This window comes from Lissotriton helveticus, chromosome 3_1 (genome assembly GCF_964261635.1).
Source record: "Lissotriton helveticus chromosome 3_1, aLisHel1.1, whole genome shotgun sequence".
NCBI lineage: Eukaryota > Metazoa > Chordata > Amphibia > Caudata > Salamandridae > Lissotriton > Lissotriton helveticus.
Genome location: NC_136061.1, coordinates 204,353,309 through 204,425,397, shown reverse-complemented (window position 1 = coordinate 204,425,397; position 72,089 = coordinate 204,353,309).

The window sequence follows — 72,089 nt, the reverse complement described above, 5'->3', positions numbered from 1 at the left end:
ACAGACCTTGGGGTTGGGGGTGGGGGCATACAAGAGTGGGTGTTACGGGCAAGCGACGTGGCCTGTAGTGGGCACGGGGGAGGGGGCTGCTGACTCCAGGCACTAGGAGTTGCCCCGAGGGGTACATTCTGGCCCGGCTCCAGGATTCAGGATCTGGAAGGCCAAGAGAAAGCATGGGTGGGCCGTGAAGATGAATGGAGTTGCATAGCATTTCCCAGATATCAGTGAGTTGGGATCAGGCATGCTGGAGGGGCTTTGAAGGAGGGCTGAGCTGCATACTGTACCTACTGCTGAGAGCATGTACACTAGTTTTCGTTCTGCCTTTCTTGAGATTTCACCTACGTGCTTAATCTCTTCTGTTCTCTCTGCATCAGGCTTTTTTCTCTCTACCACATGGACCTTTCTCCCCTCCTCACCCATCTCTCTTTCCAACTCAACCTCCTTCCTTTCCACTTCACCCTGCTCACCTACCCACCTCCCCGTCTTTTCTTTTCTATTTTCCCCTTTTCTTTTCATCTCTCCTTCCACTTCCTCTGCCTCACCCTCCTATTTCTCCACCTCTACCTTCTCTCTCTGGCTCGGCTTCCTCTCTGTTTGACCCACCCCCATCTTTTTCTCATCTCACTCACCTCTTTCTGCTTCACTCTCCCCTCTCTCTCCACCTCTCCGTGGTCTGACTGCGCCTCCAACTCCACTCCATTCTTCTCTCTATCTCACCCAACTCTCTTTTCTTCACCCTCCTCTTTGTCTCTGGCTCACCAGTCACCCCCCTCTCTCTTTCTCAGTATCCTCCCTCTGCCTCACCCTCCTCCCTCTCATCATCACTCTTCTACCTATAACCCTCCCTTCTCTCTGCTTCACCTATTCTTCTTTGTATCTATCTCAACCTTGACTTTCTCAACCTCACCCTCTTTTGTCAGTCTTGTCTTTCCTACTGCTGCATGCGGGATAGTGGCTGTACTTATGTGGGTGCATGGATGTGTGCAATCCTGCTGCTCTGCACCTGTTCCTGTTCTTCCCTGGTGGCCTTTACCATTTGGAATGACAGCAGCAACAAGGCCTGAATTATTTACATAGTGTGCTCATGAGCACGCAGAACATCTACAAACACATGTTTTAAAGAAGAAGTAATAGCCTATGCAACTTTAAAAAAAAAGTTTTGGATAGTGCCTACTGCGGTACATGTACTCCAAATAAGAGAAGTAACAACTGGATGATCAATCAAAGTTGCCAACCTAAGCTGAACCAACCAAACTTCAGAGGTCTGTTTCAACCCCTAGCTTCCCACTGTGCAAAGAATACAACTTCTGAGAATGACAAGTGGTCCTTCAATTTGGTGGCTAGTTTGTCAAACAATATTCGACTGTCAGCTCTTTGAGCAGAATGCATTCTAGGTGAAACACAAGAAAACATACACCTTATGTGAATGCTTCAAAACTGAACTATCTCTTCTAAATTGTGATGAGCTTGTCCCCTCCTCTTTCCTTTTTTCCTACTTTCTCCTACTAGTATATCCTATTCCCATCGCCGTCCTCTTCCTTGAGTTCTACCACTCTCCTCTTAACACTTCATTTCCCCCAAATTATCATTTGCTCACCAAACTTCTCTCTGATCACCTTCCTTTCTCATCATTTTTTATCTTTCACCAGACTCATCTTCACCATTTCATACTCCTCTCCTACTACTCCCATCTTATCACCCTCTCCCAGTAAATGCCTATCAATCATCAGTCTACTTGCATCACCCAATTTGCTCATCATTCTCCTGCTCCTGTATACTGCTTTCCCAGAGTCCTCTTTCATCTTCCTTCATCCAACTCAAACACCATCTTCATCACCTTCTCTAGTTTAACACTCATCACCCTCATACTTTTCTCTAATCAACATCTGTTAAATGTGTTCTCTTGCCTTCTACTCACTCGGTTACTCTTATTTCACCTACCTCTTTCTTTACCATTCTTTTGTTTTATCCTTTTTTCTTACCTTCATCTTTTTTATCCTCACATTCTCCTCTAATCACCCTCCTCCATTTCTCATCCCTGCACCTCATCCCCATTTCCTCATCAAAATTCTATAATTGTTGATAATCTGTCCTGCCCTAGAGAGCCACAGGTATGAAAACTGTTGACCTGGGTTTTCAGGACTTCTGTTGAAAAGACACCATCCCAGCTGCCTCTGCCAGGGCGGTGCCTCCCACCCCGCCACGAAGCCGACACCGTTCTCATTAGCGGAGTTCCCTGCGATCCTGTGCGCCTGACGTACCCCGGCCTGCTGGACCACAAATTCGTCTGGCCCGACCCTGCACAGCCAGGCCACACTGATTACTAACCGACACCGGCGTGTATCAAGGAGGGCCCAGGACGTGCCTGTGTAAGCTCCAAGCCTGAGGCCCGCGACCCTGCCAGTCTCTCAGACCATCGCTGGCCCCCGACGCTGGCCCTCATTACTCCTTCCCCAGTAGGTCCCATATGTGAAACTGTGTCCTGGCTCCTGAATGGCAGTGATCCCAAATCTGGGCCAACGGCCACTATACCAAACCCCCCCGATCTGTGAGGCATAGTTCCATATGGGCATCTTGCGACACGTGCTGCCACAAACCCTGTTCAATGCCAGCCAGCAACACATGCTGCCACAAACCCTGTTCAACGCCAGCCGGTGACAACTGCCGCCACAAACCCTGTTCAACGCCCGCCAACGACATGTGGATGAGGGACCAGGACTGCCATGTGGACCAGTGGGTCTCACTTCCAGCACCTAGAGGTGAATCACGAATAGCAAAGTCCACACCAGTGGTCGCAGGGAGAGGAGTAACAGGAAGATGAGGCTCAGTCCGGATGAAAGCTGGGTCACAGTCACGGAGGTTACTGAATACGTGGTGCCACTGAACCTGAACTACGTAGGCTGGTAGGGCCACCAACCTATGCCGGCAACACTTGGTGAATGGTCCGTGCTGACCGCTGCCTCCGGCCTACACTGCTCTCGGCCTAGGCTGCGCTCAAGTAGGTTCTGTATTGGAAGAGTTCATATCAGTGTACAGGCATCATTGCAGACTGAATCCCCTCTTGGCCCCAGTGCTACTAAGTCTGTTCCCCGACATTTATGGACACTCTCTGGTCGAACTTTGGTGGCGTCTGAATGTATGGACTAGGGGGCAGTTTTCATCCTCATGTAGCTGATACCGAATTGGTGGTGGCAACGAGGCTGTAGCATTCCACTCCTCCATTTGCTGCTTCCGGATAAAATCACACCTTCAGCATCATGCCCTGGAGGACACCTTCCACTGTCCCCCACAACCCTCCGCAACATACACTTCGGACATTGATGAGGAACGGCTCAGGTTGCATGGCCCATCTGAATGCACTGCAAGTCACCGTCCCGTGGCTGGGTGCCTGTGCCGGCCACAGTGCATCCGGGGCCACTAACTCTGTGCTGGTCCGGGCAGGGACCCCTTCTCCTGAGATATTGGATGGCCCCTGAAGCATTGGCCTTGGGGTCATTAACGCCATTTCTCTGTGGCCTTGCGCTGCACGCAGCCTCCGGGCCCAAATGCGTCCTACCTGGCCTCACACACCAAAGAGAGTCCAGACCGGCCTGGACGTAGCATCACCACAGGGGACACAAGCCAGCACTGCAAGAACCACCTTCCCTCCAACCGCCATCTGCCAGAGTTGAAACGGTGGTCCTGACAGACTTACGGAGTTGCTTTGACCTGGTGCGGATGCCATCATCAGCCTGATACCCTGCTCAGCACTCCAGGTGCCAGTGATTCAGTGCACTGCAGGCCATTGTCCCTTGCGGATTGTGTTTTGTGCTGTGGGGCGGTTGCGCATCTATGTCACCTCAAACAATGTGGGGGCCCTGAGACGTTGATGGGGAAGATGATGCAGGTCTAACACACCCCACTGTATCTGAATCAGGAATGTATCGAGGGACACAATCCGAGACTTTTTCTTCACATGAGCGTGCACATCTCAAGTGTCCCAACCCCAGTGCACTGCAACTCAGGGACACTTCTGTTTGCATGTTGGCTGTCCTCTGGACTTTCTACGACTTGCTCCATGTTGCTCAGCAGTTGACTCTGTGATGCATGTGTTTTCTGTTTCCGTCGCACTGGTGTCCAGTGTTCAAGTGGTTGCCAGCACCAGACATTCCGTGCGGAATGGCTTATACTCACCCCACACACATCCAACACATGCATCACTGTACATGTGGCCCTGCCAATAAAGGGGCCAGGCGCATGTGCCCGTAGCCAGTTCAACATGATATCTGCGTGTGTCCCTGTGGTCTTGTTGTATGCATGGGGGCCCTGGGCCCTAAGACATTACATTGTGCTGTGTACATCAGATGCAGACATGTCGCCACAGGCAGCGGGTTGAAGCCTGGACATGAGGCGTTGTCGTCAGCCACTCAGTTCGTAAGGGGAGTGGCCAGGGCCGTAGTACGCAGAGCCAACATGGGTGTGTGACTGCTATTTGAGCGCCCCTGGGCGTGGTTCAGTACTGTGAATGTGCATCTACATGTGTTTCTATGGCAGTGTGGGTCTCCTTAGTGGGGTGTAGGTGGGCCCTGAAGGGTGATAGACACCGACGTATGTGTCCTGGTTCGCATTCCATGAGTTTGGCCCCCACCAACACCTGTTGGGCACCTCCTTTTGGCATGCTGACACATGGCATCGGGGTACCATGTGTGGGTGGGTGAAGTGTCGTGAGCCAGCTGTTCTTGCGGGTGCTTCCTGCTGTGTGGTCTGTTGCAGGCTCGGTGTTCTCCTCTGAATAGCTTGGCTGGCCGGGTCCTGGTGGGGGGTTGCGTGGGATATCCATGCGCTACTGTAGGGCGTCGGTGTTGATGGTGTGGTGGTCCTCTCCGGCATCACAGATGTGTGGTATTCTGTGCTCCGCTGAAGGTGTTGTGTGCCCCTATGCGATGTGAAGGGGGGATGCATGTTGACTTTGTGTTGATATATATGTTGGCGCATTGTGCTGGCTTGCATGCAGACTGTATGGCAATGTACATTTTGACTGTTTGGGGGTGCTGGATTCTTCTGTGGGACAGTGTACATTTGGGCTACATGATGGATGTGAGGTTGTATGCGTACATTTCCATTTCACAGTTTCCGGCTCTGTCAGATGTTGTAGGCATGTTTCTGTGCATGTGCTGAGCCAGTTGTGTCCTCTGTTCTGCAGTGTCGGCTATGCACATTGTACCATGTTGTCGTCAATGTGGGTATGCTGTTCATCGTATATGTGTGTGCTGCAGTGTGCCAAGGGGTTCTGGGACATGATCCTGGGTGATTGTGGGTGTGCAGTGTGCTACACCTCGTTGTGCATGTGTGCCATTGTGCCCATCTCCCCCGTCCCCCCAGTCCCTGTTCGTTGCACTCCCTGTTGATGTTGTGTCAGGTCCTCTCATCTGTACTCCCTCCTCCTTGCCCCGTCCCCACACTGATAACTGTGGCCTGGGTTTCCTCCAGCTCCTCTGGTGGCGCTGGACTGCCAACTCCTGTCGCTGTTGCTGCCTTCCTGTTGGCAGGGGGTTGGTGCCTGGTTTAGGTTGTCATGTCATGACGTTGCCTATTGGCCTCCTCGATTGTCCTCCTCGGCACTCCGACTGCAATCCAGGTGGTCTGCTAGTGGTTCAGTTGCTGGTAGTGTTCTGAAACCTCTGTGATGCTGGTCTTGTCTTCCTGCGGTCTGCACCCCATCTTTCTCTCCCTCTTCTGCTAGGCCTTCCCCGAACCCGTTATTCCTTGCTGGTAGTCTGTGGGGGTTTTGGGGTTCGAGTTGGCCTCTGTGCTGGGTCAGGGTGCATCCATGTTGCTACGTGCCTTGGCTTGTTTCTGGTGTGTTTTTTCTGTGGTTTTTATGGTGCATTGTCTCACCAGGCGCGTGGGATTTGCAGGCCTGTGGCTGGTTTTCGCTACTTTTTGTACCGCGGTTGGCCTCAGCGCATCTTTTTTTGCCTTCGAGTATCACATTTTTGTGGCATGGCATTGATTTTCACGCAGACATTTGACGCGTTATCTGGTGTCTCTCGCATGCTACCGCCGCGTTGTGAATTCCATGTTGACATCGAGTTATTTTCCCGCGATGGGCTGCGAGGTTGAAAATTGCATTATGCTACTCTTGCGGTAGTTATCACACGTTCTTGTGAATATACCCCTTAGACTCCTACAATGTAGAATGTATGTTAGGTGTAGCCTGTAGCGTCTTCCCCAGTCCTGGAGCATGCAGATGAAATACTCCACACAATATAAGCATGTCTCTATTCCTCAGCATACATTTGCACTTTGCACATTATCTCATGCTCAACATAATCACAACCTAACACCTCCCTGCATATGACGTAGTTCCTGTGCAGAGTTTGCCCCAGAACCACGAGAGTCCAGTGCGTATAACAACAATATGCTACATAGCCTATACTGAGGAATAGCCAACGACATTGTAAATTTACAAAAAATATTTAAAACGGAACCACCTTTGTGAATTATAAAACTGGTGTTGTTAAAAATTAAGTGGACTAAAATGTGGCACTGAGCTGCTGTGGTAACTTAGCCACTGTGGCAAAGGGCTGGCACCAGTATGCCTTTACCGTGTTTGTTAGCAACACAATGCTCTCTCTCGCTCCTTTTTCTGTTGTCATAAAGCCATGGACTGGACTTCCAGTAATAGACACTGTGTTACCTCACTGTCACTCAGGAGGCAGGGACGATACGAACCCCTGCAGTCTGATAGCCCATCCGTGTTGTGTGGAACATGAAGCTGCAAGTGTGCCAAAGGTAACTAAACCAGTCTTGGCAAATTCAGGGAACTTCATAACTCTTCATGAAGTTAGCAATTTCTAACATTTGCCAGACTGCAATGGCTTAATTAAAAATGCGTTCACCACTAATACTGACGACAGATGGCTCAAATGATCATAACATCGTATGCCAACCTGAATGTGGATCCAAAAATAGCCTCTTCCGGAGTCAGTTGAGGAGAGCAGAGTGAAGGAATGAAGAATTGCCAGCCTTGCACTGTTAGGGAAAAGGGGTAAGGGCTGATTTATAGGATTTTGGGCAGGACACATGGTTATCAAATGGTCCAATGTCAGGTGTGATGCTTTCAGTCAATCCTTTTCTGTTAATCAATCAATCAATCAATTAATCAATCAATCAATGCACTTGGAGAGCGTGCTACTTACCCGTGAGGGTCTTAAGGTGCTGAGAGGGGGGGGCAGGGGGGGGGGAGATGCTGCTACTGCTCGAAGAGCCAGGTCTTGAGGAATCTTCTGAAGGCGAGTAGGTCTTGGGTCTGCCGTATGTGGGTAGGGAGGGTGTTCCAGGTCTTGGCGGCGAGGTAGGAGAAAGATCTGCCTCCAGAGGTCATTCGTTGGATGCGGGGGACAGCGACGAGAGCGAGGCTGGCGGGTGTGGGTGTAGAAGCTGAGTCTGCTGGTAAGGTAGGCTGGTCTGGCGTTGTGAAGTGCTTTGTGTGCATGGGTGAGGAGCTTGAAGGTGATCCACTTGTCGACGGGGAGCCAGTGAAGGTCTCTTAGGTGGGGGGTGATGTGGCTGCGGTGGGGGCTGTTGACAATCAGTCGGGCGGAGGCGTTTGGATGCATTGTAGTCGTTGTAGATGGTTGGCTGGGATTCCTGCGTAGAGTGCGTTGCCGTAGTCCAGTCTGCTGCTGATGAGGGCTTGTGTCATCGTTTTTCTTGTTTCAGTCGGGATCCACTTGTAGATCCTGCGGAGCATGCGGAGGGTGTTGTAGCAGAGGAAGGAGACGGCGTTGACCTGCTTGGCCATGGAGAGGGAGGAGTCGAGGATGAATCGTAGGTTGCGTGCATGGTCGGTGGGTGTTGGTGCTAGTCCCAGTGTGGTCGGCCACCAGAAGTCGTCCCAGGCTGAGGGGGTGGGTCCAAGGATGAGTACCTCCGTCTTGTCCGATTTCAGCTTCAGACGGTTGCTCCTCATCCAGTCGGCGACGGCTTTCATTCCCTCGTAGAGGTTGGTTTTGGCGGTGTGTGAGTCCTTGGTGAGGGAGAGGATGAGCTGGGTGTCGTTGGCATAGGAGATGATGTTGAGGTCGGGCCACTTGTGCGAGGGGGGCCATGTAGATGTTGAACAGCGTCGGGCTTAGGGATGGACCCTGGGGGACGCCACAGATGATGTCGGTTGCTTCTGATCGGAAGGGTGGAAGGCGGACGCTCTGGGTTCTGCCAGAGAGGAAGGACGTGGTCCAGTCAAGGGCCTTCTCTTGGATTCCTGCTTCTAGGAGGCGTGATTTTAGAGTACGATGGCAGACTGCGTCGAAGGTGGCCGACAAGTCCAGGAGGATGAGGGCCGATGTTTTGCCGTTGTCTAGTTGGCGCCTGATGTCGTCTGTGGCGGCGATGAGGGCTGTCTCGGTGCTGTGGTTTCGTCTGAATCCGGACTGGGACGAGTCCAGGATGTTGTTGTCTTCCAGGTGGCGAGTCAATTGCCTGTTGGCGATTTTCTCGATGACCTTTGCCGGGAACGGGAGCAGGGAGATGGGCCGGAAATTCTTGAGGTCCTTGGGGTCCGCCTTGGGCTTCTTGAGGAGATTTTGGCATGCTTCCAGCTTTCCGGGAATGTTGCTGTTTCGAAGGAGATGTTGACCTTCCGTAGTTGGGGTGCGATGGCTGCGTCTGCTTTGTTGAATACGTGATGTGGACATGGGTCTGACGGAGATCCTGAGTGGATGGAGTTCATGACCTTGCGTGTCTCGTCGTCCTTGACTTTGGACCAGGCGGTCAACCACACCTTTATTCTAGGGCTTATAGTCTTGCTGTTCTCGCCTCAAGTATGAGCGTACAGTACAAGTATCAGCATAGAAAAGGTTGTTAGCTAACTAAAGGAGACCTCTTACAAACCCAACCTGAGGAGCTCATAAGGTACTGCCTTGCATGTGGTTTCTATGCACCTATATCTTTTTTACGGCAGATCTGTCACCATACAACTGGCTTCATGCAAGATGGCAGGGCAGGGCAGGGCCTCTCTTAATACTGTCTTGGCAGGGCAGTGACTGCTGCAACCTCAGTTGCCTCTGGATTGCCATTCAACCTGCCAAAACAGTGTTGAGAGAGGCTAGGGTCCTCCTCATTTTACTGATGATGAGTCTCTGGAGCCCACCTCTATTCCCTTGTAGCAGGAACACTCATTGGATGCCCTGGTTACTTGGAGGACCTAGGAAAGGGGCATTCATTCTTGCACTCAACTGGAATTTTGTATGAACAGAAAAAGGGGGCTGAATGATTGATTTGGATTGGACTCTGGGTCAACTTATACTACCCTCACATGATTCTTATAGAACAGAGGAGTATCCCCCACCCTGTAGACAGATGGCATGCTGATCTCAATGCAGGCATCTAGAAAGTGGGAAGGCAATCGTGTGTGGTGAACAGTATAGTGGAACAAAAAAGGAGTTGCTGTAGCTGCCCACTCGTCAAAGCCTGCCAGAGCTTGGAGTGGGGTAAACCCCCATCTGAGAGTTGGGAGCACTAGCTTGTAGAGTTGGCAGATTTGGGGGGTTGCCTGAGGAGCCAGTGCAGTGGAGGGCTTGAGGGACGCATCAGCCTGAGACTCGAGACCTTAGGGAAAGGGCTGGTGGAACCTGATCCAGGCTGCCAGGCTGCCTGGTGCCCTTCACAACTCTCCTTCCAGTTTCTCCCAAATTGTGCCCTACCTAAGCCTAGCTTGAAGCAAGCAAGGAGTCCTGGGAAAAAGCAGCAAGAGGGGGGTGGGGCGAGGCGGGGAGAGAGCGGCGGCCTTGGCATGTCGTCGCACGGAATGGGCTCCGGGAACTTCGCAGATGCGGCTGAGAAAGCTCTGGGCACAGCTTGTGAAGCCTCGTGGAGCCCCCACTCTGACTTATCCAGGACTTCCCAGTGTAGTCAAATGCAAGACTAGCAAGATCAACACGACCAGCAGTAACCAGCTGAGCACAAAGGAAAGCTGAAGGAGTAGGAAGAGAAGTAGAGTCTCAAACTCCACGGACCACTAGCCCCACTGATACTTGTCAAGCTGGGGGCTATGGAGATTAAAGGGACAGGTCTTTGTTGTAGGGTCTCTGGACAGCAGGCGGTCGATCCAGGGAAACAATAGTCTCGCCCAGCGGAGCCAAGGAGAGCCAAGGTAAGCCCTTTCAAGCAATAGTAATAGCAATAAATAGCAACAGTCATTAACATCCAGATAGCTTAAACTGATTCCCTCAGTCTACTCCTCCTACAAATTCATGGTGCCAAGAAAGAAGAATGCACACAGTCCAGCGAATTTCTCTGAAGCAATATAGTCTCCCCTATCATTACAGGCAATTATTACAAGGAGCATTGCTCATTCACTCACATTAGAGAACCCCTAGATATCATATCACTCAGATATCACTCAATATTTTCAAACACCCAGCAGTCATATGGCAAAGTCTGCCAGCTCAACAGAGGAAGCAAATGGAGAGATAAAAGCGTGTCAGGATTTCCTGGGTGGCATGACTTTGTCCTCTGTCCAGCATGGTTGAGGCCCATCAGTCAGGTGGCCCATGGGTAGTAAAGTACATACTTCCTCGCAAAACTTCTTGGACTCCTACCCGGTTTCCCCTATACCAGCAAACCATTCACACCATCTAAAACACTCTTTTGTCCCTCTTCCCTACTCTCAGCCTGTGCATGAAAACTTACCTGTTAGAGTGTGGTCTGCCCTGTTGGGCTGCGACTCGTCCTTATTTTCCTTATCCTTCCCACCTCCCGCCCCCCCAGGCAGTGCATGATCCGGACGACTTGAAACCTGAGTAATTTACCAACCCTGTGGCGGCTGTGGCTGAGCACATTCTCTTGGCCTGGTAGGTCCTTAGCGGCTGGACTTGCGCTCGCCGGCCCTGCAGCAAGGACAGCCTGATGCAGCTGGGGCTTCCTCTACATGGCCTGCTGCCCCCATGGGGTCCATCTTGATTCATCAAGTGGGTATTTCAACCCTGCCCTAGCAACACCCCAAAGCTTCGCATTGAGGAATTCCCCTGGAGCAGTCCAGCGGAGCGTTGTCTCGTTTCTGGAGGCTCTGGTTGGCGGTTATTGGGCTGCTGTGAGTCCTGCTATTCACAAGATAAGTCCCTGAACTGCATTTCCTGTACTTTAAAGCTGTTCTTTTTGGTTTCCACTTACCGTAGAGAACTTTACTTGAGGTGATTGGATTTCTTGACTGCCAAACTTCTGGACTTCTTTTCTTGCGTGTCTTGCATTGAACATTTCTTTATTTGCTCGCAAGGACATTTTCACATCCCCAAGCCTGTCTGAGCCAGGATTCTGTTGTTGATATTGTACCATATTTTGTGTATTTATTTTTCTCCTGTTTGTTTGCTCATTATCACTTTCGCTGTAGTCTCCGTTGGAGAAGGTCTTGGTAACACTCCCAAGCCTTATGTGGAACTACAGCTTATGGGTATAAGCACTGGTTGGATTTGGATTAACGTCCTACCTATTGAAGTGTGCGTACTATCTGTGTGCAAGTGTGAAGTGTGTGTGTGTTTTTAGTTCTTACATACTATGGTGTATATGTTTACTGATTTTCTGCCTGACACTAAGGCATCTTCAGACACAATGCAGAAGGTTATGTATGCATGTCATTTATGTTGTTAAGTTCTTTGTGTGTTCTTATGTTCGCAACAGGAGCTGGTCTCCTCACTCTTACCAGTTCTGAGTCGCCTCACCATCTGCCAACGCGATTCTGTGACCCATCTTTTGCTTTCTCCCCAGTATGAATGTGCACCAGTTGTTTCCTTGTTTGTTTTATCTTCTTATTTTAATTTCCTATGTTAGTTTATTGTGTGTTACCAAACCCCCTTCCCTTGAGATCATGGGATGAGCACTGGTGTCTCTGGTTCAGTGCTCATCGGATGGTGTTCGGGGATTGTTGGGTTCCAGCAGCCTCTGCGAGCCCAACTGAGAGAAGAACACGTTACAATGTTCATCACCCCAGTTTGTCCCTGATAGAATGCAAAACTTTTAAAACAAATTGTCTTGCCTAGGCAGCATGGGGTCTGGTTCTTTTGACGTATCTGCCCTACATGACACCTTGAGCGATCTCCAACAACAGGTGGAGTTAGCACAAGTGGAGAATCAAACCTTGCGGTCACATGTGATAGAAATGTCCCAAAGATTAGATCGCGCTCATCTTGGGGGTCTGCCCTTGGACCTCGCCCACCCATGGGGGGAACATATGCCTCTCACTCACAAGCTTGTCATCAGGTAGAGATTCCTTTGGAACCTCCCGAGAGCTATCAATGGGACCCTCAGAAACTGCATGTCTTCCTAAGCCAATGTAATTTACATTTTTTATGTAGATCAACTGCATTTCTGACACCTGAATCAAGGGTGGGCCTTGTCCTCTGGTATCTCTCTGAGAATGCGGCGGCCTGGTCCATGATCCTCATGGCCAGTAATGATCCTGTTTTGTATTCGTTTGAGCGCTTTGAGTATGCCCTGAGGTGCATTTTTGACAGAAGAACTGCCACTAAGACTGTAGACAATGAACTACTGGACTTATGGCAAGGTAACAGAGACCTCCTTGCTTACCGCGCACAATTTAATAGACTGGTTGTAGAGGCCAACTTGCCTGAATACAAAAGAGCATCATTGTTCTAGTGTGGATTGCGTGATGAACTAAAGGACATGTTGGCTCTGGTAGTGGACCGCCCTCAAGACTGTGATGCTCTCATTTCCCTGGAACTACAATTGGATCAACAGCTGTCGAAACGACAGGGGGAGCAGAAGCCACCTGGGAACAGACTGCCACCCCCTTTGCCCCACTCCGACTCCCAACTTTCCAAAAACTCTTTGTTGGATGGCTCTGTTCGGCCCCCTCTATCCAAGGCCGAAAAGGACAAGAGACGGCGCGACCACCTTTGTCTTTATTGTGGCCTGAGTGGTCACTTTGTTAAGGACTGCACAAAAAAGCCCCCAAAAAACTGAATATCAGCCACCTTCTGGAAGGAGATTGTGACCAACACTACCCAGATTGCTACCGCCCACGTCACTTTGGATGTATCCTTTGACTAGTCCCAATATCCACGTCCAGAATGTGTCAGTCATGATTGACTCAGGGGCCACAGGGAACTTCTGTGACTTGCAGTTTGCTCTCACTCCTCAAATCCCTGTGAAGAAGAAAGACATCATAGAACAAGGCTGTGCCGTTGATGGTTCCCCGTTGTCCTCACGGCCCCTTTCTCATAGTACTATCTCCTTGATCATGGACACAGTAAGTGGGCATAAAGAACAGTGCCAGCTGGATTTAATTGATGCTCCCCGGTAAGGAATCATTCTAGACATTCCTTGGTTAGTAAAACACAACCCCACCATAGACTGACATAAGTGCACCCTCATCGTTCTGTCTGAGTACTGCTCTCTGTTTTGTACGGGTCAAACCCTTCTGGGTCCTGCTCCTGTGCCCTGCACCACCACTCATCTACCAGGATGTCAAGCAGTCACCACTGTCCCTGCAGGGCTGCCAAGTACATACAAGGACTTTGCTGATGTTTTTGATGAGCGAAAGGCAGAAACTCTCCCTCCCCATCAGAAGTTTGATTGCCAAATTGATCTAGAACCAGGGGCACACATTCCTTGTAGCCATATTTACACGTTGACGGAGTAAGAGAACGACTTCTTGACACTATACCGAGACATGTATTTGGCTAATGGTTTCATCTGACACTCAAGGTCACCAGCCTCATCCCCTCTTTTCTTTGTCCCTTAGAAAGGGTGATATCTTTGCTCCTGCATAGACTATCAAGCCCTGCTTGATAGTCTATGCAGGTGCATAGATATCTATCAAGGCCTTACTGCTCATCGCCTCAATGATCAATCAAGTATCGTTAGCTACCATCTTCACCAAACTTGACTTATGTGGTGCATACCATCTTGTGTTTATGAGGCAAGGCTACAAATGGAAAACTGCCTTTCACACTAAGTTTGGGCTTTTTGAGTACCAAGTAATTCCAATCAGCTTGCGCAACACATTGGCCGCCTCCCAACACTTGGTGAACAGCATTCTGCAGGTATATCTGGATGTTTTCATGTTAGCGTACATTGATGACATTTAGATTTTTTCAACACTCTTGTACCGAACCCATTGAACATATATGGAAAGTGTTACAGGCATTACGCGAAAATAAACTATTCGCCAAAATTGAAAAATTTGAGTTTCATGTCACAACAGTACACTTCTTGGGGTTCATCATCTCACCTGGAGGTTTGGCTATGGGTCCAGCAGAGTGCAAGCCGTTCTCCAGTGGCCAGCATCAACCTGCATCAAAGAAATCCAAAGCTTTATTGATTTGGCCAATTTTTCTTGGCGCTTCATCACTGATCTTTCTCGAGTGGACGCCCCCATTAGCTCTCTCCTTCGTAAAGGTCAGAAGTTTTGTTGGAGCCTGGAAGCAGAGAATGCATTTTCACCATCTCAAAAAGGTCTTTACATCTGCCCCAATTCTCTTGCACCCCGACTCTAACCAACCCTTCTACCTAGAAGCCGATGCCTCTAATATTGCACTGAGTGGCATACTATCTCAAAGGCACCAAGACACGAGAAAGTTACATCCAGTAGCCTTTTACTCCCGTAAACTATCCAAAGCCGAAAAGAACTACACCATCTTCGATAAAGAGCTGTTAGCTGTCAAAGAATTTTTTCAGGAGTGGAGACATTATCTTATGGGTACCAAACATCCTACTACCACATACACGGATTATAGAAATCTACAGTTCTTAAAATCGGTCAAAGCACCCACGCCTAGACAATTGCGCTAGTATTTATTTTTTGCAGATTTCTCTTTTGTAATCACCTTTCGACCAGGGCGTGGGAACGATAAGGCTGATGCTCCTTCCCGACCCATTCTGGAGGCGGAACAAACAAGCAAACCAAAATAAATGTTGTGAAGAACATCATCACCAGGGATGATACATGGTGTGAGCAAGTGCACCAAGCCTCTGCTCATTTGGACCTAGCACAATGGATAAAGGAACACCCAAGCAGAAAGGCTGCAGGAGGTGCACTTTATTATCAAAACCGATTGTTTCTCCCCACAGCGTATCTTCAAAAAAAATCCCTGGGACGGTGTCATGATTCTCCTCTTTCTGGTCACCATGGGATCACTAAAAACTCTAGAACTACTACAAAGAAACTACTGGTGGCTGAGCTTGCATTCTAATTGTCATCAGTACATTAAAATGAGTGAAATTTGTGCCCGTACCAAACCTGAGCGACAGAAGCCTTCCGGGCTACTTACTCCTCTTCCAACACGACCAGCACACTGGCGTTCTGTAGCCATAGATCTGATCGTCGTTTTACCTCAAGACCAGGGGCCTCATTTATGAAAAGTGACGCATCGCTGCGTGAAAACAGCGATGCGTCACTTTTCATTGCGCCCTCTTTGCGACACCAATGATGAGTCATATTTACAGTATGACGCATCATTGCGCAAGGAGTTACAGATACGTCAGTATTTCTGATGTATCTGTATGACGCAAAAGTGACGCATTGCTGGAGTGTGTTACAAAAGTGACGCAACTCCAGCAATGTGTCCTTTCACATGGGGCAAGCCCCATGTGAAATGGCCTGCGTCAATCTTACGCCTGCTGTGAGGCAGGTGTATGAAATTGACGCATTTGCATCCTAGAAGTGGCGCAGTGAAATCTTATAGATTTCACTGCGTCACTTCTATGATCCTTTCTTGCGTCAGAACGCCCCCTTCATACATTATACCTGGCGCAGGTATAATGTAGCGCAGAGGTTTACAAAGTGATGCATCTACCTAGATGCGTCACTTTGTAAATATGGTGCAACAAGGCACATTCTTTACGCTGCTGGTGCATCACAAAAAGTGACGCACTGGCGGCGTAAGAGTAATGCACTGCCTCATAAATGAGGCCCCAAGGGTTTTCATCTGTTGTGCTCGTAGTCAATCTGTTAACAACAATGTGTCACTGTTTTCCAGAGAAAGGAACACCTGATGCCCTCTAACTGTCCAACTTGTTTTTACAGCACATTGTACGGCTCCATGGTTTACTATCACATATCATTTCAGACTGGGCAACACAATATGTGTTGTATTTTTAGGGGGCGTTTTGTTAATTACTCAAAAGTTTGTGGATCTCTCTTCTGCCTATCACACTGAGTCTAACACACAAACTGAGAAAAACAACCAGGAAATTGAACAATTACTTTGTAATTATGTAACGGAACAAGAATTATGGGTTGATCACCTGTGGCTAGATGAATTTGCCCATAACAATGCAGTTAATTCATCCATTGGTTTCTCTGCTTGCTACACTGTCTATGGATACCATCCCAGGAATTCATCTCTACTTACGAACTACTCCTCCTACTCCAAATTCTTATCACAAAGTCACACCTTGCAACAACAGGTTCTCAAAGAACTAAAAAGGAATGTGACTCGGGCAAAGCTCATGTACAAGCAGTACGCAGACAGAAAGAGACGCCCGCCCCACCTTACCAGGAGGGCCAGCAAGTGTGGTTATCCACCAAACACTTACGCTTAAAAGTGCCTCATAAATTTCAGCCATGGTACATTGGTCCTTTCCGCATACTAAAGGTGTATCAAAACTCTGCAGTACATTTGGCTTTATCGGTTCACTTAAAAATGCATCCTATCTTTCACGTGTCTCTCATAAAACCCACTCATTCTGACACTAAATGCCTCACTCCACTGTCATCAGTGGATGTTGAGGGTCTTTTAGAACATGAAGTGAGCTCCATTATTGATTTTTATTGTACCAGAGGTTTCTTGTATTGCCTGGTGGCCTGGAAAGGGTATGGCCCCCACAAACGAACCTGAGTACTGCCTTCTCATCTTCATGCCCCTTGCCTTTTGCATATGTACCACCAGTGTAATCCTCACAAACCTGGCCCTGCCCCTTGGCCTTAGAGAGGGGGTACTGTCAGGATTCCCCGTGCGGCTCGACTTAGTCCTTCGTCCAGCAGGGTTGGGTCATCAGTCAGGGGGGCCCCCGGGGAGTAAGTGCATACATCCTCGCAAAACTGCTTGGGCTCCTACCCGGTTAGCCCTAGTCAAGCACACCATTCACACCACCACACATCTTTTGTCCCTGTTCCCTACTCTCACCCTGGGCATGAAAACGTACCTGTTAGAGTGTGGTGTGCCCTGCTGTACTACGTCTTGTCCTTGTTTTCCTGATGCTTTTCCCCCCAGGCAGTGCAGGATCTGGACGCCTTGAAACCCGAGTAATGTATTGGCCCTGTGGCAGCTGGAGCAGCACACTCTCTCTTGGCCTGGCAGGCCCTTAGCGGCTGGACCTGTGCTCTACAGTCCTTCAGCAATGCTGCCTGATGCGGCTGGTGCTCCAGCTATGCTACTTGATCACCCCGCAGGAGCCATCTTGATTCGTCAAGCGGGTATTTAAACCCCTCCTTTGTAACGCCACAATGCTTCGTTTTGAGGATTTCCCCCAGAGTGGTCCCGTGGCTCGTCATCTCGTTTCTGGAGGCTCTGGTTGGTGGTTCCTGGGTGGCTGCGATTCCTGCTGCTCACAAGATAAGTCCCCTCACTGCATTTTCTGGACTTTGAAGCCTTTCCTTTTGGTTTCCATTTACTGTAGAGAACATTACTTGAGGTGATTGGAGTTTCTTGACTGCCTAACTTATTGATTTCTTTTCTTGCGTTTCTTGCATTGAACATTTTTTTTTGCTTGCAAGGACAGGTTCACGCCCCCAATCCTGTCTGAGCCTGGAGTCTGTTGTTGATATTGTACCATATGTTTTCCTTTTCTCCTGTTCGTTTGCTTATCATCACTTTTGCTGTAGTCTTCATTGGAGAAGGTTTAGGTAACGCTCCCAAGCCTTATGTGGAAATATAGCTTAAGAGTACAAGCACGAGCTAGATTTAGGAGAACATCCTACCTATTGCAGTGTGTGTACTATCTGTATTCAAGTGTGAAGTGTGTGTGTGTTTAGTTCTTACATACCATGGTGTAGATGTTTACTGATTTTCTGCCTGATGCTAAGGCATCTTCAGACACAATGCTGAAGGTTATGCATGCTTGCCATTAGTGTTGTTATGTTTTTTGTGTGTTCGTGTGTTCGCAACAGGAGCTGGTCTCCTCACTCGCCAGGTCCGAGTCGCCTCACCATCTTCCAAGGCGATTCTGTGACTCATCGTTTGCTTCATCCACCAGCACAAACACGCACCAGTTGTTTCCTTCTTTGTTTTATCTTCTTATTTTAATTTCTTATATTAGTTTATTATGTGTTCCCAAACCCCCTTTCTGTGAGGTCATCAGATGAACACTGGTGTCTCTGGTTCAGTGGTCATCGGATGGTGGTCAGAGATTTTGGGTTCCAGCTGCCTATGCGAGCCCAGCATAGAGAAGAATGCGTTCCAATGTTCATCATCCCAGTCTGCCCCAAATAAAGAGTCTCCACAAAGGGTTGGCTCAAGCAAGGCCATCACCCCCACATTAAGGAAAACCTAAAGCGCAATACCCTGCAGGAGTGTCAGAGACGCAATTCCCTATTGGGGACAAGAAAAGGCAAACGGGAACTGGCCACAAGGCGTTGCCCGAATGCAGAAAGAAATGACTGTCTCAGTTTTGCCAGACGCCCATATATCCAGGAGAGCCAAGAACAACTAAAAAAGGTGAAAGCCAAAAAAAATCCATACTGCAACCCCTTTTGAATAAACATTGTAGAAAACAGTAATAAAATCAGGCCACTTTACCCTATTTTCACAGCCCTACATAGGGCTAATGCAGAGGAAGTAAAAGGAGGAAAACCGCAGGGACCCGAGGCAATGCAGCCTCACAGCAAGTCTCAAGCCACCAGGCATCCATCAGGTCAGAGTTCGATTTTGGATCTAATGAAGAGTTGGTGAAAGGCACTGCAAAAGTGGACGTAAGCACACAGTACACCGCAACAATCTGCTCGGGACCTATGGTGCCAAGTATATCCCCTCAGATGGAACTGTAGATGAAGGAGTGCCAGGCAAGCTCATGAGGAAGGGTAACTAGTCAACAGCAGCATGGAAACACAGAAAGACCCCCACCAGGTTCAGGATCCACAAACCAGATCACAAGCCCAAGCCCAGGGCTCTGAAGTTCCATTGGCTCTCCTCGTATATATGAGGTAGTGCTCACTCCAAGATATTACAGCAATGGCCCTCGTGACATCTTGAGCAGGACCAATATCCTTCGATTATTCAAACATAATGCATCCCTCGCTCCGATCAAGATGGACGACCCGGAGTGGGTTAGATTTTTAAAACTCTACGGTGATACCCAGGGAAAATCAACTTCAGTGGGATTCAGCCAACAGAGTTTACAACTTGCAGTGCTAGACGTGGTGCAGCAGTTAGCTGAAAGGGGTATTGATGCTCAACCCCTTCGGCCGAAGAAATATCCACATGTGCTTCTTCCTACAGATAAGGAAAAGGGGGCTATCACAGTCCTGCGTGTCACCAATAATAAAAACTCCAACGGAAACAGGAATCAACCATGACTAGGGGCTCCCGCAAATATCTGGGTCACTTATAGCAATAACCAATGGGAAGCACACATAAGCCAATCCGCATCTGCACTTACTGAGGAGCACAGGTTACCGAGGCAGCATCCCAAATATTAGTCAAAATCAGGTCACGTGTAAGGGTATAATGGGAGAATCCCCAAAACAACAATAATTGACACTAATTTCCTGGAGTTTAGCTGGGATCAGGAAAATCACTTGCAACAGGTCAGTCCATGAATATCTAGCCACTGGACACAGTGTGCCTCCAGGAAACCTGGGCATTGACAAAAACTCCCATTGCAAGTTATTATGAATTTAAAAAAGTAGCCACCAAAAGGAATATCATTGGCCGCCCTTCGGGAGGACTTTTGGTCTACGTAAAACATGCCTGTAAGTTTTTTGCCAACAACATTCCTGTCAAATTACCAGAGATACAAGCTATATGAATAAACGGGCCACGGCTGAGTCAACAACCACTCCGATTGTTGTTAATAACTGTTACATCAGCCCAGTGCAAAGCCAGACCAAAGATTTTATTGAACTGTTCATAGATACACTGGAAGACTTGCTCACCAAATACGATACACATCATGTGCTTGTTGCTGGAGACTTTAATATGAGGGACCTGAAAAGGAAAACCAACACATACAGGAACTTGAGTGAGGCTGCACTCTTTCTCACCTTTCCTCATAACAAAAAACTACATTCAACCAACTCACTAAAAGCTATAGGCTTTCCTTCATGATGCTATAAACCCATGTTTAAGAACACATATTAGTAAGTGAAAGGTTAGGAGACAGATTTCTGGCCTTTGAAGTGGATAACAGAGGTGAAAGTGCTCACAGACCACTGTGTGTTACTGTGTAATTAACAGTAAGCCTAGCGGCTTCACTCCAAGTGATAGGTGGCCCTACAGGTGAAGAGCGGCACAAAGTTCTCCAAAGAATCAAATGGTCACTCAACCTCTGAGATAACCTGAAGGTGTGGGAAAACATGAGGAAAAATATCTCAAAGTCAGTCACTCCAATCTTAGTAATAAGAGGCTGGGAAGCCTTGATTACGGACTTTACAGCAGAACATAGGGGAAGTTCCACGCAAGATCCAAAGAAAGAGTTCGAAAATGACACATCAATTGCTCCGACAACAAAAATTTCTGCTTCAGAGCAAACGTGCCTTTCGGAGGGCATTGAGAACCAAGAAAGGAGGTGGCAAAGCACCAGAGGGGCTCTCGATAGTTGCTTTAAGGTCAGTATATAAAAAGAAATTATGGGAGCCCAAAAAAAAGAATGCATTGAAGGGGAATGGCTGAAAGTGTTTTCTATTCTGAAAGAAAAGGCTCATACCAGAATGTGGTGGTACCTAAATCGGCTCAAAAACCAAGATATGTCAAAGGAGAATGGGGTAGCCAAAAAAGATTGGAAAGGTATGTCAAACAACTTTATATGAAAGACTAGCAGCCCGTCCCGACGTTGTCCGGGTATGAAATAGAATGTGTGTAATGTGTATATTCAGATACGGTCATTCGCGTGTTCCCCAGCTTGAGGCCCAGCTGCAGCCCTGGTTGATGTTAGCAGGCGCGTGTACCCCCGCTTGAGGCCCAGCTGCAGCCCTGGTTCATGTTAGCAGGCGCATGTAATTAGTGCAGTGATCCGCCGCTTTAGCCCGGCTACAGCCCTGGCTGATGTTAGCAGGCGCGTGTAATTTGGTTTAATGTGATACTTCAGTAACAGCATGCATGAGAGGCTGCAGTAATTGTCCACGCAGACACGCTCAGTCGTGTGTGCCCCCGCTTGAGGGCCAGCGGCGACCGCCTAACAATTAGAATTGTGTGAGTCTTGAATGATTGTTTCCCGCTGTTCTTATTTTTTTATGACCCACACCGATGCTCTTCGGCCCGAGTGCTTTTTAGACGCACCCAGGCCAAGCCACACACTGCGTTCTGCCCTTTCAGACGCACCGAGGCCATGGCACACACTGCATTCGGCACCCCCAGTATGTGTGAGATAACGGGCAGTCCCCCAAGGGAGTCTTGTGAATGGTGAATGCCTTTGTGACGCCCCCAGCATACGGCCGCAGCAGACAGAGTCAGAGTCAAAAACACTTTATTCGATTAAATTAAAATCACAAAAGTATGCTATACATTCATAGTTGCTTATTGAAATATATAGAGAAATTTTTTTTTTTTAAATAGCTTAAAAACAAAACACTTTATATACAAATACAAAATTTCATATTTACAAGTTTCATTTTACAAAAGTTATAAAAGAATTAAAATATTTATCCTCGTGCTGCACTGTCTCTGGTTTGCTACTCAATTTCATTTTTACATTATTTAGAATGGAGTTTGTTCAATAATATATTTACAGCAATATTTACAGACCTATAATACAATCCTATTAACAGTGCTACCCCTACTGGGCATACAGTTTTTAACAAAGGCTAGGACAATTGATCGATACCTTCACTCTGTTTCGACGCGACCTGATGGACATGGTGAGAAAGTTTGCCACCCCGTACATGATTAGGGGTGTTTCCATTAGCTGTAAGAACAGAAAGGCCGGTTTCACTTGGGTAAACTTATTATCCTTTAATATGGGCTTAATGTATTTCTCTCTTGCAATTCTGAAAAAAGGACAAAAAAAGAAAAAGTGAAGAGAATCCTGGTCTGAGAAATCGTCACACTTGCAGGGGGCGTTCTCATGTGGTTTACACCATTTATTGTATTCACCCAACAAGAAGTGAGACTGATCAAAGCGAAATTTAGTGAGAAGCCACCGGTGGAAAGGTTTATTTACTACCGCCAGGTATGGTTCCATAGCTAAAGATGTTATTGTCAAAAAATGGGACCTCACAGTTGGCTTCATAATCTCGCGAGTTTCTCTATCGGCTTCTCTTTTCTTTATATATTCCAGTTTTGCCCAACTGATATCATCTTTTTGTAGGCCTTCAGGATTGGTATACAACTCAGGGCGGCCCAGATAATGTGCTATTTTCTTAATATAGGAAAGCCACTCGATCTCAGCCACACGATCCCGCCCCATACAGTCTTTTATAATCGTGTGGTTCAAGGTTAAATTGGGATTAAGCCAGGTTTTAATCCATGCCCTCAGCGGTGCAAAAGACACCATATCTTCAATGTAACCCACCCCTAATTCCATATGTACTGAATAAGCAGGTGTGGAGTTAGGTAAACCCAGAACATTTCGCAAGAAAATGTTCTCTGCCCTTTGAATTTGGGTTGTGTTCTTATGTCCCCAGATGGAGGCTCCATATCTTGCTATTGCCAGGGTTTTAGCTTTGTATATGGATAATATAGCTTCAGTTGGTTTGCCGCCTAGACGTTTTGCGAACCCCAATATAGCAGCAGAAGATCTTTTTACTGCTGCGGTCTTGTTCTGGATTTGTGGTGCCCATGTCCCTTTCTCGTCGAACACCACACCTAGATATGTGAAGGTTTTTACCTTAGTAAGTACGGCACCGTTACAGGTCAGGGTTCTGATATTGCTTTTTGAACTACCCACAGCCATGACATGTGATTTTCCTGCGTTAATCACTAAATCCAAGTTTTGCATAAAAGCCCCAAAAGTGTTAAGGAGAAGTTGAAGACCCCTCGGGGTCCTTGACATCAACACCGTGTCGTCGGCATATAAGAGTACCGGCGTCACGGAACCACCCATGCAGGGCGCATCTGCAGAGGCAGTTTTCAGCGAGTCACCAAGGGAGTTAATATAAAGGGAGAAGAGCATAGGTGCCAAGATGCACCCTTGGCGCACTCCCCTACCTGATTTAAAAAAGGAGGTACAGTTCCCTTCTTGGGTCATGCGGATAGTTGCCTTTAGATCACTGTGGAGTCGTGCCAAAAAATCCACAAGAGCCCGATCTAGTCCCAATTCTAGGAGTATTGTCCACAGCTTTGACCTATTAACTAGATCAAAGGCTGTGGACAAGTCCATGAAGGCCAGATACATCATCCCCCTTGATGCTACAGTGTATTTGCTAAGCATAAGGTGCAAATTGAGGCATTGGTCTTCTGTACCTCTTGCGGATCTAAACCCATACTGTGCATCACACAAGATATTTTTGTCGGTTGACCAGGCTGAAATTCTCTCTAGTATTATTTTACCCAAGATTTTAAATGAGGTATCTAGCAGAGATATGGGTCGGTAGCATCTAGGGTCCCCCCTTTGGCCCTTCTTGAATATGGGGATGATGACAGCTTGTGACCAAGTAGTTGGAGGTTTTATCTTATCAATACCAACTACATTAAAAACATTAGCAAGAACCACTGACCACATTACTGAGTCTGTTTTGTACATATCAGCGGGTACGCCATCTGGCCCAGGGGCCTTCTGTGATGACATGCCTTCGATAGCACTCTGTACCTCTTTAATGGTAAAACTTAAAAGAGGGGCTTGAAAGTCGATTGATGTTAAATTAACAGGACCTAAGTCAATATTGCTGCCATAAATTTTTTGGAAATGGTCAAGCCATTCCTTCTCAGAGATATTTAATTCCAATGGCGCATTTTCTTTCCCATTGAACAGCGGTGTATTAACAATGGTCCAGAACTTTGCGCTGTCCCTCAGGGTAGCTTTTTCATATAAATTATCCCATGCCTTGATTTCCTTCTTCCTAGCAAGGATATCTTGATTGTATTGTTTTCTAAGCCTCGCCACCTCCATTCTATCACGGGGAACCTTTTTGAGTGCTTTCTGGAGTAATCGGTGTGATTTGGAGCATTCCTTATTGAACCACCCCTCAGCCTTTCTCTCTCTCTTTGTGGCTTTGCATTTTAGGTCATCTGCCACCTGGCGACAGATGGCTTCAAAAGACTCAATAATGTTCCCTTTAAATCTCGAGGGCTCTCTACAAACATTAATATCGCTGCCCACTTTCTCATTAAGAGAGTGAAAGAACTCCTCTGGAATAACTTTGCTCCATTTCACCCGTCTCCCTTGCTCTTTTACAGTTATGTCAACAGCGATATCTACTTCTGGGTTTTTATTAAACAGTGATAAAATATTATCCTCCATATTCAACACAACCGGGTTGTGATCACTATGTATGGTATGTATAGCATTGTAAAATATAACATTCTGCAACATAACTGGTGAGATAAAAATATAATCTATAATACTGTTACAATCCCTAGCTCTGTAGGTTGGGACCCTTTCTTTGCAGTCAAAAAACTCTGGTTCATAAAGCTCGTTTTCTAGAAGCAGATTTTCTAGGGTTGATCCTTTAACAGAGTGTTCAAAATGTGGGGGTTGGAACATATCTACATTCAAATTATCTATAAAGTGACAGTTTTGCTGGCATAGATGTACATTAAAATCTCCCAACAGAATGAAATATATCGACGCGGTTTGACTCTCTTTAAAATCATTCAGAAACTTATTCAGGGAAATGAGATTTTCGATATCACCAGTGCCTTGGGTGGCGTTATAGAAGTTAATGTAAACGCATTTAGATTGATTAGTCAATGTGACTTCCAAGGCTAAAATATTTTGGGATAGACTGTTTATTACTTTTATGGTTCCATTCATTTTTACTGACATTAAAAATTGTAAACCTCCTTTGTTTCGACCTGAGTTTGAGGCTTGTGCAGCAAGAAAATAGGATGTATACCCATCTATCCAAAAATCACAAGCCGTATCCCATGTCTCCTGCAACGCTATCACATCATATTTTTTCAGTATAGTCAACCAATTTAAATCTTCCCTTTTAGAGCGGAGTCCAGCAATGTTCCAGCTCATTAGGTTAACTATAGAACCCCTAGCAATGCTATTAGTAGATGTAGACACGGGGTCAGTAACACTATCATCAGGTATTAGTCAATCAATTTCCTCCAAATTTGATAGTGCAGAAAACATATTTGATAGCTCCAAGCCCTTACTTAGTTCATGTCCCCGGTTTACATGAGTTATAGGTAACATACCAGTTGTTTGTGTTGCCCAGGGGCTAATACAGTGAGTTTTAGTTGGGGGCACATTGTAACTAGCCCTTTCGGGGAGTTTTTTTGGGAGTACAGGTGGGGGATAGAAAAAACCTAAGGGTACTGCTCTTATTCTATCCTCTCTAATCTCAGTTGCATCCCAAAATAGGCGGGATGCCTCGTGGGGTCGATTAAAATTAACAATTAGACAATCCCCAGGGAATTTCTTCTTTGTATATCCCACCCAGTCCACACGTCTACCTGTTTGGATGTATTCAGAAATATTGTTAGGACCAGTGCAATTAGCATTACACCAAGATTTTATATTGGCCAGTACTGAGTCATTTGACTCAGTTTCCCCGGGTTGTAAGACGGGAATATTCACCAAAATTGCTACAAAAGGAGTAGCTTCTGGGGGGAGGTGAACTGGTGGTCTCGGGCGAGGTCTTCTTGACCCTGCTTTGTTATGCCCTTCTTGGGTAGATGTCAGGGGCATTATCTTTGGAGGGCAAGGTTTGGGCGCGGGGTGCAGTTTAGTGCAAATTTCGCTATCCCCTTTCCCCAATCCTTGACCAATCATCCCTTGTAATGGTACTGGTGGAAGCTGGGGGTTGGCTCGTACAATATTCCCCTGCTCCATAGGGGATTGGGGTAGCCTCAGTGGGTTGGTAGGGGATTGTGGGGTGATATTGGGTGCTAGACACCACTGATGTTTCTCAAAAGAGTTTACAAATTTATTTATCCTGTCACATTTCTTTAAAATATCGGAAACACAATCCCTTAAAGTGTCAATAATATCTGTGGAGATTTGTACAAGTACCCCTTCAAGTTTGTCAACAAGGATCTTCTCCACCATGTCCTTGATAGATGATTCTAGGGCACTCAATAGGGTATTTTGTTGCTTGCTACTTTGGGATTCAAGCTCAGATTTCTGGGTGCAGTCCAGAGAGGAATGTACAATTTGGCAAACATTCCCATTCCCCTCTTCATTTTCTTGTTCCAGTGTATTGTCTGTGACTGCGCCTGATACCCTAGAAATGGGTGCTTTTTTAATCACAATTACCGGATCCAAAGGGATTGGGTGTGTAGATAGTGTAGGCAAATATTCACTATCCGATGGTAAGGGTTCCAAGCCTAGTTCGCGCTCTTTTTCTGCTATTTCCTGGTTTAGCTTACCAACAGCTGTAGTCAGGAACGACATAATGTTAGCGGATGCAGGGGTTTTCCGCGCAATTTTTGCCTTAGTTGTACCCCCATTAACAGAGGTTTGTAGTTTGCGCTTACCCATTATCCGGTGTGCAGATCAAAGGGGGGATGCCCGTCCCGTCCCCTGACGTCCCCGGACGGCCACAGACGGCCCGCCCTCTGCCCGGGCTCCGCCCGGCGCCGTCCGCACGCGTCCGCGAGGCGGAGGGGGCTGTTGCCTTTTGTTGCGCCTCCTGGCGCTCGAACCGGAAGTGGGCGGTGAAGAACTCCTAGGCACGCTGGGAGTTGTGGTCCGCTCCGCTCCGCGGCCGTGCGATGGCGCTGCACAGCGGCGGGGGCGGCCACAACGTCAGGAACCCAGTGGCGCTTTGGTGGTGCAGTGATGCGACCCCTCCTGGAGCCGGTCTGTGTGAAAATGGTCCCCGCACCTCACCGGGTGCTGCTGCCTTTTGTTGCGCCTCCTGGCGCTCGAACCGGAAGTGGGCGGTGAAGAACTGCTAGGCACGCTGGGAGTTGTGGTCCGCTCCGCTCCGCGGCCGTGCGATGGCGCTGCACAGCGGCGGGGGCGGCCACAACGTCAGGAACCCAGTGGCGCTTTGGTGGTGCAGTGATGCGACCCCTCCTGGAGCCGGTCTGTGTGAAAATGGTCCCCGCACCTCACCGGGTGCTGCTGCCTTTTGTTGCGCCTCCTGGCGCTCGAACCGGAAGTGGGCCGCAGCAGACAATCTGATTGATGTACGACCCAGATGGCATGAAGTGCGGACCATAGCACATGCCCCCAGAATTTGTCACGCCCAAGCGTGCCCCTTGATGCAGCGCAATTACGTAATTGACGCTTCACATGGCATGAAGGGCAGACACATGCCCACAGCGCGGACACACACCCACAGTGTTTGTCACGGCCTCAGCGTGTCACACCCCCAGCGTACCCCTTGATGCGGCGCAATTACGACTCACATGGCATGAAGGGCGGAACGTACCACACGCCCCCAGCATTTGTCACGCCCCCCAGCACACGCCCACAGCAGAACGCAGACACGCCAACAAGGAACTACTTTGCTGGCACGGTTCTTTTACCTTTTAAATGTATATGGTGGCGTCTGCATAGTTAGTTATGGATATCTATACTAATATAATGAAGAGAGAGCCCAAACCTTTGAGGCGGGTAATCTCAGGAACCACAGCACCAATCACAACACCCAATACAGCATTGGAAAGGACAGTTGCAGCAGATGGACATAGGCTATACAGCTGTCCACCATATACATTAGAAACTTAAAAGAACCTTACCGGCAAAGTAGTCCCTTGTGAGCGTGGGCGTTCTGCTCGGGGCATTGTGCTGGGGGCGTGTGCATACAGCGATGGGCGCAGCATTCCGACATTAAAACAGCATTCCGAAAAACAAAGCCTTCACACTACTTCCTTGTGGGCCTGGGCGTTCTGCCGGGTGCGTGGCCATACAGCGATGGGCAAGGCATTCGCGTGGCTTTCGGGGAAAATGGGCCACAAATCCTGGATGCGTTATGGAGCCGCGACACCCCGTAACAGATTGCTACGGTGCTCAGGTGGGCCCTGAGGTGAGTCAGCGTACCAGCGGTGCTCAGGCGGGGGCTGAGGAGAGTCAGCGTATCAGCGGGGGAGTGTCGCATGCACGCTCTCACGCACTGAACTCTCAAGAGGCTGAGGAGAGTCAGCGTAACAGCAGGGATACCCGGACAACAAAACGGGCGCGGCTTTCAGAACCGCAGAATCCACTCGACGCCATATAAATTAGGATTTACTATTACAAACATTGCACACATTACATTTCATCCCCGGACAACGTCGGGACGGGCTGCTAGTATATATATATATATATCATGTGATCACGCCTCTTTTGGAGGCGAAACGCGTCATGGCAGATTGCTGGCACGATTTTGCACAAATAGAGCACTAAGGGTCTCAGCACGAAATGGTGGTTTCACTCTACGTTATTCGGTCTCTGCAGTAATAGGGGACATGGTGAATGGCGTTTTCCTGCATATATATATGTATATATATATATATATATTGATACCCCTCGGTTCCTTTTCGCCAGAATTTGCAGCGCTCTCTCGCCGGTTCGTAAATCCCCGCGGCAGAACCACGCCGCATTTAAATACACAACCAATTCCCCCAGCTGAGAGAAAAATGGGACGAACTCGCATTTGTCTTCACTTATGTGTTTTTTTATTTAATCCTCACAGCATGGAGTTTCTCAAGCAGGCAGGCACACATCTACGCGTTTCGGGATAGCATATCCCTTGTTCACGATCAATTTGGCTCCAGGCTCTCAGTCTCAATATAGTGAGTCACATTATTACATCATTTCCTGTTTGATGTTATTTTGGCCCACGGCCTTCTGGATGATGTAGTTTTTTTCAATTTTTGTTATACATTTTTTTATCCATCTGCATAGCCTATGTCCTTCTGCTGCTACTGCCCTTTCCAACGCTGTATTGGGTGTTGTGATTGGTGCTGTGGTTACTGAGATTACCCGCCTCAAAGGTTTGGGCTCTCTCTTTATAATATTAGTATGGATTCTCTTGTCAAGGGGCCCATCGATTGGAGCAGACCTGCAGCAGTTAGCCATAATATCTAAGGTATTCTAATTGTGGAAGGCGAAGCCACTGATGCAAATACCAGCTGTGTGGGATCAGCTACCCACAACATCGAAGGCGCTCTAATCACCGAGGGCGAAGTCACCAAAGTCATCAAAAAAATGAGGAATGATGGTGCCCCAGATCCCAAAGGAATCCCAGCTCCAGTATTTAAAACAGCCCAGGCATATTTTACTATGATTTTGACCCGACTATGTGAACAGGTTTATTTGACAGCAACATCGTCGCAGTCCTGGAGAGACTCACTTTTCACCCCATATACAAAAAAAGTGATCGAACTAACCCAGAAAAGTACAGGCTGGTAGCCCTGCTTGAGTTAGAAGCCAAGGGTTTTGCCCTCATTTTACTAAAGGAGTTGGAGACATGGGCATACGGATAAGGAATTCGCTCAATTTACCAGTCAGGATTCAGGCCACACACACCTCAACAATGGACAATATCAGGGCACTGGCATATTTTTCCAGATAAGTGGTCAAGAAAAACAAAACGCCCTTGCACTTTTGTTTCATAGACTACAGCATGCATTTGATAGGGTGCCCCAAGGAAGACTATGGGGAAATTATCCTCCTGGGGGATCCTGCCCAAGCTCCTGATGGCTATCATATCCCTATACCAGGGAACATGGGTCCAGGTCAAAACAAGCCCTACCACAATAACATCAAGAGTAGCCACAAACAACAGGCTCAATCAGGGCTGTGTCTTGGACCCCTTACTTTTCAAACTATACACTGCAGACTTGGGGGCCACCATGCAAGTAGCTAGTCTAGTTGCTCCAAAGTTGGGTGACAGTACGTGGACAACACAGCAATAATGGCCCACACTAGGGAGGGCCTTCAGAGAGCCCTCAAGGTGCTCCACGGCTACAACCAGGGAAACCCCCTGCAAGCCAACCAGGGCAAAACCAAGATAAATGCTAGCCCCACAACAAGCCAGAAGAGCAAGGCTAGGACTGGAGCTTGGTCTTGGGATGCCGGAGTTGGAGTTACAGGGGGATCTCATTAAGTTTTACATCAGAGTTGTGAGAGCTCCAGAAACACACTCAAACACCACCAGGGAATGATCTTCAAGGAAGAGCACTCACTGTAGTACTCCAAGCTGGGGCAAGCAATTGGCAGTCTGAGGATTCTAGCTCAAGGCCTGCACTAACCTTCAATCCTGATATCCTGAATACAGTGGACCTCCTCACAGTGATCTGCCATGAGGAGGTCCGTAGTACACACGCTACAGATCTGAAACTGATTGCGATCGCCCTCTAAAGCTGATCACCCTCACGGCGCCCTCATCAGGATTTTTAATCTTTACACAAAATGTTTCGAATCTGGCGAGTCCTACACTACAGCACCTCGCTTGGCCAAAAGGATATTATCTTTGCCAACAGCGCGATATTGCAGATTGAGTCCATTTTTCAAGGACCACGTTGGGGATAGCCGGTGAATAACTTAACCGGCAGCGCAACGTTTTTATGTACACAGATTCCAACTGCTCTTAGTGACGAGCCCAGCCGGGTTGGAATTATCACCAGAAGCGCAATGTTTTTTTATACACAGATTCCAACTACTCTCAGTAACTAGCCCAGCCGGGTTGGAATTAGAACCGGCAGCGCCATTACAAAGACCTTATCTTCACCATTCAGCCCTGAGGATGTCGGGGAACTATTTCCACATGCGAGGAAACACGTGTCGCCTTGTTCTGTTTTGGCTGAAGGAAAACTGAATTAAAGACAAAGCAACATCGAACTTATATGTTTATGCATCATTGTTTGGATTGTGTTGAACTTTTGTAGTGAATATACATACTATTGATTTACCTTGATGTGTGCCTAGGTTTGGATAAACATTTAGTAAGTGTGAGGACCTCTTCCCACACAACACTGAGGGGTTACAGGGACTATCCCCTCCCATAGCAGCACCATCTGACTGTTTTTGAAGAGCAATCAATAATTTGCATTATACATCTGAGCGCCTACAATCTCTGGCCTTTAAAAACCCTTCATTATAGATTCACTGTTGCTACCAAGATTGCTTTGGTGCTGGCATCACTTTGCTGCTTTTCTCCACTCTTGAGTTTTTTCCATGGATAAACTCGAAATTCTCCAGTGGGACAAGGCTGCTGCCATTGCCGAGCTTGGCTCCATTAGGCCAGATATCTTCAAAGTTCCCACTGAAGTTTATTTTCTCATGGCTAAAAAGCTTGAGCTGTATGCAAAGATCTCGCATCTCTCGCCTAACCAAAGTTTCTTATCCTGACCCTTGGGAAGTAATTTTTTCCTATATTCCAATTTTCTTGGATGCTGAATTTCTTTCTCCTGGTCACTTTCGAATCTCTTCTGATCTTCTCCAACTCCAGTTGTGCTCTGAAACCTCTGGAGTGGGAGACTCCCTTATAGGAGCCACTGGCTAGAGATTGGTGAAGATCTAATCTAGCTCAAGAAAGTTCCCAGCAGACAAGGACCATTTTGTAATACTTCCTATCCCTGTAGCATAACACCATTTGAGAATACATGCTCTATGGGTGTTTCAAGATGGAGGGATCCAAGACCTCCTTGCTCCCTCTCAGCAGCAGTCCTAGTAAAATGAGACAAACCCTATGGAAAATCAACCCAGTGTAGTTCCTACCCAGGCCACTTTCTTTGGTGACAGGGTACAAATTTGCTGGAGCTCACCATCATCAAAAGAGAGGCATACACCGAGCACTGTTTAGCATAAACATGCACCTTTGAGGGCTCTTGTGGAGCCTAAATGCTATCCATGTCAATGGAGGCCCTTTACATTCTAAGATGCATTTGCATGGATGCTCTTTAACTAACATCCCTCTTCCATCCTGCCTGACATCAGTTTTATTAACCTGATCCACAGTGCTGGTAAAGATAATTATTAAGAAGCCTTTTACAATATGAAAGGGATACTATAGCCTATTAAATTAGCTAGCTCATACAATCTTATCCCGCGGTAGACATGCTAATCCCATATTTTAACATATGTCATTTTTGAACAGTATGTCCCCAGCCCTGGTAGTCTTTAATAGATTACTTATGGGTTAATTAGTTAATGTAAAAAGTAGGTATTACCGCATGACACAAACAATGTATTTTGGCTGTATTTTTTGGCAACAGGCACAGAGGCCTACGAAAGGTTTTCCGAAACCAGGCTTTTAAATTCACATGTGGATGTTGTAAGGGCACACTGGAGCCAATGTGGGATAGGTGACATTTAAGGCACTGGTGCCTTATGCATCTCATTTGCATAGGCTTACTAAAGAGCCATGTATGCCCATTAGAATTGACCGCGGCTTCTAAGCTGGAAAGGGTTTAGCAGCCTCCCAGTGCTCGGAGTAAAAAAAGTAACCCAGTTCCACAAAAACAAAAATCCGGGAAGACAATGCAAAATGTATATTTCCCAGTGCCAGGTCATAGGACAGTACACTTTGTAAAGATTAAGGCCCATTCTTTCAAAAATATAGGTTGATCTCTTGATGCTGAGTGAAGCTATTGACTGTATGCCCCCGAATACATGTCCCTCAGCTGGGTTAGGAATTTAGTTATGAAAGAGCTTCATACAGTGTTTCCTTTTGGCTACTTCCAAATGTTATGATTCTGTGGGCTTGCACTGGGACCGAGAGAATGATGCTCCAGGTAGGAACAGCGCGGTACAAAAGGGGGTGGTGATGGACGGAGCATCTGAACCAATCAAACACTCACACCCAGTCAACAGATCTGGGTTTAATCCTTCACCGTTCTTTAGCCCACTCTGCCACCCCAGTTCAGACATGGCCATATGCAAATCAGTCTGACACTGTGCCTCATGGGAACAGTCCAGCCCGAACTGCCAAGCCATGCCTTCCCTGGACCGGAAACAAGCTTCCTAGGACCGGTTTCTGGCATTACAGCCGTCTTCAGCCAGGTTTGCTTGAATCCAGTGGCAAAGTGAGCAAGGGACTCACGTCTGAGCATACCCTGCCAACTTATGGCGAACAAAGTGGTACAAAAGGGGGTGGTGATGGACGGAGCATCTGAACCAATCAAACACTCACACCCAGTCAACAGATCTGGGTTTAATCCATCACCATTCTTTAGCCTACTCTGCCACCCCAGTTCAGACATGGCCATATGCAAATCAGTCTGACACTGTGCCTCATGGGAACAGTCCAGCCCGAACTGCCAAGCCATGCCTTCCCTGGACCGGAAATAAGCTGCAGTGATGACTCTCCACCTTTTACGCACCCATTCGCCCTCCCCCACTTACACACAAAGAACAAAGTAACTAATCTGTGGGAAGAGCTCAGGCGGGCCAATCTCGATGAAGGAGTGTCATGTCTCAGTACTGTTGTGCCAGTCTTTCGACAATCCGTTGAACCTGGAGATAGGGCGGGCATGAGAGTTCCCTGAATTCCCATGACAGAAATGTCATGAAGGGCACACATGTCTCCTGGACAGCGACGGTTTCTCCACGAGGTCTTGGGAGAATCGCATGCCTCCCGCTGCACGTGAAAAAACAAAATGGCAATGAAAGAAATAATCTCATTGATATTTTATTTTTACCGATGTGTGCGCTGCAGTGCCCCAAACCAAGACACATGCGGGGTGTATCCTCTGTAGCCCATTGGCAGCATAGAGGACTGGAGCAGTGGCTGGCTAGATGCTCCTAAGTGTGCATGTCAGTTTGACTAGCTGTTTTGCGACAGCCAGCATGACATGCGCCCCAAGATGCCTTAGACATTTGGGTGGAGAGCAAGTACAGGCTTCCTGAGCCTGAAGTAGCAAACGGCCAACCGGCTCCATCCATTCCAGGCACACCTCTCATGCTGGTTAACAGCATGAGAGCAGTATCTGGAATGGTTAGGGGAGCTCCATAGCAGACTGCAGTTTCACCGAGGAGGTCTTGTGCCAGTGGGTAAGAATAATTTGTTTAAATTTTATTTATTTAAAACGTTAGTGTACTTTTATATTAGGTGGAAAGAGGGGTTGTTTAATTATGGGCTTTTGGTGGGAGGGAGCGTTTATTTTTGTGCTATTGGAGGGAGGGGTGTTTTAATTTGGGATTTCTAGATGGGAGGGGTGTTTTGTTTAGTTTTTTTGGAAGCGGTGGGGCACTTTGCTCACCCATCACTTTTAACAGTTGCCAACCGACCCTGCTCCTGGAAAGCCTTTTTCCCTGTTGTCGGAGGTAATTGTTAACTTTTCCATCCCCAGAAGGTCCAAGATCTTTCAGAGCCAGTAATTGTAATCTGGGAAGTGCCCAAGTGGTTTGGTGTACAGCACAGAGGGCTAATCTGATATGCTCCTTCCCTTCCCCGCGATTTAGAGTATGGGAAAAGTTTGTGAATCTTGGAATCCTAGCATGCTGATGCATGGGATGCTTCAGAAATCATTATTTTCACCTTAGTTAATAATATATTTTGATACTCATACATCAAAAACATACAGATTTGCCTATGGGTCTCAAATGATGGGAACGCTTCCTCACGCTCCACCACACTCTACAGTCATCAAACCTTGACCAGCTCCATATATTGCGACGCTAAATGAATCGAAGACCGATGATCTTCCTTAACTGGATACTAGCATTTCAAATTTAAGATATGGCTCATAGTGCTCATGACAGCCGATCTCTCCTTTGAACCACCCACCAACCGAGAGCCAGGATTTGGCATCTGATTTAAATCTTCTACTAGCCAAAACAAGTGGGCTTGCAGTGTTGGAGTGTCACTTCAACCAGTGCCTGCTTCATTACTGCTTATAGATTTTACTTGCATCTCCATGTACAATAGAGAGTGACCAGGGCAGTTCATTGCTTGATTAAGCCAATTCTCTGTACATGGTAATTCCTAATTATCAAGAGCCGTGAGGTCTGTGTAACAAAATCCAGCAACCCACTAATCTCATTACCTTCCAAACGAGCCTACAGTCAGGGAACCTTTCAGGTTCTTGGTGTGAAGCTCTTTGCTCTCTGCTAAAGTCGGTCGGTCTAGGACCTCATCCCCCGGCCAACAGATGGGACATGACTGTTTCCCTCATCTGAAGTAGAGCCCCTGGTTCCTTAGATTTAGGGGTTCGTTGTGAGTTTACCAGATTCATCTGGTGCTCACTCCACCCTGAGGCGATATTGATTATTAATGTTGCATTTGTTCTGGGAAGATATTAACCCTCATTTCAAGTTTTACTCTCAAAACATGAATGTTGCCTCTTTCCACACAAACTTCCCATGTGAATTTTGCAAGATTTCTCTGGCCGAATTTGCATTGTTAAAACTCTCAACTGTGTGATAATGTGGCATATTATATTGCCTAATAGGGGACAGAACCAGTGTGGGTCTGACTGGCCATTACAGGGCCACTCAGATTGAGGTCCTTCGTTGTATAATAACGGGGGAAGGGCTTTTCACCTGTGAATCTTCACAAAGTTTCCGTTATTGTCCTTTACAAAGGAAATGGAGAAGGAAGCACCTGGAAGATGACAAAAAGACTTACAAGACAGTCCTTAGACGCTACCACCAAATAATCAAAGAATCAAAGAAGTAGGCTAGGGTGACTGGTACCGGAAGCTACAATGTCATTACATACTGGAAAATGTGGTAGGCAAGTGCCCTCAAGAAGCTCACACCTTCTTAGGAGGAACAACATGAAGGTGTAAAAAACTTCCTTGCTAGAGGAAGACTGCAGTGGATTGAAGAAGACGAGAGATCCGGAGTCCAAGAGTGGATTTCTTTAGGAATGAAGAGTTATGATCAGCAAATGGAAAAAGCGAGGAAACAAGCAAAGGAACACAGGGGCATATTACCAAGCAATAGCGATAATTATCGCTATTGCTTGGTGAGAGACAACATTTTACAGCTGAGCTGCGGCGATTTTTATCGCAGATAAACCTTGGTATTACCAAGGTTTATCGCAAATGCGATAAAAAACGGCCGCAATGCATGAATATCGCTGTAAAGTCAGCGATATTCATGCATTACCGAGCTAATGCTCTAACGCTCTTAGCCATGTTATCAACCTCCCATTGGATAACATGGCTAAGAACTGTTCAGGGCAGGTGTTAGCTTTTGGAGATATTCGCGCTTAGCGCGAATATCTCCAATAGTTGGTAATAGGAGATAGCGATGTTAGCGACTGTTTCCAGTCGCTAACATCTTGGCACGCCCACTTTGCATGTCATTATATATCACTGACATGCAAAGTGGGGCCCAAGATGGTCGCTATCTCCTACTAGCTGTCGCTAACTGGTGTTAGCGACAGCTAGGTAATAGGGAGATCATTTTATCTCTGCTTTCTTGGCTTTTAAAGCCAAAAAAGCGGAGATAAACCCCCTTGATAATATGCCCCACTGTTATTTTGCCATGCACCCTCAAGCCAGATTGAAGCCTTAATATAGTAAAAGAATAGAAAAAGTTATTGACATTAATACACCAAATGATAGGAAACCTATTGGTTTGGGAAAGTCAGTAAGAAACCAAGGTAGAATCAGCCATGATAGAAAAGGAAAAAAGAGATAGCAAAAACCTGAAGTGGATAAGCTGTGGAGCAGCTTAAAAAAGCAGCTTCAACCCCTCAGACAGGTGATTTAAAGTTTGGAGCTCGAAGAGAAAGAAGCAGCAGCTAGATGCCCAGGAGCTGATGGGAAAAAGAGCACCAGGTTAGAGTGACTCACAGCCCAGAGCTAAAGAATTCTTCCAATGCACGGGTACTCATAGCACGGCCCGCGGGCCGCCAGCAGCCCGGCAAGCCCTCCTTGGCAGCTCGCGGACCTTGCAGACATTGTACCTGTGTTTAAAAAGAAAAAATGAAAGAGTATCCGCAGCAGCGCAGACTCCAAGACACTCTGCTCTATGGGGGCCGGCCGATTCACAAGTAATTGGTCTTTTAAAGACTTGTGAAGTACTCAGGTGCTGTGTGTGTGTGCCCGGGAAGCTAGGGTGTGGTGACAGAGGGAGACGGAGGGAGGGAGACAGAGGGAGGTAGACTGAGGGAGGAAGACAGAGGGTGACAGAGGGAGACAGGGAGACAGACAGAGGGAAGAGACAGACAGAGTAAGAAAGAGGGAGACATATAGAGGGAGGAGGGCAACAGAGGGATTGAGTCAGAGGGAGGGAGACAGATAGAGGGAGACAGACAAAGGGAGAAAGACGGAAACAGACAGAGGGAGAGAGAGAGAGGGAGACAGAGAGAGGGAGACAGACAGAGTGAGGGAGAGAGACAGAGTGAGGGAGACAGAGGGAGACAGATTAGAGAGAGGGAGAGAGAGGGAGAGAGAGAGATAGAGAGAGATAGAGAGAGGGAGGGAGACAGAGGAATGGAGACAGACAGAGGGAATTAGAGGGAGATATAGAGGGAGAGAGACAGAGGGACGGAGACAGAGGAAGACAGAGGGTGACAGACAAAGGGAGACAGAGGGTGACAGACAGAGGTAGACAGACAGAGGGAGACAGACAGAGGGAGGGAGACAGACGGATGGAGACAGACAGAGGGAGACAGACGGAGACGGACAGAGGGAGGGAGAGGGAAGGAGGGAGACAGAGGGCCCAATTCACAGAATGAACTTAAGACTAAATCCTAAACTTACTACTATTTGGTATTCACAGAATGCACTTACTACTTTCGGGATTCTGTCTCCCTCTCTCTCTGTCTCCCTCTCCCTCCCTCTGTCTCCCCCGGACTCCCTCCCTTGGTCTCTCTCTGTCTCCCTCTCTCTGTCTCCCTCTGTTTTCCTCTGATTGGGCCCGATTCACAGAATGAACTTAAGACTAAATCCTAAACTTACTACTATTTGGTATTCACAGAATGCACTTACTACTTTCGGGATTCACAGAGTGAACTTACTACTTTTGGGATTCACAGAATAAACTTACTACTTTCGGTATTCACAGAATAGACTACTAACTCTAAGTCCGAAATCGGGGAGTAAATTCCGGCCCGGAGGCGGAGCTTCCGGCTTGGGGGCGGAGCTTGCGACCCGGAGGCGGAGCTTCCGGCCCAGAGGTGGAGCTTGTGGCTTGGAGGCGGAGCTTCCGGCTCGGAGGTGGGGATTTTTGCCATGCTGAAATCTCCAACTCTGGGCCGCAAGCTCCGCCTCCGGGCTGGAAGCTCCGCCTCCGGTCCAGAAGCTCCGCCTCCGGGCCGCAAGCTCCGCCCCCAAGCCGGAAGCTCCGCCTCCGGGCCGGAATTTACTCCCCGATTTCAGACTTAGAGTTAGTAGTCTTAAATCTATTCTGTGAATACCAAAAGTAGTAAGTTTATTCTGTGAATCCCGAAAGTAGTAAGTTCACTCTGTGAATCCCGAAAGTAGTAAGTGCATTCTGTGAATACCAAATAGTAGTAAGTTTAGGATTTAGTCTTAAGTTCATTCTGTGAATCGGGCCCAATCAGAGGAAAACAGAGGGAGACAGCGAGAGGGAGACAGAGAGAGACCAAGGGAGGGAGTCCGGGGGAGACAGAGGGAGGGAGAGGGAGACAGAGAGAGAGGGAGACAGACAGAGGGAGATTGAGGGAGGGAGACAGAGAAAGGGAGACAGAGAGAGGGAGACAGAGGGAGGGAGACAGAGGGACAGAGACAGAGGGACGGAGACCGAGGGAGACAGAGAGAGGGAGACAGAGGGCAACAGACAGAGGGAGACAGACAGAGGGAGGTAGACAGACAGAGGGAGAGGTAGGGAGACAGTGGGAGAGAGAGAGAGGGAGAGAGAGGGAGGGAGACAGAGAGGGAGACAGAGAGAGAGGGAGACAGACAGAGTGAGTAAGTCAGAGGGAGACACAGAGAGAGAGAGGGAGGGAGACAGAGGGAGAGAGAGAGGGAGGGAGACAGAGTGAGAGAGAGGGAGGGAAACAGATGGAGAGAGAGGGAGGGAGACAGAGGGAGGGGGACAGAGAGGGAGACAAAGAGAGAGAGAGGGGGAGACAGACAGAGTGAGTGAGACAGAGGGAGACAGAGAGAGAGAGAGGGAGAGAGGGAGGGAGGGAGGGAGAGAGAGAGATAGAGAGAGGGAGGGACAGAGAGAGAGAGAGAGAGAGAGGGAGGGAGACAGAGAAAAAGAGGGAGAGATAGAGAGAGGGAAGGAGAGAGAGAGAGAGAGAGAGAGAGAAAGATGTGTGTATGCTGAGCTGGTGGCTCAGTGGACGAAGGCGTCCGCTGCAGGGGCCTGTGTTCAACCTCATGGTCAGTTTTTTTTTGCTCTAGCCACGCTCCCCTATCCCACTGACACCCCACCCACTGGTGCGGCCCTCAGCCACAAACCCCACTGTAAATGTGCCCCCGAGAGAAAGTTTGTGAGTACCCATGTTCCAATGAGTCCAGGAGCTCCAGATAAAACAGCCCCAGGTGAGAGTGACTCACAGGCCACAGCGACAGGCTTCTTGCAGTACCTTCTGAACCCCAGGAAGCGCTAAACTCTTCAAGGTACTGCAATTTTCAGGCACGCAGGAGGCTGAGACACCCTGGATGCAACACACTCAAGCAGAATCCTCTGTTGATGCCCAAATTAAGATTACCTTTAACCTCAAACGGCCTGATTCACAAAAGAGACGTATGCTTTTGAGTAATTAATACTTTTGAATAAGTTTACTATTGCTTGCTTAGTCATAAAATCTGAGTACAAGTTACTACCAAAAAACATAACAGTAGTAATTCCAGTACCATTAATGGCCAACCAGTGGTACTGCAGCAACCTCCCATAGAAAATATTTAAGGTAGGGAATTAAAATAAAACCTCAATCAAAATTATGTTAAATAAAATGATTTAAAATTTTAACTAATATACTTAAATATTATCTATGGTTAAAAATATATAAACATTATACATATTTATCATTTGCTCATAAAATTTGTTTATACCCTACCAATTCAAAAAATCATATATCAATATGTATTAGAAAATAATTAGCGTTTTTATTAATTCTATGCATCACTTTAAATAATTATTCATACAAATATTATTTTTCCTTTCAGTAGAAATGTATTCTTTTATTAAAAAGTTCAGAAAATTATTTTAATTTAATATGGTTTTAATTCAAATTCAAGCAAATAGTGCTGCAGCATTTTTTATTTTACATTTTAAATCAATATATATGAATAATTTACATAAACATTTAGCATAAAAATATCTGTAATATTTATTTTTACATTACATAAACATTTTTTTATTTTTCTCTATACTTTATCCTCTGGAGTTCTCTGCCCCAACAATGGAATCTTTCTATGGTAATATATAGCGATAAATAAAGAAATGATTTAATTTAAAAAGAATTAATAAAAATGTGTTTATATGAAATATTGATGTAAATACATTGTATATATTTGTTTTAAAAGTAGAATAAAATATGAAAAATGCTACAACACTATTAAATTAATGTGTAAATGTATCTTTATTTAATGGAAATATATCAAATTACAATTAGATTTCAATATCAAATTAAATGAATTTTGTTCCAAAGTTTAAATTAAAAAAGACATTCCACCTAAAGCAAAGAAGATCTTTTTGTTTAATATGTATTAACAATTATTAAAAGTGAGGTATGGAAGTAATTAACATTAATTTAGTCACACCTTAAATACAAAATGTTTTTACAAAATATTTTATATTTAAAATTGAGTATTAATAGATCATATAATTAAATAATATATATGTACTATTTTTGTAACATTAAATTACATGTACTTATATTTTATTTAAATTCAGTTAACATTATTTCTTACCGGGTTTTATTTTAATTCCCTACCTCCATTATTTTGTACGGTGGGGTGTTGCAGTACAAGTGATGGACTTACAACTGTTTTTAGTAGTAACGTACATTCATATTTTGTACATATGCAGAAAATAGTACATTTACTCAAAAGTGTAATTTACTTAAAACTGTAAGTTACCTGTGTGAATCAGACCCATTTTGAAAAACCAAAAGTAGTAAACCTACTCAAAAGTGTAAGTTTTCTTTGTGAATCAAGTCCAAAGTGTCCTCTATCTTGCAAAACTATGCTCTGCATCAATATATGTTATCGTTAGATGAGTATATATGCAAAACATATATGCAAAAAGAACATTCCAAAGTTTCCCCTAGACTGTTTAAGGCTCTAAAAAACAACTGTGCACATTTGTTCATGGTGGCTATCAATATGTAGGAGGACAGTATTATACATCTAATATCATAGTCAAATGTGAAACAACATTAAGTACATAATATATCTAATCACTATGGTGAACTTGTATCCAACGTGTAAAGCTATATAGTCACTTCAAAATGAATATAAAGGCAGACACAATAGGATGAGAAGGAAAGGGGTTAAGGCTAGAAAAAGACAACATATTTATATAATTGTATACATTAATGCCAAGGCTTCTAATTCACAGAAGTTACCACATGTATAGGAATATCCATATAACAGACGTTGTAGAATGCAAAACAGGTTTTCATTTGGAAACCAACAAAAGATCTTTGATCCAGCCCTCCACAGATGTAATTGTTCTCTTCTTCCAGTGGTTGGCAACCATATAGCCATGGTTTAGCTACCATTGCTGACTCAACCCAGGACAAGTAGACAAAACTTGAAATAATACCACCATAGATGACTTAGTTTAATGTGGTCGAACAAGTCAATCAATCTCATTCTCGATACCACAACCCAAAGTTTTGGCATTTGAAATGCATTTCAATCAATCAATCAATCATGCCATTTGTATATCGCACTACTCACCCGGGAGGGTCTCAAGGCGCTTGGGGGGAGGGGTATGCTACTGCTCGAACAGCCAGGTCTTAAGTTGTTTCCTGAAGGCGAGATGGTCCTGGGTCAGCCGAAGGTGGATGGGGAGGGAGTTCCAAGTCTTGGCAGCCAGGTAAGAGAAGGATCTTCCTCCGGCGGTGGCTCTTCGGATGCGTGGTACGGCTGCGAGGGCGAGGCTGGTGGACCGTTGCTGGCGGGTGGGCGTGTAGAAGGTCAGGCGGTCGTTGAGGTACTTGGGGCCCAGGTCGTGGAGAGACTTGTGTGCGTGGGTGAGGAGCCGGAACGTAATCCTCTTGTCGACGGGGAGCCAGTGCAGGTTCCTCAGGTGGCTGGAGATGTGGCTACGTCGGGGGACATCCAGGATGAGTCGGGCGGAGGCGTTCTGGATGCGCTGGAGTCTTTTCTGTAGCTTGGCTGTGGTTCCGGCGTAGAGGGCGTTTCCGTAGTCCAGTCGGCTGGTGACGAGTGCCTGGGTGACAGTCTTCCTGGTCTCGGTCGGGATCCAGCGGAAGATCTTGCGAAGCATACGCAGGGTGTTGAAGCACGATGAGGAGACGGCGTTGACTTGTCTGGTCATCGAGAGGGAGGGGTCCAGGATGAAGCCCAGGTTGCGTGCGTGGTCGGTTGGCTTGGGTGCGGTGCCCAGGGCTGGGGGCCACCAGGAGTCGTCCCAGGCGGAGGGCGAAGATCCCAGGATGAGGACTTCCGTCTTGTCCGAGTTCAGTTTCAGGCGGCTGTCCTTCATCCACTCGGCGACGTCTTTCATCCCTTCGTGTAGGCAGGTTCTGGTGGTGTCGGGGTCTCTGGTGAGGGAGAGGATCAGCTGGGTGTCGTCGGCATAAGAGATGATGTTGAGGTTGTGCTGGCGTGCGATGGCTGCGAGAGGTTTCATGTAGATGTTGAAGAGGGTGGGGCTGAGTGAAGATCCTTGCGGGACGCCGCAGATCACTTCGGTGGCCTCGGAGCGAAACGGGGGGAGGCGGACTCTTTGTGTTCTTCCGGCGAGGAACGAGATGATCCACTCCAGTGCCTTCTCTTGGATACCGATGTTGCTGAGGCGCTGGACTAGGGTGCGGTGGCAGACCGTGTCGAACGCAGCGGAGAGGTCCGGGAGGATGAGGGCCACTGTTTCCCCCTTGTCGAGCAGGGTCCGGATGTCGTCGGTGGCTGCGATGAGGGCGGTCTCGGTGCTGTGGTTGGCTCTGAAGCCGGACTGCGAGGGGTCGAGGGATCCGTTCGTCTCGAGGAAGGCGGTCAGCTGTCTGTTGACGATCTTCTCGATGACTTTAGCAGGAAAAGGGAGGAGCGAGATGGGGCGGAAGTTTTTGAGATCGGTGGGGTCTGCTGTAGGTTTCTTCAGGGGGGCGCTGATCTCGGCGTGCTTCCAGCTCTCCGGGAAGGTGGGGGTGTTGAAGGAGGCGTTGATGATGTTCCGGAGTTGGGGTGCAATGGTAGAGTCGGCCTTGTTGAAGACGTGGTGTGGGCAGGGGTCGGTCGGTGATCCAGAGTGGATGGTGTTCATCGTGCGGGCTGTGTCTTCGGTGGTCACCGTGGTCCAGGTGCGAAGGGTGGCGGTGGGGGGCATTGGTTCGACGGTTGGGTGCGTGGGTGGGGCGCCGAAGCTGTTGTGGATGTCGGCGATCTTGCGGTGGAAGAACGAGGCGAGGGAGTCGCAGAGGTCTTGTGACGGAGTGATGTCGTTGGTGCCGGTGCTGGGGTTGGAGAACTCCTTGACGATAGTGAAGAGCTCTTTGCTGTCGTGGGCGTTGTTGTCCAGTCGTTCCTTTAGGGATTTCTTCTTGGTGGTGCGGATGAGCTGGTGGTGCTTGCGGGTAGCGTGTTTGAGGGCGGTCATGTTGTCGGTGGTCCGGTCGAGGAGCCAGGCTTTCTCGAGGGTGCGGCAGGTCTACTTGGAGTCCTTGAGGTCGTCGGTGAACCAGGATGCCTTCTTGCTTCTGGGTCTGCTGGGAGGGTTCTTTAGTGGCGCGAGGTCGTCGGCGCAGGCGGTCAGCCACTGTGTGAAGTTGCGGGCCGCTTCGTTGGGGTCCGTTGTGTTGGCGGGTAGGCTCTGGCTAAGGGAGGTGGTGAGCTGGTCTGCGGTGATCTTGCTCCAATTCCTGTGAGGTACCTGTTGCGGGTGGTGGTGGGTCGTGGATCTTTTGAAGCTGAAGTGGACGCAGCTGTGGTCGGTCCAGTGGAGTCCGGTGGCGTGGCTGAAGGTGATGTACTTGCTGGAAGAGAAGACGGGATCAATCGTGTGGCCGGCGTAGTGGGTGGGGGTGTTGACCAGTTGCTTGAGTCCGAGGTTGGCGAGGTTTTCCAGCAGGGCGGTGGTGTTGTGGTCCTTGTTGTTCTCCAGGTGGAAGTTGAGGTCCCGGAGGAGGATGTAGTCAGTGGAGGGGAGGGCGTGCGGGCTGATGAAGTCTGTGATGTCTTCGCTGAATTGTGTGCGTGGTCCCGGGGGTCTGTAGACGAGGGTGCCTCTGAGGGTCGTCTTAGGGTCGGTGTGAATCTGGAAGTGGAGATGTTCGGCTGCGGCGAAGGAGTCGTTGGCGTCGGTCGTGATGTGGATGGTGTTCCTGTGGACGATGGCGATGCCACCTCCGGTCTGGTTGATGCGGTCCCTCCTGATGATCTTGTACCCATCCGGGATGGCGATGGCGATGTCGGGTGCAGAGGAGGCGTTCATCCAGGTTTCCGTGAGGAAGGCGACGTCCGGTGATGTAGCGTCGAGGAGGTTCCAGAGTTCCACGGCGTGTCTGTGGACCGAGCGGGTGTTGATCAGGATGCACTTGAGGTGGTTGCTGCTGGTGTTTGTCTTGGCGGGTGCGGGGCAGGTTCGGAGGCAGGTGAACTTGCAGGTGCAGCAGGTGAAGGGTCCGTGGGTGCGTCTCGGGGTGGCTCGGCAGCAGGCGTGGGTCCGGCCGGCATTGAGTGCGTTGAGAGTGGCGGCGTCGTAGGTCAGTCGGGTCGTCTTGCCTTGGCGGGGAGGGCCAGGGGTCCTGGCGCTGGGCGCGGGCCAGGCGCGGAGGGGTGCAGACGGGCTTACCTTTGGCGCACCTTCGGCACTCAATCGACGCTCCCGCTGCGCGCGTCCGCTGCGCGGTCGCTCTGGGGGCGTCATAAGTAAGGAACCGGGAGGGAGGAGCAGCTGGGTGGCGGGAGCGGGGCGGCGAATGGAATCACAGGGGGGCGGGGCCGCAGGGAGGCAGCGGCGGGAAATTCCAAGAAGCAGCGGGCAGCGGGAAATTCCCAGGAGCAGCGGGAAATTCTCAGGAGCAGCGGGCAGCGAGCGAAGGAATCTGCAGGCAGGAGGCGGCAAAGGCAGGCAGGAGCGGCAGCAGTGAGTGGGGGGCCAAGCCCTGTGGAGGGCTGAGCGGTCACCAGTCCATGAGGCTCGGTAACCTGCGTTTTTTTATTAATGGCCCAGCCAAGGCTGGACATAGTAAACCCAAACATACCAGTGTCCAATATAGCTGGGAGACCAGTTTGTTTGTTATAACTAGGACTTAGATCACAGTTAAAATTGTAGATTGCCTTACATACAGATACGAATTACGAAGACTTGTAATGCAGCCCCACCTCTTCTGCCCAGTTCCTTGAGACTTGTTAGAAGAGCTTCTGATCTGTGTGTGTTCATCCAACAGAAGAGAAATTAACATAACCTTGATGACCTCCATGCCATTTTGTTTGCAATGTTCACATCATGCTTTGGGTGAATATCCCATGATGACATGTCATTAACCCTTTTCTCTCAATGAACCTTTAATTACATCTTTCTATCCACCAATGAGTCCATCCACCCTGTCCTACCTATCATTTCTATCCACTCCCTTAAACCAACCTCTCTGCCCACTCCTCTTCTGTGGCACCACAGCTCTATCCTCTCTCACCTAACCCTGCCTCTTAATGTTTTCTATGTTCTCCCTTCTCTAGTCTCTCTTGTGATCCCATCTCTGTCTTCTCTCATTTACCCTCTTTGCTCTGATCCGACATTTCTTCTTTTTTTTATGTTTGGAAAGCTTTATTGAATAGACAGAGAAATAGGCAAAAATACCAGCAACAAAATCGAATATTGAAGCAGAAGTGTAACAAAGCTATTTTTAAGGTTTTATATGGAATAGGGATGGGAAGAAGGGTAAGGGAAGGAAGGAAGAGGGAAGGGAGAATATTAACACATTAATATAAAAGAAGAATGCATATTACATTGCATAACACAGCATATTACATTGCATAACACAGCATATTACATTGCATAACACAGCGAAATGTGAGTAGGCCATTGATCAATTAATAACATATATCAAATCATCTTGGATGAGTGAGATCTCGGAGGTGGGTAGGGTGGAGATCCAGTGAGATCCTGGATGCTGCCTATTAAATATTTGGCAGCCTACTGACCTTAATCTGGGACTACAGAATTGGGCAACGCTTGGGATGACGATGGCTAAGCGGAATATAGCCAGGAACTGGGGCTCCAGGGTGGTGCCTACACAGCAGCAGTGGGGGAATGACATGGATGCCGCTATGGTGGCTGAAAGAGCGGTTTACACCCACAGGGGATGTCCCAAAAAATGGTCCAGAATATGGGGGAAGTGGAATGAATCCCGGGGGAATGTCTGTGAACCTCTGCAAGCGGCGTCAACCCCTGAAGATAGCCCATGAATAGAGACGGGGCCTGGTGATCTGTTTACACTAAAAACTTGAACATAGTACGGTGGGAGGGACACTGGGGGAATGGTGTCACCTGTTAGGCTATACGACATATGTGTCACGGTAAATTGTCATGTACGCAGTGGAACATGTAATGTGCTACGTAATCACAACTGGAGACGATTAATGTTTATTGATGTATGTGAATCTATGCAAATGAAATACCAATAAAAAAGTAAAAAAAAAAATCATCTTGGATGGTAAAGAAAGAGAACAGACAAAGGGTATTCAAGGAGGTTTAACATTTTCAGAATTGAGGGAGGAGTTATGTTTTAAAACAATCTGAGTAAAGTAAATAAGTAGTAAGGGGTAAGCAAAAAAGCTCTCTATTAAGAATTGGTTTACAGGAGGAGGCGATGGCAACATCAAGTCTATGAAAGTGGCAAAGGCTATTCCACCAGTGTTGTCTAGAAAGATTAGTGAGAGTTTTCCAATTGAGGGTAATGTGCTGAAAGGCTAGAGCAAGCATGAGATCAAAAAGACTATGATAACGAGAGGGTATAGATAAAGACTCAGATAGGCTTCCAGTAAACAGTAGGGGTAAAGAATAAGAGATAGAAAGTTTAAAGATACGAGAGATATAGGACCAAACGGATTTCCAAAAATTGGAGACTGAAGTGCAGAGAAAAAGAAGATGCATGAGGTTAGCGTCAGAAGAACCACGGGACCAGAAATTAGAATTTGAATCAGAAGAAAAACCGGTAATGGAGACAGGGGTAAGGTAAAGCCCATGTTAGAGAAAAGACATAGATTGGGTAGGAGAGGCTGAGCGAGAGATTTTTAAGGATCTAGACCAAAGTTTGTCCCAAAAAGAGATAGTTCATTCGCATCCCAGATCAGACTCCCAGTAGTGTTCCAATTTAGATTTAACTCGATATGGATTGGGGGCTAAGAAATATTTTTATATAAGAGAAGCTTTGGGTGAGGAGAGGAAAAGTTTAAGAAGAGAGACTTGGGACTCAGTAGGAGATGAGGGGAAAAGTATACATCAAGAATAATTGCCATGAGAGTGGTATATTTCTGTAAAAAGGAACGAGGACAGTGGAATAAGGCTTGAAATTCGGGAAGCGAACATGGCGAAACACCATTAAAAAGGTGTTTAACCCAAATGATGTTCTTTGATCTCCAGAAAACAGCGGACAACTGCGGGAATGTGGTGGTAATGGATGTTCTAGACTACAACAATGAGATTTTTACCCAACTTAATGACCCTACTTGTTATGCGCGGCTGATGCAATAACTGACAAGACCTCTTACAGTTGAAATCAATCAGAGACTACATACTTGGCATCAAGTGGGACTGCTAAATGATGATGAACTTTTATATCTGAAGATTTCCAAACCGACATATCCTTGGTTGTATACTTTGCCCAAGGTACATAAGCATATGCCCTTTCCTCCTGGGAGACCTATAGTCTAAGGGATGGGGGGCCCACAGAAAGAATAGCAGAATACATTGATTTGTTTCTGGGACCCTTGGTACAGAATCAACCATCATATATTCGTGATACTAAACACATACTCAGTTTGCTTGCTGATTTGGAATGGCAGTCAGGGACTATTCTAGCCACATTAGATATAGTATCCCTATACACCAGCATTGATTTAGACCTAGGCATGCGTGTCATTACACGACTTCTCCACAACAGACCTGCCACACAATATCAACATACGAACATGCTTATTTCAATGATGGAGTTACTACTAAATAATAACTTTTTTCTGTTCGACAAGAACTGGTACAGACAACTAAGAGGGGTGACGATGGGGTCGAAAATGTCCCCTTCGTTTGCCAACCTATATAGGGGTTCTTTGGAAGCTGATCTGATTTGGGGCGACAAAGGTGCTCATTGGATCGACGCGATTATTTTTTGGGGTCGATATATCGATGATTGTCTATTACTATGGTCTGGTTCACAACAACAATTGGATGAAGTCCATATTTTTCTCAATAACAATACATGGGGAATGCAATTCTCTATGGAATTCAGTCTCACACACATTGGGTTCTTGGATCTGGAACTCTACATTAAAGATAATCATTTACACAGCAAACTTTTTAAGAAATCCACTGCGTGTAACGCAATACTTCATGCAGAGAGCTCCCATCCGACTCATCAGATTGACACAATACCCTATGGTGAATTTTTGAGAGCCAAGAGAAACTGCAGTGAGGATTCTGAATTTAAAGCTAACATCATAGATATGAAAGAACTTTTAAAAAGAGAGGGTACCATCCAAACTCTCTTCACAAGGCAGAGAGCAGGATTATGAATGTCCGTAGGGAGGACACTCTCACCACACAGACTAATCGACAAGCACAGAAACAGACAACCAGAATGAACACAGAGTTTAACAATCTTCATACCGCTTTAAGAAAGAGCTTCAAGAAACATTGGGCTATTTTATAATCAGATAAACTACTCAATGAGTTTATAAGCGACTATCCACAGATAACCTTTAAGAAAGGAAGAACTCTTAAGAATAGACTCAGTCCTACAGTGCCTCGGTCAATTTCGACCACCAACTGGCTTACGCCACGCACTCTAGGTTTCTACAAATGTGGATTTTGCAACATGTGCAGGTGGGCGAAACAGGGTACAACACAATTCACTGACTTTGCAGGGAAAAAGTTTATTATCAAAGATAACATTAATTGTACCAAAAATTTGTGACGTATGTAATTGAGTGTTTGTGCAAGAAACTGTATGTAGGCAGCACAATCAGGTCACTGCAAGAAAGGGCAATGGAACACATTAGGGCCATACATAAATGTGATCTCAAATACCCCGTAGCACTACATACTGCCACATGCCCAGCACAGGGTACCGACAAAAAGGTGTCTTTTTTGGAATTGAAACCACCCAAGCAAGCGCTCGCGGTGGCAAAAGAGAGCTCCGACTTAGGAGAACTGAAGCTATGTGGATTCTGCGCTTACAAACTGTGGAACGGGGGTTAAACTTTGATCAAGAAATGCAATACTTTCTGGGTGATTAGTAATTCAATTCATGAAAATTTCCGAGGCTCGTTACAGATTCTGATTATAACATGAATTGGATGTGTTTCCTCTGTAAGGCAAACTGGCCAGACACTCTTACCATACAGCACGCCCAACTAAGTGATGTATGAATTTGATGTGTAGACAATATGGACATTTTGCAAATCATGAAATCGTGGTCCTTGATACTGACAACTAATGTAATTCAACAGGTAGAGAATATTCTGTTGATATTTCAGTCCTTGTGCACTTACTGTCACTGTAGTCTAATTATAATTGTATTGTAAAGTATTGATTTGGCTCTGAATAATAATCGTACCTAATAATGTTTATAAATGAATACATGAGATCTCTCTTTATCACCAAAACGCACTGGCAATATCGTTGCAAATGAAAGAACAGTGATCCTAATGTTTCACAGACTTGTGTTCTATCTCTGTCCTTCTCTGTTTTCTTCTCTCTCGCTATAGTTTCTCTCATGACATGTGATTCTGAACAGAGATTGAAATTCAACCTCATGGGGTTTTTAATTAAGATCCGCATAAGTACACATTTCATTTTGAGGCACGTCTGGAGCAGATCGGCATTTCACTCCTTTCTCATTCGAGAACATTGTGGGATATACTTTTATACTCAGTGGCAACTTTAGATATGCTCCCATTTGACAGTGATAAGAAAGAACTCCTACACCCGGCAGCTCTTTTTTTAAACTTATCATTGCTTCCCCTTTTCGCTCATATCATGCGATTTGGAATAACTAAGCTCATTTTATTCTCCTACCATAGTCTGTCTTCATCGAGACAACTATTAGCAGCCTCCAGAAAAGAGAAGCGCGCTAGCTTTTGTAATCTGATTAACCAATCAGGGTCCTTAGAACCACAGTTATCCACACTTCCGGCGCCCGCGCCGTCACTTGTCCATTACCCGATACAGAAAAGGGGGTGGTGATGAACAGAGTGTCTGAATTAAGCAGACCACTCTTACCCAGTCCAAAGATCAGGGCTTGATCCATCACCGTTATTTATCTCACTGCCCCATCCCAGCTCAGAACCTGGCTATATGCAAATCAGTCTGTCCCTGGCCCAGTGCATCATGGGAACAGGGCAGACCAAACTACCAAGCCAATTCTTCACCAGAAAGGAGACAAGCTACCGGGGACCGGTTTCTGGCATTTCAGCCTCTTCGGCCCGGCTTGCTTGAATCCTGATGGAGCAGTGAGAAAGGGACTCATGTCTGAGTATACCCTGCCACACCTATAGTGGCCAAAAACGATACAGAAAAGGGGGTGGTGATGAACAGAGTGTCTGAATTAAGCAGACCACTCTTACCCAGTCCAAAGATCAGGGCTTGATCCATCACCGTTATTTATCTCACTGCCCCATCCCAGCTCAGAACCTGGCTATATGCAAATCAGTCTGTCCCTGGCCCAGTGCATCATGGGAACAGGGCAGACCAAACTACCAAGCCAATTCTTCACCAGAAAGGAGACAAGCTACCGGGGACCGGTTTCTGGCATTTCAGCCTCTTCGGCCCGGCTTGCTTGAATCCTGATGGAGCAGTGAGAAAGGGACTCATGTCTGAGTATACCCTGCCACACCTATAGTGGCCAAAAACGATACAGAAAAGGGGGTGGTGATGAACAGAGTGTCTGAATTAAGCAGACCACTCTTACCCAGTCCAAAGATCAGGGCTTGATCCATCACCGTTATTTATCTCACTGCCCCATCCCAGCTCAGAACCTGGCTATATGCAAATCAGTCTGTCCCTGGCCCAGTGCATCATGGGAACAGGGCAGACCAAACTACCAAGCCAATTCTTCACCAGAAAGGAGACAAGCTACCGGGGACCGGTTTCTGGCATTTCAGCCTCTTCGGCCCGGCTTGCTTGAATCCTGATGGAGCAGTGAGAAAGGGACTCATGTCTGAGTATACCCTGCCACACCTATAGTGGCCAAAAACGATACAGAAAAGGGGGTGGTGATGAACAGAGTGTCTGAATTAAGCAGACCACTCTTACCCAGTCCAAAGATCAGGGCTTGATCCATCACCGTTATTTATCTCACTGCCCCATCCCAGCTCAGAACCTGGCTATATGCAAATCAGTCTGTCCCTGGCCCAGTGCATCATGGGAACAGGGCAGACCAAACTACCAAGCCAATTCTTCACCAGAAAGGAGACAAGCTACCGGGGACCGGTTTCTGGCATTTCAGCCTCTTCGGCCCGGCTTGCTTGAATCCTGATGGAGCAGTGAGAAAGGGACTCATGTCTGAGTATACCCTGCCACACCTATAGTGGCCAAAAACGATACAGAAAAGGGGGTGGTGATGAACAGAGTGTCTGAATTAAGCAGACCACTCTTACCCAGTCCAAAGATCAGGGCTTGATCCATCACCGTTATTTATCTCACTGCCCCATCCCAGCTCAGAACCTGGCTATATGCAAATCAGTCTGTCCCTGGCCCAGTGCATCATGGGAACAGGGCAGACCAAACTACCAAGCCAATTCTTCACCAGAAAGGAGACAAGCTACCGGGGACCGGTTTCTGGCATTTCAGCCTCTTCGGCCCGGCTTGCTTGAATCCTGATGGAGCAGTGAGAAAGGGACTCATGTCTGAGTATACCCTGCCACACCTATAGTGGCCAAAAACGATACAGAAAAGGGGGTGGTGATGAACAGAGTGTCTGAATTAAGCAGACCACTCTTACCCAGTCCAAAGATCAGGGCTTGATCCATCACCGTTATTTATCTCACTGCCCCATCCCAGCTCAGAACCTGGCTATATGCAAATCAGTCTGTCCCTGGCCCAGTGCATCATGGGAACAGGGCAGACCAAACTACCAAGCCAATTCTTCACCAGAAAGGAGACAAGCTACCGGGGACCGGTTTCTGGCATTTCAGCCTCTTCGGCCCGGCTTGCTTGAATCCTGATGGAGCAGTGAGAAAGGGACTCATGTCTGAGTATACCCTGCCACACCTATAGTGGCCAAAAACGATACAGAAAAGGGGGTGGTGATGAACAGAGTGTCTGAATTAAGCAGACCACTCTTACCCAGTCCAAAGATCAGGGCTTGATCCATCACCGTTATTTATCTCACTGCCCCATCCCAGCTCAGAACCTGGCTATATGCAAATCAGTCTGTCCCTGGCCCAGTGCATCATGGGAACAGGGCAGACCAAACTACCAAGCCAATTCTTCACCAGAAAGGAGACAAGCTACCGGGGACCGGTTTCTGGCATTTCAGCCTCTTCGGCCCGGCTTGCTTGAATCCTGATGGAGCAGTGAGAAAGGGACTCATGTCTGAGTATACCCTGCCACACCTATAGTGGCCAAAAACGATACAGAAAAGGGGGTGGTGATGAACAGAGTGTCTGAATTAAGCAGACCACTCTTACCCAGTCCAAAGATCAGGGCTTGATCCATCACCGTTATTTATCTCACTGCCCCATCCCAGCTCAGAACCTGGCTATATGCAAATCAGTCTGTCCCTGGCCCAGTGCATCATGGGAACAGGGCAGACCAAACTACCAAGCCAATTCTTCACCAGAAAGGAGACAAGCTACCGGGGACCGGTTTCTGGCATTTCAGCCTCTTCGGCCCGGCTTGCTTGAATCCTGATGGAGCAGTGAGAAAGGGACTCATGTCTGAGTATACCCTGCCACACCTATAGTGGCCAAAAACGATACAGAAAAGGGGGTGGTGATGAACAGAGTGTCTGAATTAAGCAGACCACTCTTACCCAGTCCAAAGATCAGGGCTTGATCCATCACCGTTATTTATCTCACTGCCCCATCCCAGCTCAGAACCTGGCTATATGCAAATCAGTCTGTCCCTGGCCCAGTGCATCATGGGAACAGGGCAGACCAAACTACCAAGCCAATTCTTCACCAGAAAGGAGACAAGCTACCGGGGACCGGTTTCTGGCATTTCAGCCTCTTCGGCCCGGCTTGCTTGAATCCTGATGGAGCAGTGAGAAAGGGACTCATGTCTGAGTATACCCTGCCACACCTATAGTGGCCAAAAACGATACAGAAAAGGGGGTGGTGATGAACAGAGTGTCTGAATTAAGCAGACCACTCTTACCCAGTCCAAAGATCAGGGCTTGATCCATCACCGTTATTTATCTCACTGCCCCATCCCAGCTCAGAACCTGGCTATATGCAAATCAGTCTGTCCCTGGCCCAGTGCATCATGGGAACAGGGCAGACCAAACTACCAAGCCAATTCTTCACCAGAAAGGAGACAAGCTACCGGGGACCGGTTTCTGGCATTTCAGCCTCTTCGGCCCGGCTTGCTTGAATCCTGATGGAGCAGTGAGAAAGGGACTCATGTCTGAGTATACCCTGCCACACCTATAGTGGCCAAAAACGATACAGAAAAGGGGGTGGTGATGAACAGAGTGTCTGAATTAAGCAGACCACTCTTACCCAGTCCAAAGATCAGGGCTTGATCCATCACCGTTATTTATCTCACTGCCCCATCCCAGCTCAGAACCTGGCTATATGCAAATCAGTCTGTCCCTGGCCCAGTGCATCATGGGAACAGGGCAGACCAAACTACCAAGCCAATTCTTCACCAGAAAGGAGACAAGCTACCGGGGACCGGTTTCTGGCATTTCAGCCTCTTCGGCCCGGCTTGCTTGAATCCTGATGGAGCAGTGAGAAAGGGACTCATGTCTGAGTATACCCTGCCACACCTATAGTGGCCAAAAACGATACAGAAAAGGGGGTGGTGATGAACAGAGTGTCTGAATTAAGCAGACCACTCTTACCCAGTCCAAAGATCAGGGCTTGATCCATCACCGTTATTTATCTCACTGCCCCATCCCAGCTCAGAACCTGGCTATATGCAAATCAGTCTGTCCCTGGCCCAGTGCATCATGGGAACAGGGCAGACCAAACTACCAAGCCAATTCTTCACCAGAAAGGAGACAAGCTACCGGGGACCGGTTTCTGGCATTTCAGCCTCTTCGGCCCGGCTTGCTTGAATCCTGATGGAGCAGTGAGAAAGGGACTCATGTCTGAGTATACCCTGCCACACCTATAGTGGCCAAAAACGATACAGAAAAGGGGGTGGTGATGAACAGAGTGTCTGAATTAAGCAGACCACTCTTACCCAGTCCAAAGATCAGGGCTTGATCCATCACCGTTATTTATCTCACTGCCCCATCCCAGCTCAGAACCTGGCTATATGCAAATCAGTCTGTCCCTGGCCCAGTGCATCATGGGAACAGGGCAGACCAAACTACCAAGCCAATTCTTCACTTGTCCATTACCCGGCTTCGAGTGAACGACCTGAGGGTCCACGCTGATTGAAACTTTCAACGTAGGACTCAATTGAGATCGTAACTTGTGACCTCGACCTCTACAAGTTTATGGTTAGACAGTTTACTATATTATTCACGTAAATACTTTTAAACAGGCTGACGCACTGGTTTGCATTTTTTAGAACTATTCCGTGATCGACAACACACCCTGTCAAGTGACCCTCACATGACCGTATGTGTATCGACGCACTAGAACTCAGGTAGCCCTTTTTTTCTCACCACTTGGTGTTTTTGTTTTAGTATTTTCAGATTACAGTTCATTGTTACGGTTAAACGTTTCAGGCACATCTATTTAGGTCCCTTTTTTCTTTTTTTTTTCTTCTTTGACAGAACGTGCTTGTATTCATTTTCTTGTGGATTACTGGCAGTGGACAACTTCCGCTCCAGAATTCACTGGTAAGTCTTAACAATCACTTCACTTCGGGGCCCGTTTCGTAACCGTTAGCTATGACTTGCTGGGACATAGTTGCCTTATCTGGGCTTCAGTTTTGGTTTTGTCTTTAATTTTTCAATAGTGTTTCGTATCTACTTCATCTGCCTACAATTTAACCCGGCCGGGTTGGAATTATCACCGGTCGAGGGGTAAGATTCCCTTCTTCTCTTTTTTTAAATCTCTTTCGCCCTTATCACTCTTGTGGATTCCACCGTTTCATAGGTACATTGGTTTCCCTTTTTCTTTTCATTTTTTCCGTGCCCCTTTACAGGACCCTTACCTTAGATACCTATTCCCTCTTTTCTCTACGATCACCATTTGAATCTCTTTTCCGTGCTTTCCACCTATCTTCAATCTATTTTCCTTGATTTTTGTTTTGCTCTGCAGCTCTCACGTACCAACAATATGTATCCACAGGTATTTTTGTACTGTTTGTTCTTTTGATTCTTTTGATTCAGTAATTGCGTTTACTAAGCAACAACTTAGAATTCTCCTTCTCTTCTCAATTATGTGGTTTCAATGACTACTTTTCCCCCATAAATATCCCTTTTTTTGTATCACCTCGATTTTCACTTGTCCTGGGACAGCATCACTCCTTTTTCAATGTACATAGCTTTCACAATGTCAGGTTGGTTGGGTTTCCACGCATGTTTTTTCTTTACACGTATCTACGATAGGGCTTAAGTTGTAAAGCTCTTAGCATGAATGTTTGTACTTGCCATATATTCATTGTATTTATTGTATCCATTCCCAGCCCTGAAGAAGTCGCGGAGCAATTCTCCATTTGCGACAAAACACGTGTTGGCTGGTTTTGTTCACCCTTATTTCGTGTTTGAAAAGGATTAAAAGATTGCAACTTGATCCAGACAAGACCTTTTTCCTTTCATCCTGAAGACACTTGTTATCTATATGCGTGGTTTCTCTACATACAGCTATCATTTCTGTTTACTGCCTTTTATGTGTGCCTAGGCTATTGTTTTCTTTAACCCAAATGATATTGTTTGATCTCCAGAAAATGGGCCTGTTATTGAGAAGAATAAGAGAATTATGCCAAATAGGAGAATCCAAGAGGGCATCACGAGAAAGGGGGTTTGGTAAAACTAAAGGCTTTAAAAGGGAACAAGTATGTCTAAACAGAGGAAAGGATACATGATACGTTTTGACAGAAAAAGCCATTACTTCCTTGAAAGAGAATGGTAATAATAAAGTTTGCTCAATGGATAGCCAGAGAGGAGTAAAAGGAGAATGATCGGATAAGACCCTTTTTGAGGCTTGACAAAGAGAAAAGGATTTATGATAAAGACGAAAATCTGGAACGTTCACACCACCATTAGATTTGGTCTTACGAAGAGAAGAAAGGGCAATTCTAGCCTTCTTATACTTCCAAAGAAATTTGGAAAGACATGAATCAATATATTTCATATATATGGCAGGAATGTGGACGGGAAGCATAAAAAGTATATAAATTAAATAGGGGCAATCATCATTTTATTCGAATCTAATCGACCCCACCAAGAAAGAAAAGGGAGATTCCAGGAAGAGAGTAATTTATCAATACGAGACAGAGCAGCAGCCATGTTTAGGTTAATCGTAGAGGCAATAGATTTGGAAAACCATATACCTAAGTATTTCATTTTTGAGTCATTCCAGGCGAAACCAGCAGACAAAAAAGAATGGGGGAGACAAAATTTAGTGAGGGGAAGGATTTCTGTTTTGTCCAAATTGATCTTGTAACCAGAGACCTGGGGAAAGGATTCGAATTCATGGAGCAAATGAGAGATAGAGGTGTCAGTATCGGAGATAAATAAAAGGATATCGTCCGTATATATGGAGAGTTTAAGTTGCTGGTCTCCAAAAGGAAAACCAGAAATAGAGTCATTGTTACGGATTGAAGACAGAAAGGGTTCAGGAGCTTGGACAAAAAGAAGAGGGGATAAAGGGCAACCTTGACGTACTCCGTGTTGAAAAGGATAATAGGATGAGATACAACCATTAAATAATACAGAGGCTCTGGGGGCAGAATACAATAGAGAGATAAATGAAATCAATTTGGGACCAAAACCATGCAAATGTAACAAGGCAAATAAGAAAGACCAATCTACTCTATCAAAGGCCTTCTCTGCATCAACAGATATGGCAGCTAGAGAAGCAGTTAAAGAGGGAATTTTGTTTAGGACATTAAGGAAAAGTCGACAATTATCAGAGGTGTGTCTTCCTTTGACAAACCCACACTGTTATTTCCCAATAAGGTGGGGCATGAGAGGATCTAAATGTAGAGCAAGCATTTTAGCAAACAATTTGTAATCAACATTTACCAAAGATATTGAGCGATAATTTTTACAATATTCAGGATCTGAACCCTCCTTATGAATTAAACAAATTGTTGCTTCCTGAAAGGTACCTTCTGTTTTACCAGCTAAAAAAAAAGAATGAAAAAGTGTTAAAAGTTTTGGAAGTAATAGACCTGAAAAGTGCAAATAAAATTCAACAGTAAAACCATCTGGGTCAGAAATCTTCCCTTTGTTGAGAGAATTTAGGGCATTGGATAAATCTGTAAGGGACAAGTCAGATTCAAGAGCAAGAAGATTAAGATGTGATGAAGGGGAGGAGGAATTTTATCCAGATATTCCTGGATGGCAGAAACAGAAGGAGGAGATTTTGGAGTGTAAAGATTTTGATGGAAGACTTTGAATTCATTAAGTATTTCTTGGTCTTTGTGTAAAAGGGAGTTGTTGGAGGAATATATAGCATCTATGAGGGTGCAGTCTTTGCGTGTTTTGAGATAATTTGCCAAACGTTTCCCTGCATTGTTACGACCACCATAATAGCGAGCACTACTACGTAAAAGCACAGAGGACGCATTATCAGTAGTGGTTTTATTAAAAGCGAGTTTAGCTCAGATTAGCTCTGGCAAAACAGAATGTTTCAAAGAAGTGTAAAATGTGTGTGAATAGGGAAAGAAAAAACAACTCCAAATGCGAAAACTGTACACTGAACCAAATATGCATCAGTAGAAGAATAAAGGGCAAAACGAACATTGAATAAGGGAAAAGAATTAGGAAAGAGGGGAGAGAATATAGGGAATAGAGGAGAATTACAAGGAGAGAAAGTACATATCCAGGAGGGACGACTGAAAAAACATACCTGAGGGGGAAGGAAACAGGATAGGACTGGGGCAATGGCGACGAACGGAAGATGGGACGTCCGAACAGGGAGTCCGAATCACACCAGGACAAATAGGGGAATATAGATGGACCAAACAACTTTAAACTTTAAAAGTGATAGACGGAACCTGTATAAATATAAAATGGGTTAAACAAACATTAGAAATTAGTAAAAGATGTAAGATAAACATGTATCAGACAAAATTTTAAGAAGTACAGAAAACAAATATAGACTGCACAACCATATTTAGATAAAAGTGTACAAGGAATAAAGGAGATAACAAGGGAAGAAAGTAAGTGAGAGGAGAAGAACAATTATTAGAGCATGGAAATAACATATAATCCAGAACAGAAATAGCATATAAGAAATAACATGAAAAACACACAAAAAATGAGTGTATTATGGACGAGAAAAAGCGTAAGTGAATATTCCTTATTCAAGGCAAAACTACAAAACTTTAGGAAAGGGAAGAAACAGGAATATAGATAAACAAATTTAGGACATATACAGCTGTGTGAACATTTCATGTAACCAAGAAAAAGATGAGGGCGAATGTTAAATGTCAACTATTGGAGGGACCAGCAGAAGTATCCATGTTGGATGAAGAATGGGAGTGAATAAACTTCCGAAGCTCTACAGGTTCCTCAAAGAAAAGAGTACGATTTTGGAAAGTCACCTTGAAGATACAGGGGTGAAAGAGGCCATATCGGGCACCCAAGGTAGGGAGTGCTGGTCGAAGATTGAGAAATTCTTTGCGTCTGGCAGCAGTGGCGTTGGAGACATCTTGAGAAAGAAAAACCCTCTGTCCAAGCCAAGAGAGTTGTCGCTTTGTACAGGTAGCAGCAAGGACCGAGAGTAAGTTGGTATATTTCAGAGAAAGGATGATGACACCACGGGGTCTGACTGAAGTTGGATTTGAAGTTGAAGTTGAGGACGAGTTCAAAGTCTGTGAGCCCTTTGTATTTTGAGAGATACTGATGGAGACATATCTAGGAGCTTTGGGAGGAAAGAGGTGAAAAAGGCAACAGGGTCATCACCTTCCAAGGCTTCAGTTAGACATAAATACTAGATTATTCCGTCTGTTGCGATTCTCCAAATCCTCAGTATGATGCTGAAGCCTGCGAAACTCTTTCTCCAACGAACTAAGCTTTGAGAGTCAGCTTGAACAACCGAAAGTTGTTGTTCCATTGTAGATACCCTCCCCTCCATTGAGGACCATTTTTCTTCTATAAATTGCATTTTGTTATTAATTTCTTCCACAAATGGGCGTAATGCGCGTATAACATCTAGTAGCAATTCAAAATAAATAGTCAGAGGTGATTTATCTGGAGGGGGAGAGTCTTGTTTCAGGTGTTTAGGTGTTGATGTAGGTGGAGAGGCTTTTTGCTGCAGTGCCTTCGATGGTTGGTTACGATTAGAAGACACACCAGCCATGTCTGTATGCAATGATGAAACGCTGTTTACAGCTGGTGTGGAAGTTGAAGGGATCACCACGGAGGAAGATTTGGGGTTGAAGATGAATTGAGGTTTACGTATTCTGCCCGTATATGAGTATCGCTCTTGCAAATACCAATATAAGGTAACAACAGAGTTAGTATGGGTGAAAATTATCTTCAAAATTTGAAAAAATGCAGAGAGAAGGAGAGTTCTTAAGATAATAAGGCATCAAGGCAAATCACATAGTGCTCTCTCAGGGTCGGTGACAAAAATATAGCACAGTGCTCATTAACAGAACGCGTGGTAAACAGCAGCCAGGAGGAGCATTCCGAGGTAATTAGTAAACAAAATAGTGGCTGCTATGAGGAGCAGTGAGATGCGGTGAATATAGGCTGAGAAACGCAAGAAACAAAGTACAAAGAACGGCTCACCATGGTTTGTAAGCGTTTCGCCGTTGGTAATGTCCAGAGGGTCAGGATAACGAAGGAGAAATTTGAGAAGGTCTCACTCGGTGCACATAATACAAAATGGCGGTCCTTCTGTGATGAGGCAGCAATTCTGAAAAACTAGCAGAAAAACGATGCACTGATACTTCAATAGCCCAACACTAGGCTCACAGCATGTTCATGTGCAAAGAAAGAGGTGAGGTCCACGTATAAAAGGTGCGAGGGAATGCACCCGCGGCTCGTGAGAAGACTCGTTGCGGCGGAGCTTAAACCTCAGACCGCCATCTTGAGCGGCGCTGAGACCACGTCTGATCCCACATTTCTAACTTCTCAACTAGCCTGCATTTCTCCCCTCTCCTCTAGCCCCTCCACTGATACCACATGTCTAACCTCTCATTTAACCTCCATCTCTCCCATCTCCTCTATCCCCTCCACTCTCCTCTAATCCCACATATCTAACCTCACATGTAGCCTGCATCACTACTCCCTCCTCTGATTACACATCTCTAACCTCACATATAGCTTGCATCTCTCACCTCTACTCTAGCGACTCCTCACACCTCTAATACCACATCTCTCACTTCTCGTGTAGCCTGCATCTCTCCCTTCTCATCTAGGCCCTCCTCTCTCCCCTAATCATACATCTCCAACCTCTCGTGTAGCCTGCATCTCACCCCTCTCCTCTAGCTGCTCCTCTGATCCCACATCTCCAACCTCTCTGTAGCCTGCATCCCTTCCCTCTCCTCTAGACCCTCCTCTTTCCTCTGATGCCACATCTCTAATCTCTCATGCAGCCTGCATCTCTCCCCTCTCCTCTAGCCTATCCTCTCTACTCTGATACCACATCTCTAACCTCTTGTGTAGCCTGCATCTCTCCCCTCTTCTCTAGCACCTCCTCGCCCCTCTGCTCCCACAACTCTAGCCCCTCAGGTAGCCTGCATGTATCCTCTCTTCTCCGATCCCACATCTCTCACCTCTCATGCAGTCTGCATCTTTCCTCTCTCCTGTAACCTCTCCTCTCTCCTCTGATCCCACATCTCTAAATTCTTGTGTAGCCTGCATCTCTCCCCTCTCCTCTAGTCCCTCCTCGCCCTTCTGCTCCCACATCTCTAACCTCTCAGGTAGCCTGCATGTCTCCTCTCTCCTCCAATCCCACATCTCTAAATTCTTGTGTAGCCTGCATCTCTCCACTCTCCTCTAAACTCTCCTCTTTCCTCTGATCCAACATCTCTAATCTCTCATCTAGCCTGCATCTCTCCCCTCTGCTCTAGCCCCCCCTCTCACCTCTCATATAGCCTGCATGTTTCCCCTCTCCTCTAGTCCCTCCTCTGTCCTCTAATCCCACATCTCTAACCTCTCATGCAATCTGCATCTCTCCCCTCTCCTGTAGCCTCTCGTTTCTCCCCTGATCCCATATCTCTAACTTCTTGTGTAGCCTGAATCTCTCCTCTCTCTTCTAGCCTCTTCTCTATCATCTGATCTCACATCTCTAACCCCTTATGTAGCTTGCATCTCTGTCCTCTACTCTAGCCCCTTTTGCCCCTCTACTCCTGCATCTCTAACCTCTCATGTGGCCTGCAACTCTCCTCAAGCCCCTCTTCTATATGTTATTCCTTCATCTATATCTTATAGCACCCTACCTCAGTTCTCTCACCTCTGGTCCTATCTGTTGATCTTCTCTCCTCTACCTTCAGTGCTATATCCTCTCCTTTAGATTTCCTCTCGCTCCTCTGTCCTCTAGCCCCACCTCTCTCGTCTCTCCTCTTGTCTGCTTCTCCTGCCCCACCCTCCTGTGTCACCTCTTGTCTGCTTCTTTAGCCCCTCCTCTCTCCGCTACCTTTCTTCTCTCCTTCTGCCCCACTTTGTAATGTCCAATCCATCCCCACACCTCCCCTCCACACTGCCTTGTCATCCTATGTTCTCTGGGCCCACTCTCTCCTCACCTGTATCTTGTCACTATACGGATTCCCTTTTTAGCCTCAACACTGACTCTTCTCAACCGTCTCCAGGGCTTTAAGTGGGCCGGGTCTCACCGGGCTTTAAGTGGGCCGGGTCTCACCAGTGCTGAGCACCGCCAGTTTTTTCAATGGGGCCTTAAAAATGGTCCTGGCACAGGCGGTCCGTTTTTTCCGGACTGTTGTGACAGCTGGCACATCGATGTGGCATGCTCACACTGCTCACTTCTCCCTAGTGGAGCAGTTACGGCATGAGCGTTGTATGGGAAGGCAAATCCTTTAAAAGAGTCATTTTCTGTCTGGATTTCCCTTCTCTTTTTGAAACTCAGGAGCAGCAACATTGTCGTGGTGTCACCAGGGCTTTAAATTGGAAGATTTTTCAATACTATATACAACAAGCCATAGTTGCTGTTTATTTATCTTATTCAACTAACAACCAATGACAAAGTCAATAGTCCTGATTTGTTGTAGGTATGATGTTACTTGTTGTATCATATATCTGGATGCAATGACAGCAAAAGCAAAATACAAGTCGGGCAGTACGCTATGCTAAGAACAGATTTTTAGCTTATGTGTTTTTAAGCCATGCCATTAATTACATTGGCCACGCCCCTTTGAGAGACCCCCAGTTTTTTCATCCCATTTAAAGCCCTGCCCGTCTCACTATCTCTTTCCGTTGTAATACTTTATTCGATGGAAATACATCATAAAAGTACAAACATACAGACATGTAAAAACAAATAATCCATAGTACTACAATTGCATCTCCTAAAATCAAGTAAAAACGATATTAAAAATAATGTCTTCCCCTTTCCCAATTTTTACACATTGTTCAACAGTCTGGAGCGTATTAACCATGCGCCCCCCAAATATTTGGCCACCCCGCAGATAATGTACATAGAAACAGTGTTGGTTGTAATAATACGTAGGGCTGACATATGATCTTTTACACCCAACTCCCTACATACAGGTTTCAGCCATTTAGCTCTAACAGATTTATATGTTGAACAGGCAAATAGAAAGTGGGGAAGGGTTTCCTCAGGACAATGACAACCTGGACATTTTAATTCAGATCCCCCCTTAGATTTCCATTTTCCCAAAAAACCATTAAGAGGCAGGGTGCCATACCTTAATTTCAGGAATAGAGTTCTGTGACTGGATACTTGGATAAAATCCAAGAACGGTTCCAACTTCATAGATGGCTTATGAGCAAGAAAATTCATTGTTAAGGTGCCCAAGTTTGAGCTGATATTAATCTTGGCCTCAACCCAGTCCCAATACAATTTCTTTACAATCTCTTTTGGGGGAGGATCTTGTGACACCCAAGACTCCCCGAGACCTAATGAAACTACTAGTTTCTTGAGGTTGTTAAGCCATTTTATTTGATTAGAAACATTAAGAGTTATTAGCTCATCCAACACTCGAGCATACCCCATTAGTTCCTCGGTTCTTCTAAGGCGTACCCAAAATAACATTGGTCTTAGCCGAACTTTATCCGAAATCAAAAAATAGTGGTAACAAGGGTGAAGAAATCGGAAGTGAGACTAAGTCTCTAATAAACTTATTTTCAGCAATTACCAGTGGCCTAGTATTTTCTGCGCCCCATAATTCGGCGCCATAAACTGCCGAAGGTAAAGCCTTCCCCTCATAGATTATTAAAGCAGGGACTACCGGTCTACTTATGGAGAGTCGCTGGTTCTTTATTATTGCACCGGACACCCTTTTTAAATTTAGTACCATCTTAGAAATATGGGAATCCCAGGTCATACGATTAGACAGTCTCACCGCGAGATAGTCAAATTCATTCACAACCTCCAGGGGGGATCCTCGCATGGTAACATGAACCTTCCTGATTTTTCTGTTGGGGGTTAGGACCATTAGTTTTGTCTTCAGGGTGTTGACAGTTAACCCACGGTCATCACAAAATAGGGAAAAACGATCAAGCAGCGTTTGTAGACCCTTAGGGGTTTTAGACATCAAGAGGGTGTCGTCAACAAAGAGGAGTGTCGGAGTTTTCTCCCCGGCAAGGACGGGGGCATCTGCCGGAACCTCCCTCAAATGGTCTACCACCCCATTTATGAAGAGGGAGAATAGAGTTGGCGCCATCACGCATCCCTGCCGAACCCCCCTGCTGACTGGTACCCTCTCTGTCAGTTGACCCTGTCTGCCCCACCGTATTCTTGCATAGGTGTTCTCGTGCATTTTAATAACTAGTTGGAGTAATGGGCTTGGGAAACCCATGGCTTGCAAAATCTCCCATAGCTTGGCACGAGGGATGACATCGAAAGCCGTTTTCAAATCGATGAAAGCCAGATACAGGCAGCCCTTAATGATCGATACTGTCTTCCAATATACGGCACAAAACCGGAAAACTTGGTCCATAGCACCAACATTCCGCCTAAAACCAGCCTGAAAGTGCGTAAGAATGTCATTATCCATTAGCCAGGTCTCCACTCGGTTTATAATGACCCTGCCAACTACCTTTTGGATGGTGTCAATCAAACTGATTGGTCTGTAGTTGGCAGGGTCCTCTCTGTCTCCTTTTTTAAAAATTGTAACTACCTCTGCCCCTTTCCAAGAATCAGGGATAGGATGGCCTAGCTGGATAAGAGCCAATAAAGTTGCTATATACTTGGCCCAGATTAGGGGATCATGTAATAAAAGATCTCCAGGCAGGCCATCTGGACCGGCCGCTTTGCCTGGTAGTATCTTTAAGATTGCTGCCTTGACTTCTAGTTCAGAAAATATTATTCCATTAGCCATCATTTCCGGGCCAGAGACATTTTTATTAATATCTGTCGAAGGGGGGATGGGTGTTTGAACCACAACATTACAGTATCATTTTAAAAAATGGGCATGCCATTGCTGGTCGGTGATATGATTTAAGATAGGGTTAACACCCCTCCTATCTAGCTTGTTGATCAGTTTCCAAAATATAATGGAATTTTTACCGCTAAACAGACAACCAGAATGAACACAGAGTTTAACAATCTTCATACCGCTTTAAGAAAGAGCTTCAAGAAACATTGGGCTATTTTATAATCAGATAAACTACTCAATGAGTTTATAAGCGACTATCCACAGATAACCTTTAAGAAAGGAAGAACTCTTAAGAATAGACTCAGTCCTACAGTGCCTCGGTCAATTTCGACCACCAACTGGCTTACGCCACGCACTCTAGGTTTCTACAAATGTGGGTTTTGCAACATGTGCAGGTGGGCGAAACAGGGTACAACACAATTCACTGACTTTGCAGGGAAAAAGTTTATTATCAAAGATAACATTAATTGTACCAAAAATTTGTGACGTATGTAATTGAGTGTTTGTGCAAGAAACTGTATGTAGGCAGCACAATCAGGTCACTGCAAGAAAGGGCAATGGAACACATTAGGGCCATACATAAATGTGATCTCAAATACCCCGTAGCACTACATACTGCCACATGCCCAGCACAGGGTACCGACAAAAAGGTGTCTTTTTTGGAATTGAAACTACCCAAGCAAGCGTTCGCGGTGGCAACAGAGAGCTCCGACTTAGGAGAACTGAAGCTATGTGGATTCTGCGCTTACAAACTGTGGAACGGGGGTTAAACTTTGATCAAGAAATGCAATACTTTCTGGGTGATTAGTAATTCAATTCATGAAAATTTCCGAGGATCGTTACAGATTCTGATTATAACATGAATTGGATGTGTTTCCTCTGTAAGGCAAACTGGCCAGACACTCTTACCATACAGCACGCCCAACTAAGTGATGTATGAATTTGATGTGTAGACAATATGGACATTTTGCAAATCATGAAATCGTGGTCCTTGATACTGACAACTAATGTAATTCAACAGGTAGAGAATATTCTGTTGATATTTCAGTCCTTGTGCACTTACTGTCACTGTAGTCTAATTATAATTGTATTGTAAAGTATTGATTTGGCTCTGAATAATAATCGTACCTAATAATGTTTATAAATGAATACATGAGATCTCTCTTTATCACCAAAACGCACTGGCAATATCGTTGCAAATGAAAGAACAGTGATCCTAATGTTTCACAGACTTGTGTTCTATCTCTGTCCTTCTCTGTTTTCTTCTCTCTCGCTATAGTTTCTCTCATGACATGTGATTCTGAACAGAGATTGAAATTCAACCTCATGGGGTTTTTAATTAAGATCCGCATAAGTACACATTTCATTTTGAGGCACGTCTGGAGCAGATCGGCATTTCACTCCTTTCTCATTCGAGAACATTGTGGGATATACTTTTATACTCAGTGGCAACTTTAGATATGCTCCCATTTGACAGTGATAAGAAAGAACTCCTACACCCGGCAGCTCTTTTTTTAAACTTATCATTGCTTCCCCTTTTCGCTCATATCATGCGATTTGGAATAACTAAGCTCATTTTATTCTCCTACCATAGTCTGTCTTCATCGAGACAACTATTAGCAGCCTCCAGAAGAGAGAAGCGCGCTAGCTTTTGTAATCTGATTAACCAATCAGGGTCCTTAGAACCACAGTTATCCACACTTCCGGCACCCGCGCCGTCACTTGTCCATTACCCGGCTTCGAGTGAACGACCTGAGGGTCCACGCTGATTGAAACTTTCAACGTAGGACTCAATTGAGATCGTAACTTGTGACCTCGACCTCTACAAGTTTATGGTTAGACAGTTTACTATATTATTCACGTAAATACTTTTAAACAGGCTGACGCACTGGTTTGCATTTTTTAGAACTATTCCGTGATCGACAACACACCCTGTCAAGTGACCCTCACATGACCGTATGTGTATCGACGCACTAGAACTCAGGTAGCCCTTTTTTTCTCACCACTTGGTGTTTTTGTTTTAGTTTTTTCAGATTACAGTTCATTGTTACGGTTAAACGTTTCAGGCACATCTATTTAGGTCCCTTTTTTCTTTTTTTTTTCTTCTTTGACAGAACGTGCTTGTATTCATTTTCTTGTGGATTACTGGCAGTGGACAACTTCCGCTCCAGAATTCACTGGTAAGTCTTAACAATCACTTCACTTCGGGGCCCGTTTCGTAACCGTTAGCTATGACTTGCTGGGACATAGTTGCCTTATCTGGGCTTCAGTTTTGGTTTTGTCTTTAATTTTTCAATAGTGTTTCGTATCTACTTCATCTGCCTACAATTTAACCCGGCCGGGTTGGAATTATCACCGGTCGAGGGGTAAGATTCCCTTCTTCTCTTTTTTTAAATCTCTTTCGCCCTTATCACTCTTGTGGATTCCACCGTTTCATAGGTACATTGGTTTCCCTTTTTCTTTTCATTTTTTCCGTGCCCCTTTACAGGACCCTTACCTTAGATACCTATTCCCTCTTTTCTCTACGATCACCATTTGAATCTCTTTTCCGTGCTTTCCACCTATCTTCAATCTATTTTCCTTGATTTTTGTTTTGCTCTGCAGCTCTCACGTACCAACAATATGTATCCACAGGTATTTTTGTACTGTTTGTTCTTTTGATTCTTTTGATTCAGTAATTGCGTTTACTAAGCAACAACTTAGAATTCTCCTTCTCTTCTCAATTATGTGGTTTCAATGACTACTTTTCCCCCATAAATATCCCTTTTTTTGTATCACCTCGATTTTCACTTGTCCTGGGACAGCATCACTCCTTTTTCAATGTACATAGCTTTCACAATGTCAGGTTGGTTGGGTTTCCACGCATGTTTTTTCTTTACACGTATCTACGATAGGGCTTAAGTTGTAAAGCTCTTAGCATGAATGTTTGTACTTGCCATATATTCATTGTATTTATTGTATCCATTCCCAGCCCTGAAGAAGTCGCGGAGCAATTCTCCATTTGCGACAAAACACGTGTTGGCTGGTTTTGTTCACCCTTATTTCGTGTTTGAAAAGGATTAAAAGATTGCAACTTGATCCAGACAAGACCTTTTTCCTTTCATCCTGAAGACACTTGTTATCTATATGCGTGGTTTCTCTACATACAGCTATCATTTCTGTTTACTGCCTTTTATGTGTGCCTAGGCTATTGTTTTCTTTAACCCAAATGATATTGTTTGATCTCCAGAAAATGGGCCTGTTATTGAGAAGAATAAGAGAAGTATGCCAAATAGGAGAATCCAAGAGGGCATCACGAGAAAGGGGGTTTGGTAAAACTAAAGGCTTTAAAAGGGAACAAGTATGTCTAAACAGAGGAAAGGATACATGAGACGTTTTGACAGAAAAAGCCATTACTTCCTTGAAAGAGAATGGTAATAATAGAGTTTGCTCAATGGATAGCCAGAGAGGAGTAAAAGGAGAATGATCGGATAAGACCCTTTTTGAGGCTTGACAAAGAGAAAAGGATTTATGATAAAGACGAAAATCTGGAACGTTCACACCACCATTAGATTTGGTCTTACGAAGAGAAGAAAGGGCAATTCTAGCCTTCTTATACTTCCAAAGAAATTTGGAAAGACATGAATCAATATATTTCATATATATGGCAGGAATGTGGACGGGAAGCATAAAAAGTATATAAATTAAATAGGGGCAATCATCATTTTATTCGAATCTAATCGACCCCACCAAGAAAGAAAAGGGAGATTCCAGGAAGAGAGTAATTTATCAATACGAGACAGAGCAGCAGCCATGTTTAGGTTAATCGTAGAGGCAATAGATTTGGAAAACCATATACCTAAGTATTTCATTTTTGAGTCATTCCAGGCGAAACCAGCAGACAAAAAAGAATGGGGGAGACAAAATTTAGTGAGGGGAAGGATTTCTGTTTTGTCCAAATTGATCTTGTAACCAGAGACCTGGGGAAAGGATTCGAATTCATGGAGCAAATGAGAGATAGAGGTGTCAGTATCGGAGATAAATAAAAGGATATCGTCCGTATATATGGAGAGTTTAAGTTGCTGGTCTCCAAAAGGAAAACCAGAAATAGAGTCATTGTTACGGATTGAAGACAGAAAGGGTTCAGGAGCTTGGACAAAAAGAAGAGGGGATAAAGGGCAACCTTGACGTACTCCGTGTTGAAAAGGATAATAGGATGAGATACAACCATTAAATAATACAGAGGCTCTGGGGGCAGAATACAATAGAGAGATAAATGAAATCAATTTGGGACCAAAACCATGCAAATGTAACAAGGCAAATAAGAAAGACCAATCTACTCTATCAAAGGCCTTCTCTGCATCAACAGATATGGCAGCTAGAGAAGCAGTTAAAGAGGGAATTTTGTTTAGGACATTAAGGAAAAGTCGACAATTATCAGAGGTGTGTCTTCCTTTGACAAACCCACACTGTTATTTCCCAATAAGGTGGGGCATGAGAGGATCTAAATGTAGAGCAAGCATTTTAGCAAACAATTTGTAATCAACATTTACCAAAGATATTGAGCGATAATTTTTACAATATTCAGGATCTGAACCCTCCTTATGAATTAAACAAATTGTTGCTTCCTGAAAGGTACCTTCTGTTTTACCAGCTAAAAAAAAAGAATGAAAAAGTGTTAAAAGTTTTGGAAGTAATAGACCTGAAAAGTGCAAATAAAATTCAACAGTAAAACCATCTGGGTCAGGAATCTTCCCTTTGTTGAGAGAATTTAGGGCATTGGATAAATCTGTAAGGGACAAGTCAGATTCAAGAGCAAGAAGATTAAAATGTGATGAAGGGGAGGAGGAATTTTATCCAGATATTCCTGGATGGCAGAAACAGAAGGAGGAGATTTTGGAGTGTAAAGATTTTGATGGAAGACTTTGAATTCATTAAGTATTTCTTGGTCTTTGTGTAAAAGGGAGTTGTTGGAGGAATATATAGCATCTATGAGGGTGCAGTCTTTGCGTGTTTTGAGATAATTTGCCAAACGTTTCCCTGCATTGTTACGACCACCATAATAGCGAGCACTACTACGTAAAAGCACAGAGGACGCATTATCAGTAGTGGTTTTATTAAAAGCGAGTTTAGCTCAGATTAGCTCTGGCAAAACAGAATGTTTCAAAGAAGTGTAAAATGTGTGTGAATAGGGAAAGAAAAAACAACTCCAAATGCGAAAACTGTACACTGAACCAAATATGCATCAGTAGAAGAATAAAGGGCAAAACGAACATTGAATAAGGGAAAAGAATTAGGAAAGAGGGGAGAGAATATAGGGAATAGAGGAGAATTACAAGGAGAGAAAGTACATATCCAGGAGGGACGACTGAAAAAACATACCTGAGGGGGAAGGAAACAGGATAGGACTGGGGCAATGGCGACGAACGGAAGATGGGACGTCCGAACAGGGAGTCCGAATCACACCAGGACAAATAGGGGAATATAGATGGACCAAACAACTTTAAACTTTAAAAGTGATAGACGGAACCTGTATAAATATAAAATGGGTTAAACAAACATTAGAAATTAGTAAAAGATGTAAGATAAACATGTATCAGACAAAATTTTAAGAAGTACAGAAAACAAATATAGACTGCACAACCATATTTAGATAAAAGTGTACAAGGAATAAAGGAGATAACAAGGGAAGAAAGTAAGTGAGAGGAGAAGAACAATTATTAGAGCATGGAAATAACATATAATCCAGAACAGAAATAGCATATAAGAAATAACATGAAAAACACACAAAAAATGAGTGTATTATGGACGAGAAAAAGCGTAAGTGAATATTCCTTATTCAAGGCAAAACTACAAAACTTTAGGAAAGGGAAGAAACAGGAATATAGATAAACAAATTTAGGACATATACAGCTGTGTGAACATTTCATGTAACCAAGAAAAAGATGAGGGCGAATGTTAAATGTCAACTATTGGAGGGACCAGCAGAAGTATCCATGTTGGATGAAGAATGGGAGTGAATAAACTTCCGAAGCTCTACAGGTTCCTCAAAGAAAAGAGTACGATTTTGGAAAGTCACCTTGAAGATACAGGGGTGAAAGAGGCCATATCGGGCACCCAAGGTAGGGAGTGCTGGTCGAAGATTGAGAAATTCTTTGCGTCTGGCAGCAGTGGCGTTGGAGACATCTTTAGAAAGAAAAACCCTCTGTCCAAGCCAAGAGAGTTGTCGCTTTGTACAGGTAGCAGCAAGGACCGAGAGTAAGTTGGTATATTTCAGAGAAAGGATGATGACACCACGGGGTCTGACTGAAGTTGGAGTTGAAGTTGAAGTTGAGGACGAGTTCAAAGTCTGTGAGCCCTTTGTATTTTGAGAGATACTGATGGAGACATATCTAGGAGCTTTGGGAGGAAAGAGGTGAAAAAGGCAACAGGGTCATCACCTTCCAAGGCTTCAGTTAGACATAAATACTAGATTATTCCGTCTGTTGCGATTCTCCAAATCCTCAGTATGATGCTGAAGCCTGCGAAACTCTTTCTCCAACGAACTAAGCTTTGAGAGTCAGCTTGAACAACCGAAAGTTGTTGTTCCATTGTAGATACCCTCCCCTCCATTGAGGACCATTTTTCTTCTATAAATTGCATTTTGTTATTCATTTCTTCCACAAATGGGCGTAATGCGCGTATAACATCTAGTAGCAATTCAAAATAAATAGTCAGAGGTGATTTATCTGGAGGGGGAGAGTCTTGTTTCAGGTGTTTAGGTGTTGATGTAGGTGGAGAGGCTTTTTGCTGCAGTGCCTGCGATGGTTGGTTACGATTAG